At 42.2% G+C, this 72,089-nt stretch overlaps 1 long non-coding RNA gene across 7 annotated transcripts; it reads left to right on the top strand.

Moving 5' to 3' along the window:
- Positions 1-29,936: 29,936 nt before the first annotated feature.
- Positions 29,937-70,694, top strand: LOC140463689 (uncharacterized). Of its 7 annotated transcripts, none has more exons than XR_011954732.1 (3): positions 29,937-30,084; positions 30,196-30,302; positions 70,490-70,694. It is a non-coding gene; the product is annotated as an uncharacterized lncRNA (long non-coding RNA). The 7 variants fall into 7 exon arrangements; XR_011954729.1 differs by having other exon boundaries at positions 70,332-70,694; XR_011954731.1 differs by lacking the exon at positions 70,490-70,694 and adding an exon at positions 64,012-64,499.
- Positions 70,695-72,089: the final 1,395 nt, after the last annotated feature.

Genomic DNA, 72,089 nt, shown 5'->3' with positions numbered 1-72,089 from the left:
CACACAGTGAGGGAGGGACACACACAAACACAAACACACACACACAGAGCAAGAGAGGGACACGCACACACACAATGAGTGAGGGATACACACACCGCAAGTGGGAGACACACACACACAGCGAGGGAGGGACACACTCGCACACACACACACACTGAGTGAGTGATATGTATACCTACACATACAGAGCGAGGAGAGGACACTCTCACACACTGCAAGCGGGGCACACACACACAGAACAATGGAGGGACACGTGCACACACAGTGATGTGTCTCCTCGGACGTGTAATCGTCCAGCTCTCACTCCAGTCTGCTCCCTCACAGGGTCACCGTCTCTGTGACTCCCAGGTACAACTAGGCCTCGATCCTCAGTGCGGATTTATATTCTCCCAGGTGTGAGTGAGCATCATGCTCCTGCTCCAAGTTGCTCCCTCACACGGTCACTCCCTCTGTGACTCGGTGCTGATTTCGAGCCTCCTGCTCTGATTTTTATCCAAATCCAAGTCCCAGTCGGCCTTGACCCTCGCTGCTGATTTATATTCTCCCGCTTTGTGCTGCTCTCTCTCAGGTTCTCTTCCTTTGTGACTCCCAGGTAATGGTAGGCCTCAAGCCTCAGCTGAGATTTATAACATCCCATTCCACACTGCTCTCTTACAGGATCGCCGTTGTGCCTGGAAGACAGTGGGGAAGAGGAGGATTAAACAGAGCAGAGGGTGTTACAGTGATTGAGGGAGGTGTAGGGGATGAAACAGGTTATCAGGGGAGCTAGGCAGACCTGCAGTAACTAAAGAACGTGACTGGAAGATACAGCGAGAGTTTCAGACACTGAAGAAGGCAAAGGAAATAGAGAGATAGTGGATTGTTCATGACGGAGCTTTATAGAGTCTAAAGGGCTTCAAAGTTTGGGAGAAGATCTGGAGCTCGGGTGCTCGTTGTTGTTGTTCTGTTCGCCGAGCTGGGAATTTGTGTTGCAGACGTTTCGTCCCCTGTCTAGGTGACATCCTGAGGGAGCCTCCTGTGAAGCGCTTCTGTGATGTTTCCTCCGGCAACTATAGTGATTTTTGTCTGCCGCTTCTGGTTGTCAGTTCCAGCTATCCGCTGCAGTGACTGGTATATTGGGTCCAGGACGATGTGTTTATTGATTGAAACTGTGGATGAGTGCCATGCCTCGAGGAATTCCCTGGCTGTTCTCTGTTTGGCTTGTCCTAGTGGTGTTGTCCCAGTCGAACTCATGTTGCTTGTCATCTGCCTGTGTGGCTACCAAGGATAGCTGGTCATGTCGTTTCGTGGCTAGTTGGTGTTTGTGGATACGGATCGTTAGCTGTCTTCCTGTTTGTCCTATGTAGTGTTTTGTGCCGTCCTTGCGTGGGATTTTGTACACTACGTTGGTTTTGCTCATGCTGGGTATCGGGTCCTTCGTCCTGGTGAGTTGTTGTCTGAGAGTGGCTGTTGGTTTGTGTGCTGTTATGAGTCCCAGTGATCGCAGTAGTCTGGCTGTCAGTTCCGAAATGTTCTTGATGTATGGTAGTGTGGCTAGTCCTTTGGGTTGTGGCATGTCTTCATTCCGTTGTCTTTCCCTTAGGCATCTGTGGATGAAATTGTGTGGAGTTTGACCCCACCCCGCAGCTCACAATAGGATAAACAACACACTGAGAAACCTACAAATAAAAGGACAGATAACCAGGTTTGACCTCCAGAGAATGAAACCTGAAAGCAACAACACCCCCAGATTATATGGATTCCCTCAAGTGCACAAACCAGACATTCCACTCAGACCCATAGTATCACTACCAGGGACACCATCACACAAACTGGCTAAAGAACTACAGCAGAAACTGAAATACCTGATCAGCGGATCCAGACACTCTGTACAGTCAACACAGGAATTCTTGGACATCATCAGAAATATACACATAGACAAGGAAGAAACTATGGTCTCATTCGATGTAACGGCACTGTTCACCTCTATCGACAAAGCCCTAGCCAAAGAAACAATAGCCAACCTGCTGGACATACAGAACAGACAACAGGACGTTGAACCTATTAACAAAGACGGCATACTCAAACTACTGGACCTGTGCCTCACAACACACTTCACATTCAACAACCAAATATATGAACAAATCAACGGCACCCCCATGGGCTCACCCAGCTCTGGACTCATAGCAGAAGCGGTAATGCAAAGATTAGAACAGTCTTACCGCAAATTCGACCCAAATTCTGGGTCAGATATGTGGATGACACCTTTGTAATCATTAAAAACACAGAAATAGAGAACACACACCGGATCATCAACGCCACACTCACAGGAATCCGATTCACTCGAGGGGAAGAAAAGGACAACCAACTCCCATTCCTAGACGTGATGGTACAGAGAACACCAAACGGAGAATTCACCACAAAGGTTTAGAGGAAAGACACACACACAGACCAAGTCCTGAACTATGAAAGCAACCACCCCAACACACACAAAAAAAGTTGCATCAAGACACTGTTCAAATGGGCCACAACACACTGCAGTACACCAGAACTGCAAAAAGAGGAAGAAGAACACCTATACAATGTATTCGCCAAAAACGGATACCCCCGCAATTTCATTCGGGATTGTCTGTATGGATTTGCTCGACGACTGTCCTCTGATATTGATGAGGGCAGTGCAGATGCTGTGGTTTATATGGAGTTCATTAAGCTCTTTGACAACGTTCCGCATGGAAGGCTGGTCCAAAAGGGAAGAGCCCATGGGATCCAAGGTAAGTTGGTAAATTGGCTCCACAATTGGTGGAGGGTTGGTTTTGTGATTGAATGCCATTGTCCAGCGGGTGTACCACAGGGATCTGTGCAGGAGCCATTGCTGTTCATTATGGACATTAATCACTCGGATGTGAAAGCAGAAGGTAACATTAGTAGGTTTGCCGATAACATGAAAGGTGAGGGTGTTGTCCACAGTGAGGGGGATGGACTCAGGCTGCAGTCTGATATCGATCAGATGATAAACTGAGCAGAGTAATGACAGACAGAGTTTACTTCTGATCACTGTGAGGTAATGCACTGTGGGAAGTCTAATAAACGAATGATATAAATCATGAATGGTGGGTCCTCCTGGAGTACTGAGGGACACAGGGACTATGGGGGGCAAGTCCCTGGATGTCTGAAGGTGTCAGCACAGGTAGACAGGATGGGGAATACACCTGAACTGGGAGTAGGAGGGGGACCCACATCCTGGTGGGGAACGTTGCTGGAGCTGCTCGAGAGGATTTAAACTCGTCTGGCAGGGCTGTGTGACCCCAAAGAGTCATAAGGCCAGAAAGAAAGTTGAGGCTGGTACAAATGTTCAAGAGAGCAATATAAGTAGACAAGGCAGGCAAGGACATAGCAGACAATTAGGGAAAACTGGTGGATTAAACTGCAGTTATTTCAATGCAAAAGGCCAGACAGATAAGGCAGATGAACCCAGAGTGTGGATGGGAATATGGGATTGGGATCCCATTGATATTACAGAAACACAGCTGAGGGAGCAACAGGAGCAGCTCAATGATTCGGAGACAGATACTACAGGAAGGATAGAACAGGAGGCAAAACAGGAGGAGGTTTTGATTGGAGGAAACATCCCAGCAGTACCTAGATGGACTATTCACGTAGGATCGCCCAGTTAAACGACATTAGTGGAACTGAGAAATAAAAATTGGTCATTAGTTTTCTACGGTCGGACTACAGCGATAGGCAATGGGAGATGAAGGAGCAAATATGTCAGGAGATTTCAGATAGCTCTTAGAATAATAAGGTTGTAATGATAGGGGATCTTAACCGTTCCAAACCTGGACTGGGACTGGTACTAAGCTAAGCATTTGGATGGAAGTAATTCGTTAAGTGTGTTCTGAAAACTCCCAGTCATTATGTAAGTGTCCCAACTGGAGAATGGGGCTAAACCTGACCTCCCCTTGGGAAACAAGGTCGGGAACGGGACTGAGGTGTTAGTGGGGGAGCAATTTGGAAAGTTACCACAATTGTATTAGTTTGAAAATAGCGATGGGAAAGGACAGGTCTGGTCCACAAGTTAAAGTTATTCAATGGAGCAAGATAGTATTAGACAGGAATTTTTAAAGTAGATCCAGGGAGTCTATTTGCAGATAAAGGGAAGTCTGGCAAGTAGGAATATTTTAAAACCGAGATAAAAGGAGCGTTCAGAGCCAGCGTGTTCCTGTTAGTGTGCAGCTCAATGCTGACTGAATTAGGAAACACTGGCTGAGATTCGAGGCTGGGGTCAAGAAAAAAGGGGTCACATGTCAGATCTAACTGGCTGACTCAAGGGAATCCCTTCAGGAGCATCGGGGCTGTAGGAATACACTTAGGATGGAAATCAGGAATGTAAAATGGGGACACGAGATAGCTTTGGCAGAGAAAGTTAAGGAGAATCCAAAGAGACTCTACAACTGTATTAAGAGCAAATGAAGAGCTCGGGATAAACCCGGTCTCCTTAATGATCAATGAAGCCAACGATGTGTGAAACTACAAGATCCAAAACAAATATTTCACTTTGGAACTTACTGTGGATAAAGACTGGGGCGCTCGGGGAACTAAACAGTGTTTGGCCTGACCACTATTGGAATACTGTGTGCAATTCTGGTCTCAATGTCATCGGAAGGATATCGTGGAACATGAAAGGGTTCAGAAGAAATGACCAAAGATGTTGCCAGGGTTGGAGGGTTTGTGCTTCAGGGAAAAGCCTGAATAGGCTGGGGCTGTTTTCACTTGAACATGGGAAGCTGAGGAGTTAACCGATAAAGGGTGTTTAAAATCATGGTGGTCATCGACAGGGTCAATAGACAAGGTCATTTCCCCAGGCGAGGGAAACTTTTCAAAGGGGTCTAAAGGACAACTGGCTCCCGCAGAGTGGATGGAATAAGCTGCCAGAGCAAATAGTGGAGGCTGATAGAAATACATTTAAAAGGCATGTGGATGGGTGTATGAATAGCAAAGGGTTCAGAGGGATATTGGCAAAATTGTGGCAAATGTGACTAGAAACGTCATGCAGGAGTTGGTCTGAAGGGCCTGTTTCTGTGCTGTACATCTCTATGACTCAATGTCTTGAAATGAGTCCACATTATAGAAAAGGAGGTGCTGAAGGTTTTAAAACACAAAGGTTGATAAATCCCCAGGACCTGATCAAATGTATCTCAGGACACTGTGGGAAGCTGGTGAAGAAATTGTAGGGCCCCTAGCAGAGATATTTGTACCATAGAGTGCTATGTGTGATGGGCTGTTAGACTGGAGGGTGGCATTGTGGACAGTGAGGAAGGTTTTCTGAGATTACAAAGGGATCCTGATGAAATGTGTGAATGGCTGAAAAACTGTAGATGGAGTTCAATCTGAATAAATGCGAGGAAATGCATTTGGTACAACAAACACAGGCAGGGCTTATACAATTAATGGCAAGACCTTCAGTAGTGTTGTAGAACAGAGGGACCTCAGGGTTCAGCTACATAATTCTTTGAAGTTTGCAACATGGAGAGACAGGATAGTTTAAAAAAAGGTGCTTGCCTCACTTGCTTTCATTGCTCAGTCCTTTGGATATAGGAGTTGGGAAGTCGCATTGAGATTATACAGGCCATTGGTGAGTCCTCTTCTGGAATACTGTGTCCAGTTCTGGTCGCCCAGTTATAGGAAGGATATTATTAAGTTGGAAAGGGTTAGGGAGGAGATTTACTGGGATGTGGCTGGGTACGAAAGGCTTCAGTATAAAGAAAGGCTGAATAGGTTGGTATTTTTCACTGAAACCTGAATATTGACAGATGACCTCATAGAAGTTTATAAAATCATGAGGGTGATAGATAGAGTTAATGGGAGTTGTCTTTTCCCATGGACAGGGGAGTTTCAAGACTAGGAGCTACATTTTTAAGTGTAAGAGGAGAGACGTTTTTAAAAAAAGACATGAGGGGCACATTGTTACACAGAGGGTGGGTTGTGTGTGGAATGAACTTCCCAAGGAAGGGGTGAACATGGGGACAATTACAATGTTTAAAAGACATTTGGTTTAGTACAGGAATAGGAAAGATTTGAAGGGATATGATCCAGGAACAGGCAGGTGGGAGGAGATCAGTTTTAGAGTATGGTTAGCGTTAACCGAACAGTGCGGTATGACTCTGACTATGATTATAATGTTGTGTCATTAATTAAGAAAGGCTGCAAGAGGAAGCCAGGGAACTGCAGACTGATGAGCGAGACATCAGGATGGGTCAGTTATTGGAGGTCTTTCTGAGAGGTAGGCCTTACATACATTTGGAAAGACAAGGCCTGATTACGGACAGCCAGCACAGCTTTGTGCGTGGGAAAACATGTCCCACAAACTTGACTGGAGTTTGTTCATGATGAGACCTTGGAGATAGACGAAGGCAGAGCAACAGACGTTGTTTCTGGCTTCCACAAACCCTTGTTCAGGGTGTAGCATGATACTGGAGGCCTCTGACCAGCAGTGTGCTGTAAGGATTGGTGCTTGGACCACTGTTGTGCACCATTTACATAAACAATCTGAGTGAAAATATAGGAGTCCCTGTTAGTACGTTTATGGATACCAAGATTAGTGGAAGAGTGGGCAGGGAATATAGTTATCGAAGGGGATGGTAATCAACTGGGCCAGTGGACCAAGGAATGAAAGATGGAGTTTAATTCAGGTGTTGGATTTAGATCAGACAAACCAGGGAGGACTAACACAGTTAATGATTGGGCCCTGGACAGTGTTGTAGAAAAGAGAGAGACCAAGGGGTGCAGTTACCTTGTTTCTTGGAAGTGGCATTAGTGGTGGACAGGGTGGGGAAAGCAGCATTTGGGACACTTGCCATCAGTGGCCAGAGCGTTGAGTACGTAAGTTGGAGATATTTGTAATATTGTCGTCAATATTTCTCCTAGGCAGAGGAGGCCACGGGGTGACCTTATAAAGGTTTATGAAACCATGGAGGGCCTAAGTAAGGTGAATTGCCAAAGGGTAGGTGAGTCCAAAGCTAGAGGCATAAACGTGAGGTGAGAAAGCAAGTATTTAAAGAGGGAGCTGAGGGGCAACATTATCCACAGAGGACGGTGCATAGACGGAATGGACAGCCAGAGGAAATGGTAAAAACAAGTACAATTACAACATGGAAAAGACACTCGGGCGGGTTCATGGAGAGGAGAAGGTTTGAAGGGATATGAGCCAAACACAGGCAAACGTGACTCATTTCATTTAGGAAACCGCAAACAAAGATTCATGCCACACAGAAACAGACTCGATGTCTCCAGTTATCAGAGGAGGAGACTATCGAGACAAGGCATGTTGTAGAGACTGAAGCAAGTTACAGTGATACGGATGGTCATCTGGACTGGAGGTTTCAAATATGTGAAATAATTGGTGAGAGGGGAGGAGATGACAGAGATAGGAACTGTTATAGGAGTTAGAATGATTGAAGACACTGGTCCTCAATACAAGCCATAGATACAGTGTTGGAGAGGGAATAGGGAATAGAAAGATCCCAGGCAGCATTACCACTCTCTCGTGGGAGGCCTGCTTTCCCCTCAGTTGTTCTGATACTCCCTAAGAAAGCACAGGCCTGGACTGATAACTGGGAACTCCCGATGCTGTCTCATTACAAGAAAACTTGCAGCAGGCGTGGTGATTGAGCCTGGGGTGTGTCTGTACTGTGCTCCCCCTCCAGCACTTTCTCTATGTCATGTCTTGTTAGATGATGTTTGGATCCCCCTTATTACTTTCTGCTCTGTGCACTGGAATGATCTTACCTGGCAGCAGGATTTATTGAAGACTCCCGACCTCCCTGACTTTGTCTTTCTGGCTGACCATCCATCGTCCCAACCAGCAGTTGGCAAGTCTATTGAGTCAGGAACACCATGAGTACCTGTAGAAGACACAGAAATAGGCAGAATGGGCAATTAGACGAATGCTTTGAGGGTTACACATATAGAATGGCACTGAGCCCACAGAGATCTGGAAAATCCCAGTCTCCATTCCTGACCTGTGCTGCCTCATCTCTCTGGAGTGGAGAGTTCTGTTGGCTCATGATGTGGAGTAGCTTCAAAAGTGAGAGACACTGACAGAGGCAGCAATTAGACCCACACAAGTGAGGGATACCACATGGAGAGGTACCGAGTCACATCACCAGAGAGCCGGGTCAAACAATTGTGGAGGAAGAAAGGGTTTTGATTCATGTTGCACTGGGATATACAAACTGTAAGCAGGCGAAGTAAGGGCCTAGTGGCATTATTGTGTGACAATTTATCCAGAAACTCAGCAAGTGTTCTCTGGACACAGGTTCAAATCCCACCATTGCAAATGATTGAATGTGAAGTAAATGCTTCAAAAACGATGTAATTAAAAACCTGTAAGTGAGTATTAAACAATTGCAGATGTTAAGAAACATCCATCGGGTGCATTCCTGTCATTAGTGAAATAATCTAAGATGGGACTGGGATATCACAGGATTAATGAACACTCGGTCTTCAACTTTCGCAGGTCACAGGATTGTTCCAACATAGAATTGACAATCCTCAGGCTACATGATTATTCACACACAGAATTGACCAGCCTACGGCCACAGGATTAATGAACATACTGTTTTGATCATTTTCAGGTCACAGGATTATTCCCACACAATATTGACCATCCTCAAGAAACAGGAACGTTTACACAAAAGTATGTCCATCCTCAGGCCATGGATCATTCACACTCAGTATTGACAATCCTGAAGCCACAGGACTTTTCCTACACGGTATTGACCATCCACAGGAAACAGGATTATTCTCACACTGTATTGACCATTCTCAGGCCACAGGATTATTCACATACGGTATTGAACGACCTCAGGCAACACGATTGTTCACTCACAGTATTGACCATCTGCAGGCCAAGGGTTATACACACACAGTACTGATAATTCACAGCCCATAGCATTATTGACTGCCCTCAGGTCACATTATTATTCACACACAGTATTGATCATCCTCAGATCAATGGTTATTCACACACAATATTGACCATCCTAAGGCCATTAGATCATTCACACACTGTATTGACCAACCTGAGGCCACAGGATAAATGAACACATTCTCTTTACCAATTAACAGGTCACAGGAATATTCCCACACAGTACTGACAATCCACAGGGCACAGGATTATTCACACACAGTATTGACCACCATTCAGCCACATCATTAATGAACACACTGTCTTGATCATTTACACGTCACAGGATTATTTCCACGCAGTATTGACGAGTCTCAGAGCACAGGAATATTCACACACAATATTGACCATTCACAGGGCACAGGATTATTCACATACAGTATTGACTAGCACACGGCACAGGATTAATTAACACTTTGTCTTGACCATTTACAGGACACAGGATTATTCCAACACAGGATTGACCATCCTCAGGCCATGGATTATTCATACACAGTATTGATAACCCTAAAGCCACAGGATTATTCCAACACAGTACGGATCATCCTCAGGCAACAGGATTATTTTCACACAGTATTGACCATTCTCAGGCCACAGGATTAGTCACACACAGTATTGACCATTCTCAGGCCACAGGATTATTCCCACACAGTATTGACAAACACACGGCCACAGGATTAATAAACACATTGCCTTGACCATTCAGTACAAACAGTACTGAACATGCACAGGCCACAGTTCATTAACACCTAGCATTGACCATCCACAGGCCACAGTTTTATTAACAAACAGTATTGAACATGCACAGGCCACAGATTATTGATTCACAGTATTGACTATCCACATCACAAAGGATTATTATCACACAGCATTGACCATCCACAGGCCACAGGATTATTATCACACAGCATTGGCCATCCACAGCCCACATTAATATCCACTCACAGTATTGCCCATCCTTAGAGAAAGGGTTATACACACACAGTACTGACGTTTCACAGCCCGTAGCATTATTCACACACAGTACTGACTGCCCTCAGGCCACATTATTATTCACACATAGTATTGAACATCCTCCGTCCACAGGATTACTCACACGCAGTATTGACCGTTCACAGTTCAAGAGTTATTCACACACAGTATTGACCATTCACAGGCCAGAGGATTATTCACACAGTATTGACCACCCTAAGGCCATAAGATCATTCACACACTGTATTGACCAACCTCAGGCCACAGGAGTATACACACACAATATTCAATATTCTCAGCCAACAGGATTATTCCCACACAGTATTGACCAGCCGACGGCCACAGGGTTAATGAACACACTGTCTTGACCATTTACAGGTCACAGGATTATTCCCACACAGTATTGACCATCCTCAGGCCATGGATTATTCCCACACAGTATTGACAACCCTCAAACCACAGGATTATTCCTACACAGTATTGAACATCCTCAGGCCACACAAGTACTCACACACAATATTCAACATTCTCAGCGGACAGGATTATTCCCACATAGCATTGACTCGCATACAGACACAGGATTAATGAACAAAATGTCTTGACCATTTGCAGGTCACAGGATTATTCCCACACAGTATTTACCATTCTCAGGCCACAGGATTATTCACACACAGTATTGACCATTCTCAGGCAAAGATTATTCACACACAGTATTGATGATTCACAGATCACAGAATTATTCACACCCAGTATTGACCATTCTCAAACCACAGGATTATTCACACACAGTATTGTCCATCCACAGGCCACAGTATTATTTGCAATCAGTATTGACCATGCACAGGCCAGAGATTATTAACACATAGTATTGACCATCCATAGCCCACAGGTTTATGATCACACAGCATTGAACATTCACTGGCCATATTATTATTCACACACAGTATTGTCCATCCTTCGCCAAAGGACTATTCAGACACAGTCTTGACAATTCACAGGCCACAGGATTATTCACACAGTGTATTTACCATCCTCAGGCCGCAGGATTATTCATACAGTGTATTTGCCATTCACAGTTCAAAGGATTATTCACACACAGTATTGACCATTCTTTGGCCAAGGGTTATTCACACACTGTATTGACAATCCTCCGTCCACAGGATCATTCACACACTGTATTGACAATCCTCCGTCCACAGGATTACTCTCACACAGTATTGACCGTTCACAGTTCACAGCATTTTTCAACACAGTATTGACCATCCTCAGACCACACGGGTTTTCATACACATCATTGATTATCTTCAGGCCACAGGATTACTCCCACACAGTATTGACCATCCACAGGCCACATTATCATTCACACACAGTATTGACAATCATTAGGCAAATGGTTAATCACACACAGTATTGAGCATTCACAGTGCACAGGAATATTCACACACTATATAGACCATCCTCAGTCCACAGGATTACTCACACGCAGTATGGATCATCCTAAAACCATAGGATTCTTCACACACGGTATTGACCATTTACAGTCCACAACATTACTCATACACAGCATTGACCATTCACAGGCTAGAGGATTATTCACACACAGTATTCTACATCCTGAGGCCTCAGGATTATTCAAACACAGTACTGAGGATGGTCAGTCGACAGGATTACTCACGCACAGTACTGTTGATTCAGAGGCCAGAGCATTATGCATACATGGTATTGACAATTCACTGTCCAAAGGATTATTCACACACAATATTGACCGTCCTCTGTCCACAGGATTTTTCACACACAGATTATGACCACACTCAGGCCACAGAATTATTCACACATAGTATTGACCAACCTCAGCCCACAGGATTACTCCCACACAGTATTGACGATCCTCAGGCCAGAGGAGTGTTCACACACAGTATTGATAATCCTTAGGCCACAGGATCATTCGCACACTGTCTTGCCCAACCACAGGCCACAGAATTATTCACACACAATATTCAACATTCTCAGCCAACAGGATTATTCACACACAGCATTGACTAGCTTATGGCCACAGGATGAATGAACACACTGTCTTGACCATTCTCAGGCCATAGGATTATTCGCAAACAGTATTGAACATCCACGGAGCACAGGATTATTCCCACACAGTATTTTCCATTCGCAGTCAACTGGATTATTCCCACCCTGTTTTGACCATCCTCTTGCAACAGGACTTTTCACACACAGTATTGAACATCCTCAGGCCACAGGATTATTCACACACATTATTGACCTTTCTCAGCCCAGAGGATTATGCACACACTGTATTCAACATCCTCAAGACACAGGATTATTCTGACACACTATTGACCATGCTCAGGCCACAGGATCATTCACACATAGTATTGATCATACTCAGGCCAAGGTATAGTCACACACAGTAATGACCATTCACATGCCAGAGTATTATTCACACACAGTATTGACCAACCTTAGGCCACAGGAGTATTCACACACAATATTCAATATTCTCAGCCCAGGATTATTCACAAAGTATAGACCAGCCTACGGCCACAGGATTAATGCACACACTGTCTTGATCATTAACAGGTCACAGGATTATTACCACACAGTTTTATCCATCCTCAGGCCACAGGGGTATTCACAAAGTATTGATCATCATCAGGCCACAGGATTATTCCCACACAGTATTGACCATCCTCCGTCCACAGGATTACTCACACACAGTATTGATCATCCTCAGGTCAAGGGTTATTCACACACAGTATTGACCATTCAAAGGCCACAGGATTACCATACACTATATTGATCATGATCAGGCCACAGTATCATTCACACACTGTATTGAAAAACCTCAGGCCACAGGAGTATATACACAAAATATTCAATATTTCAACCAGCAGGATTATTCATACAGAGTATTGACCAGCATATGGACACAAGATTAACAAACACACTGTCTTGACCATTCACAGGGCACATGATTATTCCCACACAGTATTGACTATCCTCAAGCCACGGGATTATTCACACACAGTATTGACCATCGTCAGGCCATGGATTGTTCCCACACAGTATTGTCCAACCTTCAGCCACAGGATTATTCGCACACTTTATTGACCATTCTCAGGCAACAAAATTTTTCACACGGTATTCACCATCCTCAGGCCGGAGGATTATTCAACACAGTATTGATCATCCTCTGGCCACAGAACTATTTACAGTATTTCATAATCCTCAGTCCACTGGATTATTCTCACACAGTATTGACTTCTTAGGCCAAAAGGTTATTCCAACACAGTATTGGCCATTCTCAATCCACATGATTATTCGCACACAGCATTGACTACCCTCAGGCCACTGGATTATTAACACACAATATTGACCATCCACGGCTCACAGGATGATTATCACACAGTATTGACAATCCACAGTCCACATTATTAGTCACACACAGTATTGCCCATCCTTATGCAAAGACTTATTTACACAGTATTTACGATTCACAGGCCACAGGATTAGAGACACACAGTATTGACTGGCCTCAGTCCACAGCATTATTCACACACTGCATTGAGCATACACACAGTACTGAACATTCACAGCGCACAGGATTATTCACACAATGCATTGACCATGCATAGTCCAAAGGATTATTCCCACACAGTATCAACCATCCTCCGTCCACAGGATTGCTCATACACAGTATATACCATCCTAAAACCATAGGATTATTCACACAGAGTAATGACCATTCACAGTCCACAGCAATATGCACACACACCATTGACCATTCATGGGGCACAGGATTATTCACACCCAGTATTGAACAACCTCAGACAACAGGATTAATTACATACAGTTCTGACCATCCTCAGGCCACAGGATTATTCATACACAGTATTGACTATCCTCAGGCCAAGAGTATTTTTTTTACACACTGTATTACCATTCACACTGCAGAGGATTATTCACACACAGAATTGACCATCCTCATACCACATGATCATTCATTCACTATTCTGACCAACCTCAGGCTACAGGAGTCTTCACACACAGTATTCAACATTCTCAACCAACAGGATTATTCCCACACAGTATTGACCAGCCTATGGCTACAGCATTAATGAACACGCTGTATTGACCATTTACAGGTCACAGGATTTTACACACAGAGTATTGACAAAACTCAGGCCACAGGATTATACACACACAGTATTGACCATCCTCAATCCACAGGATTGTTCACACACAGTATTGACAAACCTCAGGCCACAGGATTATACACACACAGTATTGAACATCCTCAGGCCACAGGAGTATACGCACACATTATTGACCAGCCTCAGGCCTCAAGATTAATCACACACAGTATTAAACAACCCCAAGCCAGAGTAATATTCACACACAGTACTGACTATCCACAGAACACAGGATTATTCCTACACAGTATTGTCCATCTCAGGCCAAAGGATTTTTCACACACATTATTGATCATCCTCAGGCCACAGGATTATTTTTATACAATATTGACAGTACACAGGCCACAGGATTACTCACACACAGTCTTAACCATTCACAGGCCAAAGGGTTATTCCTACACAGTATTGATCATCCTCAGGCCACAGGATTATTCACACACAGTGTTGACCATTCACAGGCCACTGTCTTATTCACACACAGTATTGGTCATCCTCAGACCAAAGGCTTATTTACAAACAATATTAACCATGCACAGGCCACAGGATTACTCACACATAGTATTGACCATTCACAGGCTACAGGATTATTATCACACTGCATTGACCATCCACAGGCCACAGGATTATTCACACACAGTATTACCCATCCTTCGGCAAAGAGTTAGTCACACACAGTATTGACCATCCTCGGGCTGCCGGATTATTCACACTGTGCATTGACCATTTACAGTCCAAAGGATTATTCACACACAGTATTAACCATCCTTAGGCCAATGGTTATTCACACACAGTATTTACAATTCACAGGCCATAGGGTTATTTACACACAGTATTGACTGCCCTCAGGCCACAGGATTTCTCACACTCTGTGTTGAGTATTCACAGTGCACAGGATTATTCACACATAGTACTAAATAACCTCAGGCAACAGGATTAATTACACAAAGTTTGGACAATCCTCAGGCCAAGGGTTATTCACACACAGTATTGACCATTCACAGTCCAAAGGATCATTCACAAACTGTATTGACCAATCTCAAGCCAAAGGGGTATTCACACACAATATTCAACATTCTGAGCCCACACGATTATGCACACACTTTATTGACCAGCATGTGGCCACAGGATTATTCCAACGTAATATTGACCATCCTCTGGCGACAGGATTATTCACATACCATATTGTCCATCCACATGCCAAGGGTTATTCACACAGAGTACTGGCCACACAAAGTGAGAGCGTTAGAGGTGCTCGGAGGATAAAACAGAGATGTGGAGTGTTGTTGTGACTGGAAAAGGGTCTGAAAAGGATTTTACAGTGACAGGGTGGACTGTAGTTATTGTGAAAAACTACAGAAATAGCGATTATTGTACTGAGTGCAGGATGAGATTATTGAGATTCGGCATGTTATCAAGACTAGAGCAATTTACAAATATGAAGAATCATCAGTATTGGAGTAGGGATCAAATTAATAGTGGGATTGTGGGCAGGGTTAAGGTTACAGAAATAAGAACTTTTCTGGGAATTACAAGCATTCAAGTCCCTGGCACAGATGAGTTGGACCGAAAGGTATATTCCCCCTCCAGATCTGTATCGATATCATGTCTTGTTAACAGAGGTTTGGAGCCTTCTCATTCCTCTCTTCTCAGTTATCGAAACTGGATGAAGTTATCAATACTGAGGGTTGAAGAATTAGTAAGGACTCTTCAGACTGGCCAAGGTTACAGGTAGAGAGAGCTGTTGGGACTGGAAGAGGTGACAGTCCTCAATAGGATGGTACACATGCACGGATGATTTTAGTGACTGCAGGAGGTTACAGAGTTAAGAAGGCTAGTAGTGATGGGAGGAGGTCACAGAGATAGATAAGATTGCAGAGATTGGCCAAGGTTACAGATCTGGGGAACGGTCATGTGGCTTCATAATGTTACACAAAGGGAGGATGGGCAGGAATGGCTGTGGGAGCTGGAGGGGTTTACACAGATAAGGAGGTTTATAGGGATGGTAGAAGGTTCATGGGAGTGAGGTGCTGTAGGATAGGATGGAGGAGTGCTGTGGGGACTGGAGAAGTTTGCAGTGATATCATATGATGGAAAGGCTTGAGGAAGGTACAAGCCTTTGGTAAGGGCTGGAGGATATTAAAGAGACAGGGTGGGCTGTAGGTACTGAACATTTTGACAGAGATAAGGATAAGGTAGTGTTTGGGGATAATGACCATAATTCTGTACGTTTTGAAGTCATGATGGAAAGAGCTAAGGATCATGCAGAAGTTGTGTGTCCAAATTTGGGGAAGGCTACTTATCATTTCATTATCACTATCACTGATCATTATTACTAGCATTAGACAGGATTTGAAAAATATAGACTCAGAGGAACTATTTGCAGTCGAGCCTACAATTGGAAAGCGGGAGTATTTTCAAGTGATACAGTGAGAACTCAGGGCCAGCGTGTACCATGAACAGTGAATGACAAAGGCACCAAGTTCAGCGAACACTGACCAAGTGATATTGTGAGTTTGGTAAAGAAAATACAGTGCAATAAAACCAGGTGAAGCCCTTCAACAACTATAGAGAGTGCAAGGGGGTCCTTAAAAATGAGGGGCACTCAATGGCCATGAAACATCCTTGGCAGACACTAGTTTGGAAAAGCTACAAGATATTTTATGACGAGAGTCAGAGTAAGAAGATTCCCAGCTAAAGAGTGCGGCCTGTTGGAAACCAAAGGGACGATCTGCGCATGGAGCCAGAGGAAGTAGCTGAGGTCTTCAATGTATGATTCCCATCTGTATTCACACAGGAGAAAGACACTGTAGCTGGGGATTTCAGTCAGGATGGTGAGACTCGAGAACATGTTCAGATCAATAAGGAGGTATTAAATGCTTTCAAAGGCATAAAGGGGGAGACATCCCCAGAGCCCACTGAAATGTATTGCAGGCTGCAGTGGGAGGTAAGGGAGGAGATTGCTGAGGCCCTTTTGGATCTTTTTAATACTTTGCTGGCCACAGGGATATTGGGTAAAAATTGGGAACAATTCTGAGGGTCAAGATGTATCAACATTGAAAAGGAAGGAATAGATTCAGGACAGATTTTGTAAAGGAGAATCCTGTCTGATGAATTCAATTGAGTTTTTTTGAAAAGTTATCTAAAAATATTTATGAGAGCAGTGCAGATGATGTGGTTATCATGGCGTTCGGGAAGGCCTTTGACAAGGTCTCAGTCAATATGTAAATGGCCCAACTGGAGAAGGGAGCGAAACCTGACCTCCCCTTTGGAAACAAGGTAGGGAATAGGACTGAGGTGTTAGTGAGGGAGCACTTGGGCAAAGTGACCACAATTCTATTAGTTTGAAAATAGCTTTGCTGAAAGACAGACCTGATCCAAAAGTTAAAGTTATAAAATGTGGCAAGACAAATCTTGATAGTATTAGACATGAACTTTTTTTTAAAGTTGATTAGAGAGTCTATTTGCAGGTAAAGGGAATTCTGACAATTGGGAATATTTTAAATGTGAGATAAAAGGACCGTTCAGCACCAGCATGTTCCTGTTTGTGTGCAGCTCAATGCTGACAGCTTTCGGAAACACTGGCTGTCGACTGAGATTCTGCTCAAGGAAAAGGGGGCACATGTCAGGTATAGCCAGCTGGATCAAGGGAATCCCTGAGGAGCATAGGGGCTGTAGGAATACTCTTTGGATGGAAATCAGGAATGCAGAAAGAGGACATGAAATAACTTTGGCACATAAAGTTAAGGAGAATCCAAAGTGTATTAAGAGCCAAAGAAGAGCTAGGGACAACCGGTATTCTTAATGATCAACAAATCCAACGATGTGTGAAACTACAAGATCCTAAACAAATATTTCACTTTGGAACTTACTGTGGTTAAGGTCTGGGGCGCTCAGTGTTTGGCCTGACCACTATTGGAATATTATGTGCAATTCTGGTCTCAATGCCATCGGAAGGATGTTGTGGAACTTGAAAAGGTTCAGAAGAAATGAATAAGGATGTTGCCAGGGTTGGAGGGTTTGCGCTACAGAGAAATGCTGAAGAGACTGGGATTATTTATACTTTAACATGGGACGCTGAGGAGTTATCTTATCAAGGTTTCTTAAAATCATGGTGAGCATGGATAGGGTCAATAGATAAAGACTTTTCTCTGGTCGTGGGGGGTGAGTCCACACCTACAAGGCATAGCTTTAAAGTGAGAGGAAAAGATTTAGAAGGGACCAAAGGGACAGCTGTTTCCTGCAGAGGTTGGTAAAAATATATGATATAAACTGCCAGGAGAAATGGTGGAGGCTGACAGAAATATATTTAGCAGGCATCTGGATGTGTATATAAATCGCAGGATTTTAGAGGGATATTGACAAAGTTCTGGCAAATGGGTTTGAAAAACGTCATGGAGGAGTTGGACCAAAGGTCAGTTTCCGTGCTGAACATCTCGATGACTCCATGTCTTGAAATGAGTCCACATTATAGAAGAGGCGGTGTTGGAAGTTTTAAAACATAGAGGTAGATAAATCCCCAGGACCTGATCAAGTGTATCTCAGAACATTGTGGGAAGCTGTGGAAGAAATTGTAGGGGCCTGAGCAATGATATTTGTGGCATTCTGGGCAGTGATGGAGGTTTTCTGAGTTTACAAAGGGATCTTGATGAAATGCGTGAATGGCTGAAAAACTGCAGATGGAGTTCAATTCGGGTAAATGCGAGGTAATGCATTTAGGTTACAACAAACAAGGGTCGAGCTTTCACAATTAACGGTAGGGTCTTCAGTAGTGTTGTACGCCTTGGGGTTCAGGTACGTAGTTCTTTGAAGATTGCCACAAGGAGAGACAGGATGGTTATAAATGGTACTTGCCTTCATTGTTCAGTCATTCGAGTTTAGGAGTTTGGGAAGTCGTGTGTAGATTGTACAGGACATTGGTAAGGCCTGTTCTGGAATAGTCTGCCCAGTTATAGGAAGGATATTAAGCTGGAGAGGGTTCAGATCACATTTACCAGGATGGTGATGGGTATAGAAGGTTTCAGTTATAAAGTAAGGTTGTACAGTCTGGGACATTTTTCACATGAGCCTGGAGATTGAGAGGTGAGCGTATAGAAGTCTATAAAATAATGAGGGGTATAGATAGAGTTAACGTGACTTGTCTTTTCCCAACAGCAGGTCATTTTAGAACTAGGGGCTACATTTCTTAAGGTTAGAAGGGAGAGATTTAAAATCAGAAAACATAAGGAGCAAACTGTTAGAGTGTGTTTTGTGTGTGGAATGAAATTCCCAAGGAAAGGGTGACTGTGTGTACAATTACAAAGCTTGAAATATTAATACAGGAATAGGAAAGGTTTGAAGGGATGTGATCCAGGAAGAGGCAGGAGGGACGAGGTTAGTTTAAGATTATGGTCGGTATCAACCCAACAGTCAGTTTCTGTGCTGTATGACTGTCTGACTATGAAAATAATTTTGTGCCCTTATTTAAGAAAGACTGCAAGGGGAAGCCAAGGAACTGCAGACTGAGGAGACAGAAATCAAGGATGGGTAAGGTCTTGGAGATCATTCTGAGACGTAGGATTTACATATTCATTTGGAAAGACAGGACTGATTACAGACAGTTAGAGTGGCTTTGTGCGCAGGAAAACATGTCTCACAAACTTGCCTGAGTTTGTTGAAGATGTGACCAAGAAAATAGATGGAAGCAGAGCAATAGGCATTGTTTCTGGGTTCAGCAAGGCCTTTGACAGGGTTGAGCAGGCTTCACGGGTTAGTAAGGTTCGGTCACATGGGTTCAGGGAGAGCGACCCAACTGGAGACACAATGGGTTTGATAGGAGGAGGTAGAGGGTTGATGTTGAGACTGGAGGCCTTCGCCCAGCAGTGTGCTGGAGGCCTTCGCCCAGCAGTGTGCTGGAGGCCTTCGCCCAGCAGTGTGCTGTAAGGATTGGTGCTGGGGCCACTGATGTGCATCATTTATATAGAGGATCTGGGTAAAAATATAGGAGTCACTGTTTGTATGTTTGCGGATACCAAAATTAGTGGAAGACCGGGCAGGGAATATAGTTATCGAAGGGGATGTTCATCAACTGGGCCAGTGGGACAAGGAACGAAAGATGGAATTTAATTCATGTGTTGGATTTAGTTAAGACAAACCAGGGAGGACTAACACAGGTAAAGTTCGGGTCCTGGACAGTGTTGTCGAACAGAGAGAGACCAAGGGGTGCAGTTACACTGTTTTGGAATGGAATCACAGGGGGACAGGGTGGGGAAAGCAGCATTTGGCACACTTGTCTTCATTGGTCAGAGCACTGAGTACATGAGTTGGAGATATTTGTGACATTGTCGTCAATATTTCTCCTGGGCAAAGGAGGCCACGGGGTGACTTTATAAAGGTTTATGAAACCATGTAGAGCTTAAGTAAGGTGAAAAGCCAAGGGTAGGCGAGTCCAAAGCTAGAGGCATAAACGTGAGGTGAGAGAGCAAGGATTTAAAGAGGGAGCTGAGGGGCAACATTTTCCACACAGAGGATGGTGCATGGACGGAATGGACTGCCAGAGGAAATGGTAAAAACAAGTACAATTACAACATGGAAAAGACACTCGGGCAGGTACATGGAAAGGAGAAGGTTTGAAGAGATATGAACCAAACACAGGCAAATGTAACTCATTCCATTTAGGGAACCTCGGCCGAAGAGTTATGCCACACAGAAACAGACCCTGTGTCTCCAGTTATTGGAGGAGGAGACTATCGAGACAAGGCATGTTGTAGAGACTGAAGCAAGTTACAGTGATACGGATGGTCATCTGGACTGGAGGTTTCAAATATGTGAAATAATTGGTGAGAGGGGAGGAGATGACAGAGATAGGAACTGTTATAGGAGTTAGAATGATTGAAGACACTGGTCCTCAATACAAGCCATAGATACAGTGTTGGAGAGGGAATAGAGAACAGAAAGATCCCAGGCAGCATTACCAATCTCTCATGGGAGGCCTGCATTCCCTTCTGTTGTCCTAGTGCTCACCAAGACAGCACACATCTGGATTGAAAACTGGGAATTCCCGATGCTGTCTCAGTGCAACAAAACTTAAAGTAGGGGTGGTGATGGAGCCTGGGGTGTGCCTGTACTGTGCTCCCCCTCCAGCACTATGTCTATGTCATGTCTTGTTAGCTGATGTTTGGAGCCTTCTCATTGCTCTCTGCTCTGTGCACTGTGAGTGATCTTACCTGGCAGCAGGATTTATTAAAGCCTCCTGACCTCCCAGACCTTCATCTCTCTGGCTGACCAATCATCTTCCCAACCAGCAGTTGGCAAGTCTATTGAGTCAGGAACTCCCCGGGTACCTATATTAGACACATAAATAAGCAGAATGGGAAATTAGACTGATGCTGTGAGGGTTACACATGTAGAATGGCAGTGAGCCCACAGAGATCTGGAAAATCCCAGTCTCCATTCCTGACCTGTGCTGCCTCATCTCTCTGGAGTGGAGAATTCTGTTGGCTCATGATCTGGAGTATCTGCAAGAGTGAGTGACACTGACAGAGGCAGCAATTAGACACATACAGTGAGGGATACCACATGGAGAAATACTGACTGATATCACCAGAGTTCAGGATCAAATAATTGTGCGGGAAGAAAGGGTTTTGATTCATTTTGCACTGCGAAATACAACCTGTGAGCAGGCGAAGTGATGGCCAAGTGGCATTATTGTGTGACAATTTATCCAGAAACTCAGCAAGTGTTCTCTGGACATAGGTTCAAATCCCACCATTGCAAATGATTGAACGTGAAGTAAATGCTTAAACAAAAAGTAATTAAAAACCTGTAAGTCAGTATTAAACAATTGCTGAGGTTAAGAAAAATCCATCGGGTGCATTCCTGTCTTTAGTGAAGTAATCTAAGATGGGACTGGGATATCACAGGTATTACAGAAACAACAGCTGAGGGAGGGACAGGACAGGCAGCTCAATGTTTCAGGGGACAGATGCTGCAGGAAGGACAGAAGGGGAGCTGAGAGAGGAGGAGAGCTGCTGGTTCTGATTGGGTGAAACATCCCAGCAGGACTGAGAGAGGATATTCCTGCAGGATCGCCCAGTGACGCTGTGTTCGTGGAATTAATCAATAACAATGGGGCTTCCCTTTCCTCGGATTGTTCTACAGACCCTGTTAGCCCCGCCCTCCTGCCCCTTGACCTTCTCAAGATGGCGGCCCTCAGGCCCGCGCTCCCTCTTCCCTCAAACAAATGGCGGCCGTGACTCTGGGCCCCTTCCCTGATCAGAGACCGCCGCCTCCTTACACGGGCCTGGTGGGTCTTTTCCGAGTTTTTTTTAACCTTTATCCGGGATTTGTGAATTCTCTCCGCTCCTTTCTCCCGGCGAGGCTCCCACACACCGGCTCTGAGCGCCGCTTTCTGAAGCCGATCGCAGCCGCTGCCGGAGAAAGTAGCTCCATGTCTCTCTCTGTGCCCTGACCAATGTGACACTGCGCATGCTCTGCATAGAAACCAAACTACGCGTGCGTCAAAGGTGATCGGTGGATTTATAGAGAATATTCATAACTGCACAGACTGATGGGTAAAATATGAGTCATTAACAATTGCTTTGTCGAGTTATAATCATGGAGATGTATAACATGCAAATTGTCTGGTCCAAATCAACCATACCGGCCAGGTATGTAAATCACCAACTGTTCTGGGAGTTTGAAAAGAAGTTTCTTACTCGAGTTATGCAAATCGATTGGAAATATGTACGTTATCAGATTTACATTTCAACTACAGTATTTTTTAAAAATCTCACATTGATTTATGAGAGACGTTTAATGCTCCACTATGTCGTGAGAATGATCAATCCTGCAAAATAGTTTGCTCTCTGACCAGTGTTGAAGCGTTCACTCCCGATAGGCCCCTCTCTTCATTCACTCTGGTTAGAGGATCGGCCGCTACTCGGTCCTCCTGTTCCGCCCCTTCCTCCCAATTGCAGAGTTGATTCAGGCGTGATTTAGCAGGCAAGGGACAAAGGAAGTTCGCGTCGATGTTTTGTGACGCGGTGAAAATATCCCGAATCTTGGACCGAGGGGCCTGGGTTCAATTCACAGCTTGTGCAGATGTGTGTAATAACAACTTTTAGCAGGTTCATTAGGAAAAACAAGGGAAGTCAGGAACAGAGTGAAAACAAGAGAAAATGCATGCAATGTGGTGGGGCTCTCAATGCTCAGATGATTTGACTCTTTACCAAGCGTTTCAGGGTCCCAGTCCAGACTGTTGCACTCCTCTTAGTGCACAGCCAGATACCACGATAGTGGGGCAAAGTTGTAGGATATAGAGGTGCTTTTCTGGAAGGCGCTCGGTTTTTGTGGTGAAAACAGTTGAGAAGGAGTCGGGGTTTGTATGGAGCTACCTGTCCCCCTCCTGTTGCAGCCTCTTATTATTGCTCTGACTCTACCTCGTACATGGAGAAAGTGAGGACTGCAGATGCTGGAGATCAGAGCTGAAAAATGTGTTGCTGGAAAAGCGCAGCAGGTCAGGCAGCATTCTCTACCTCGTACATGTTTGGTAGAGATCAGTGACACTTCGTAAGCCCACAATACAAGATCCATCACTCTGTTTAAGACAGTAAAAATCTCTTGTAGCACAATTGTCAAAGAACAATACAGCGCAGAACAGGCCCTTCGATCCTTGATGTTGTGCCAACCTGTGAACTATTCTCAGCTCGTCCCCCTACACTATCTTGAAATCACCCATGTGCTTATCTATAGGATTGTTTAAATCTCATTAATGTGGCTGAGTTAACTACATTAGTAGGTAGTGGATTCCATGCCCTAACCACTCTGAGTAAAGAACCTGCCTCTGACATCTGTCTTCAATCTATCACCCCTCAATTTGTAGATATACCCCCTCATACACACTAATGTCATCATCCTAGGAAAAAGACTTTCAATGTCTACCCTATCTAAGCCACTGATCATCTTGTATGTCTCTATCAAATCCTCTCTTAGCCTTCTTCTTACCAATGAGAACACGTTCAAGTCTCTCAACCTTTCCTCATAAGACCTTCCCTCCAGACCACCCAACATCCTGGTAAATATCCTCTGCGCCTTTTCCAATGCTTCCACATCCTTCCAGAAACATAGGCACCAGAACTGCACACAATATTCCAAATATGGCCTCACCAGTGTTTTGTATAGTTGCAGCATGATATTGCGGCTCCAGAACTCAATCCATCTACGAATGAAACCTAACACACTGTAAGCTGCCTTAACAGTACTGTACACCTGGGTGGCAACTTTCAGGCATCTATGCAATGGCCTCCAAAATCCTTCTGCACATCTACACCACCAAGAATCTTTCCATTGACCCAGTACTCTGCCTTCCTGTTATTCTTCACAAAGTGCATCACCTTACATTTAGCTGCATTGAACTCCATTTGCCACCATTCAGCCCAATTCTACAGTTTATCCAAGTCCCCCTGCAACCTGCAACATTCTTCCACTCTGTCCACTACTCCACTGACTTTCGTGTTGTCTGCAAATTTACTAATCCATCCACCTATGCCTGCGTCTAAGACTTTTATAAAAATGACAAACAGCAGTGATCCCAAAACAGATCATTGTGGCACACCACTAATAGCCGCACTGGAGGCTGATTATTTTCTATCATCCACCACTTGCTGCCTTTTTTCAGAAAGCCAGTTTCTAATCCAAACTGCTAAATCACACTCAATTCCATGTCGCTGCATTTTCTCTAACAGTCTACCATGTGGAACCTTATCAAAGGCTTTACTGAAGTCCATGTATACCACGTCAACTGCCCTACCCTCATCTATATGCTTGGTCACCATCTCAAAAAACTCAATGAGATTTGTGAGACACGACCTGCCCTTGACAAAACCATATTGACGATCTGAAATCAAATTGCTGCTTGCCAGATGATTACAAATAGTGTCTCTTATAATCCTTTCCAAAACCATTCCTACAACAGAAGTAAGGCTCACTGGTATATAATTACCTGGGTCATCTCTACTGCCCTTCTTGGTCAACGGCATAACATTTGCAATCATCCAGTCCACTGGTACTGAACTTGTAGGCATTGACAACTCAATATCAAAGCTGAAGTCTTTGCTAACTTCTCCCTAGCTTCCCAGACAATCTACGGATAAATTCCATCTAGCCCAGGGGACTTGTCTACTTTCAATCCTTCTAGAATTGATAACACCTGTTCATAACTAACCTCGATCCTTTCTAGTCTAACATCTTTTACCTCATTATTATCTACAATATTCTAATTTTCCTGAGTGAAATCCAATGAGAAATGTTTGTTTAGCACCTCTCCGATTTCCACAGTGTCCACACTCAACTTCCTACTTCTGTCTTTGATTGGCCCTATTCTTCCACTATCGTTTATTCCTCACATACCTATAGAAAGCTTTAGGGTTCTCCTTTATTCTATTCGCTAAAGACTGCTCGTGTCCTCTCTTTGCTCTTCTTAACTCTCTTTAAATCGTTCCTAGCTGATCTGTAAGTCTCCATCGCCTCATTCGTACCATTTGCCTCATCAACAAATAAGCCTCCTACTTCTTCTTAACAAGAGATGCAGTTTCCGCAGTAAACCAAGGTTCCCTTACCTTATCACTTCCTCCCTGCCTGACAGGGACATACCTATCAAGGACACACAATATCTGCTCCTTAAACCAGCTCCACATTTCCATTGTCTGCATTCACTGCATTTTGCTACCCCATTCTATGCATCCTAATTCTTGCATAATCGCATTATAATTGCCACTTCCCCATTGATAAGTCTTCACCTGTGGCATGTACCTATCACTTTCCATCGTTAAACTAAACATAACTGAATTGTAATCACTCTCTCCAAAGTGCTCACCTACAACTGAACCAAACACCTAGTCCGGTTCATGACCAAGCGCCAGATCCAATGTGGCAACCCCTCTTGTCGGCCCTTCGACATACTGTGTCAGGAAACCCTCCCGTACACATTGGACAAAAACTGATCCATCCGACATACTAGAGTTATAGCATTTTCAGTCAATGTTTGGGAAGTTAAAGACCCCATAATGACCACCATGTTACTTTCACTCCTACCCAGTGTAATTTTGCTAATCCTCTCTTCCCCCTCCCTGGAACTCTGCAGCAGCCTATTAAAAAATGCAAGCAGTATGACCTCCCCTCTCCTGTTTCTAACCTCAGCCCACACTACTTCAATGGAGAAGTCCTCATCAAATGTTCTCTCAGCCACCGTTATACTATCCTTGACTAACATGACATGCATGGGCCCATTGCGGTGCTTCAAATTCCATGAGGCAGCCATACTGTCTATGACAGACAGACTCAGTCCAGAACCTCCTCTGTCCTTAAGACCTTATGCACTGCCTGCACTCCTCGATTTCCCCTTTGCACATTCCCTTTCCAACCCAACCCACCTGCATCACTCCACAATTGGAGCTGCCAAGGACAGAAAGACCCTCCCTAACCTTCTTTTTCCTCTTTTAAGATGTATTTTAAAATCATTCTCTTGAATCAATGTTTTGATCATCCATGAAGCACCTTAGGAGATTTGCTCTTGTGAAAGATTCCATACAATGCAAGTAGTTGTTTTTATTGCCATGCATTAGGAGAAACAAGAATGATGCTATCAAAATGTTAACAAGAAAGTCACTGATAGGCACAGTGTGTAGGCCAAATAATAACATCACATTGGGATGGACAATAAACAAAGAAATAACTAATGCCTGTAAAAATGGTATGTCTATTACCATGGGTGATTTGAATCTACATGTAGATTGGTCGAACCAGCTCAGTCAGGGTAGCCATGAGGAGTTCATTAAGTGTATCCATGATAGTTTTTTTGAACAGTATGAAATGGAACCGACAAGGAGCAAGCTATCCAAGATCTGGCCCCTGTGCAATGAGACAGGAATAATTAATGACCTCAGAGTTAGGGATCCTCTTGGAAGAAGTGATCACTGTATGGTTGAAGTTAGAACAGTTAGAATGGAGAGTGTGAAGATAAAATCTAATACCTTGGTCCTGTGCTTGAACACGGGGAACTAAAATAGAACGAGGGAGAACCTGGATAAAGTAGACTGGAAACAAAGATTTTAAGGTGGGACAGTTGATGAGCAGTGAAAAATTTTTGAAGACATTTAAGGAAGTGCTCAGCAAAAACATATTCCAGTGAAAAGGAAGGACTGTAAGAAAAGGTGGTGGACAAAAGATAGGGAATTCTACACCAGTTAGTTTATTCTCTGTTGTTGGAAAGATGCTTTGGTCTATTATCAAGGAAGAAATAGCAGGGAATCTCGATAGAAATTGTCCCATTGGGCAAACAGAGCATGGATTCATGAAGGGCAGGTCATGCTTGACAAATCGTTTGGAATTCTGTGAAGACATTTCGAGCAAGGTGGACAATGGGGACCCAGTGGATGCGGCGTGCCTGGATTTCCAAAAGGCCTTCAACAAGGTGCCACGCAATAGGCTGTTGTATTATATAAGGGTGCATGGGATAGAGTATTAGCATGGAAAGAAGATTGGTTGATTAACAGGAAGCAAAGAGTGGGGATAAATAAGCCTTATTCTGGCTGGCAATCAGTAACTAGTAGCGTGCCTCTAGGATCAGTGTTGGGACTGCAATTATTTAGAATCGATACAGATGATTTGGAGTTGGGGACCACATGTTGGGTGTCAAAGTTTGCATATGACACTAAGATGAGTAGCAGAACAAAGTGTGTGGAGGACTGGGAAACTTTGCAGAGGAACCGAGATACAGAGAGTGAGTGGGCAATGGGCTGGCATTTGGAATAGAATGTTCATAAATGTAAAGTCATACTCTTTGGTTGGAGTATTATTAGTAAAAAGATTACTACTTGAATTTTTAAAAAATGCATAATTTGCTATGCAGAGGCACCTGAACATCCTTCTGTAGGAGTGTTGGTCACCAGGTACAACAATAATTCAGAACACAAATGGAATGTTGTCCTTCATTGCTGAAGGGATTGTGTTTAAAAGCAGAGGTGTGCTATAGTGGGTGCTGGTGAGCCCACACCTGGAGTACTGCATGTAGTATTTATCTCCTTTCTTGCTCAAGGATGTACTGGCACTAGAGGGGGTGCAGAGGAGGTTAACTATGTTGACTCCGGAGGTGAGGAGTTTGGTTTAACAGAGACTGAGTAGATTGGGATTATATTCATTGGAATTCAGAAGAATGGAAAGATATAAAATAATGAATGGAATGGATAAAATAGAAATAGAGAGAATGTTTCCACTGGCAGTAAAGCTAGGACAAGAGGGCATCACCACAAGATTAGAGGCAGCAAATTTAGGACTGAATTGAGAAGGAACTTCTTGACCTCTATGGAGTGCATTGCCCAGCAAAATAGTTGATGCTAGTTCAGAAAATGTTTTTGAAGCTAAGTTAGTTTTTTAAAAAGAGAAATAATTAATTAAGGAATACGGTAAGAACGTGGGTAAATGGTTCTGCGTCCACAAAATGATCAGCCATGATCTTATTGAATGGTAGAGCAGGCTCGAAGGGCAGGACGGCCTTCTCCTTTTCCTAGATCTTTTGTTCTTGTATTATGCATGCCTCCATCACTCGTGACTTGGTGTTGTTGGATTAGGATGGACAAAATTAAAATTCACAGAACACCAGGTTATAGTCCAACAGGTTTATTTGGAAGCCCTCCTCTGCCGGTCCTTCATCAGGTGGTGGTGTGATTTTTAACTTTGTCCCTCACTCTTGTAACTGAGAAATGGCAACAAAAGCCACGAAGCAGTGCGCAAGCTCCAGCCAACAGTTGGTATTGTGGACAATGAAGAAGGTTATCTCAGAATACAATGGGATATTGATCAGATGGGCCAGTGGGCTGAGGACAGGCAGATAGGATTTAATTTAGATAGATTAGGTTAGGAAAAGGCAGGGGCGGAGCTGGAGGACCTGGCGGGACAGTTGGTCCTCCGGCCAATCAGTGAATGAGGGCGGGACTAGACTATACCACGTGATCATTCTCGCAGATGTTCGGAATGTGTGTGCGCGCGCGGAGTGCTGTCAGTAAGGAAAGAAATAAACAGCAGGAAGCGGGAGGGAAATGGTGTTGGTATGGTCTGAGAGGTTTTACTGTCATTTGCTGCACATCGGAAAATACAAATTTGAAACTTACAGTCCCGTTTTTGTAGCAAATGGGAAAATGCCTCGTTGATTAATCGGCCCGAGTGAGCGCCGCCATCTTTATTCGGGGCAATGATTCAATGGACACGTGCGCGGCCGCCAGCTTTGTAGGGGGCAAAGTTCAGAGGGATGTATGTACAGCTTTCCCTGGTAAAAAGAGTCATAGGGCAGGATTTACACAGAGCACATTCAAACCCAGAGAAATGTTTTTTTTTCTGGATTTGTTTCGTCATTCATTTAAATGATTTGGATGTGAATAGAGGCCGTATAGTTAGTAAGTTTGCAGGTGACACCAAAATTGGAGGTATTGTGGACAATGAAGAAGGTTATCTCAGAGTACAGTGGGATATTGATCAGATGAGGAGTGGCAAAAAGGATTTAATTTAGGTAGATTAGGTTAGGATATCTGGTTGGTATAGGTTGGACCGAAGAAGTCTGTTTCTGTGTTAGACATCTTTGACTGTGGGATCATAAAAGTGAACTCTGCTCTGGTTCACCTCTGGGTTCTCTGATGTCCACTTGTTCATTATCTAGCTTCCTCAGTCTCTCATGGGTATATTTTTGCTCTGTATGGTATTTTACTATTACTTTCACAGCTGCTTTGTAAATGAATTGAAAAATGTAGAGCTCGAAAAACACAGCAGCGCAGGCAGCATCCGAGGAGCAGGAGTATCAACGATTCGGCATAAGCCCTTCTTCATGAATGCAAATGAATTGTCCACTGCTGCCCGGCTCCTGACCGTATGATGTTCCATTATCAGTTTATCTTTTCCACAATATCTTTGACGGTCAAGAATTCTTTTTTCCAATAAGTGAGTGCATTTTCCTTCAATTTTCTGACAGTCAAATTCTGCACCATTTCAATTCCCTGTAATTCATATTGCACTCCCTGAAACATCAACTGTGTATTTCTCCTTCCACAGAAACCAGTGATCAATGCCAAAGCCTTGTTGCCTGTGGAGAGGGTGATGTTTGACTTCCTTGTACTGCTGCAGTTTGTGTGGTGAAGGTGCTCCCACAACGTGGTTGGGTAAGAGACATTACAGATTATTCACTCAGCGATATTGAAGAGTAGAAGATATCTGTACAAATCATCATGGTTTTAATTTCACAAAAATATTATTGAGAACTTTTGACATTAGGCTACAGATGGAGAATATTATGTCCAGTGACCACAACCATTGCCAAATAAGCAGTTTTTCAAGAATGCCTTAAAGGAAGAAAGTAGATCTTAGAGGGTTAGCGTGGGGATTCCAGACCATGTTCCCTTGGAGTCTATAGAAACAGTCACCCAGGTGAACTCAAAAATAAACACATCATTGAGAGTCTGAACTAACATGAGTTATTGAGATATGAAAGGGTGTGTGGTGCAGGGAGATAGGAATGATTACAGCCAGGAATTAATTCAAAGGTGCGAAAGTAAATTGTTGTTGCTTACAAATGGGAGTCTTTTGATTGATCAGCAAGTTTTGGTACAAGTGAGCACTTCGGCAGTAGAGTTTTCAATATTCTAGAGATTATCGGGAGGGTGAATGTGGGATGCTGGCCAGGAGTGGGTTTAGATAATGAAATCTAGAGTCAACAAAAGGAATGAATGAGAGTTTCAGCAAATGAGCTTAGACTGTGGTGAGGTCAGGTGATATAACTGAAGTCGAAATAGTGGACTTGGAGGGGGTCTGACCTGTCATCCTCACCTCATTCAGCTGTTTGTCCGTTTGTGAATCAAGTCTGTAACAAGCTCAGGAACTGAGTGGCCCTGGCAGAACCCAAAATGGGCATTGCTGAGCAGGTTATTGCTGAGCAGTTGCTTGACAGCACTGTTGATGACACCTTCCATCACTTCACTGCTGAGCGAGTGTGGACTGACGGAGGGCAATTGGCTGAGTTGGATCTGCCCTGTTTTTTTGTGTTGGAACATCCCTGAGCAATGTTCCACAAAGTCGGTAGGTGCCAGTGCTGGAGCAGTACTTGCCTTGGTGGGCAGCAGGTTCTGGAGCACAGCCAACAGTATTATTGCCAGAATATTGGCAGGGCCCCTAGCCTTTACACTGCTTATCCATTTCTTGATCTGATTTGAAATGAGTTTTCAACCAAGTCGATTCATATCTGTGATGTCAGGGACCAATGGAGAAGGCTCATCCACTTGGCACTGCTGGCTGAAAATCGCTGCTAATGCTGTCCTCTTATCTGTTGCATGAATGTTTGAGACCCCTCCATCGGTAAGGGTGGGGATATCTGTGATGTTTCCTCCAGTGAGTTGTTTAATTGTCCATCACTATTCTTGACTAGGTGTGGCAGAACTGCAGAAATCAGATCTAATCTGTTGGTTATGGGATCACTTCGTTCTATTTAGAACATAGAACATAGAACAATACAGCACAGAACAGGCCCTTCGGCCCACGATGTTGTGCCGAACTTCTATCCTAGATTAAGCACCCATCCATGTACCTATCCAAATGCCGCTTAAAGGTCGCCAATGAATCTGACTCTACCACTCCCTCGGGCAGCGCATTCCATGCCCCCACCACTCTCTGGGTAAAGAACCCACCCCTGACATCTCCCCTATACCTTCCACCCTTCACCTTAAATTTATGTCCCCTTGTAACACTCTGTTGTACCCGGGGAAAAAGTTTCTGACTGTCTACTCTATCTATTCCTCTGATCATCTTATAAACCTCGATCAAGTCACCCCTAATCCTTCGCCGTTCCAACGAGAAAAGGCCGATAACTCTCAACCTATCCTCGTACGACCTACTTTCCATTCCAGGCAACATCCTGGTAAATCTTCTCTGCACCCTTTCCAAAGCTTCCACATCTTTCCTAAAGTGAGGCGACCAGAACTGCACACAGTACTCCAAATGTGGCCTAACCAAAGTCCTGTACAGCTGCAACATCACCTCACGACTCTTGAATTCAATCCCTCTGCTAATGAACGATAATACTCCATAGGCCTTCTTACAAACTCTATCCACCTGAGTGGCAACCTTCAAAGATCTATGTACATAGACCCCAAGATCCCTCTGTTCCTCCACCTGACCAAGAACCCTACCATTAACCCTGTATTCCGCATTCTTATTTGTTCTTCCAAAATGGACAACCTCACACTTGGCAGGGTTGAACTCCATCTGCCACTCCTCAGCCCAGCTCTGCATCCTATCTAAGTCCCTCTGCAGCCGACAACAGCCCTCCTCACTGTCCACAACTCCACCTATCTTTGTATCATCTGCAAATTTACTGACCCACCCTTCGACTCCCTCCACTAAGTCATTAATAAAAATTACAAACAGCAGAAGTTCCAGAACTGATCCCTGCGGAACTCCACTTGTAACTGGACTCCATGCTGAATATTTACCATCTACCACCACTCTCTGACTTCTACCGGTTAGCCAGTTTTCTATCCAATTGGCCAAATTTCCCTCTATCCCATGCCTCCTGACTTTCCGCATAAGCCTACCATGGGGAACCTTATCAAATGCCTTACTAAAATCCATGTACACTACATCCACTGCTCTACCCTCATCCACATGCTTGGTCACCTCCTCGAAGAATTCAATAAGACTTGTAAGGCAAGACCTACCCTTCACAAATCCGTGCTGGCTGTCCCTAATCAAGCAGTGTCTTTCCAGATACTCGTAAATCCTATCCCTCAGTACCCTTTCCATTACTTTGCCTGCCACAGAAGTAAGACTAACTGGCCTGTAATTCCCGGGGTTATCCCTATTCCCTTTTTTGAACAGGGGCACAACATTCGCTACTCTCCAGTCCCCTGGTACCACCCCAGTTGCCAGTGAAGACGAGAAGATCATTGCCAACGGTACTGCAATTTCCTCTCTTGCTTCCCACATAATCCTAGGATATATCCCGTCAGGCCCGGGGGACTTGTCTATCCTCAAGTTGTTCAAAATGTCCAACACATCTTCCTTCCTAACAGGTATCTCTTCTAGCTTATCAGTCCGTTTCACACTCTCCTCTTCAACAATACGGTCCCTCTCGTTCGTAAATACTGAAGAGAAGTACTTGTTCAAGACCTCTCCTATCTCTTCCGACTCTATACACAGTCTCCCACCACTGTCCTTGATCGGACCTACCCTCGTTCTCGTCATTCTCAGGTTTCTCACATATGCATAGAATGCCTTGGGGTTATCCTTGATCCTATCCGCCAGGGATTTTTCATGCCCTCTCTTAGCTCTCCTAATCCCTTTCTTCAGGTCCCTTCTGGCTATCCTGTATCCCTCCACTGCTCTGTCTAAACCTTGTTTCCTCAACCTTATGTAAGCCTCCTTCTTCCTCTTTACTAGACATTCAACCTCCCTCGTCAACCAAGGCTCCCTCACACGACCATTTCTTCCCTGCCTGATCGGTAAATACATATCAAGGACACGTCGTATCTGCTCCTTGAAAAAGTCCCACATTTCCACCACATCCTTCCCTAACAGCCTATGCTCCCAACGTATGCTCCTCAAATCCTGTCTTACAGCATCGTAATTTCCCTTCCCCCAATTGTAAAATCTACCTTGTTGTGCGCACCTATCTCTCTCCATAACCAAGGTGAAAGTCACAGAATTGTGGTCGCCATCACCAAAATGTTCACCCACCAACAAGCCCACCACTTGTCCCGGTTCGTTACCGAGTACCAAATCCAATATGGCCTCCCCTCTGGTTGGACAATCTACATACTTGCTTGTGGTGTTTGGCATGCAGGTTTGGTAGCTGCACCAGGTTGGCACCTCATTTTTAGGTATGCCTTGTACTGTTCCTTACATGCTCTCCTGCATTCACCATTGAACCAGGGTTGATTCCCCTGGCTTGATGTTAACAGTTGAGTGGGGGATATCAGGCCATGAGATTTCAGATTGGGCTGGAGTACAGTTCTGCTGCTGTTGTTGGCCCACAGTGCAGGGTCAAGAGGGCTGATTGTGTTGTATTTTCCAGTGCATTGGTCGATGTAATGTGGTCCATCCAGTTTCATTCCTTTGTTGAGACTGTGCAGTGATTAATACAATAGTGACTTGATGGGCCACTGTCGGGTTTCTTTCCCTCAAGGACATTGTCAATGGCAGAAAAACATTCCCAATGGTTCCATGGCAAACAGTAGATTCTTCATTCCAGTTAATTTTTTCTTGACTTCAGAGCCACCCTCTACCAATTTGGGATTCAAACCTGAACTTCAGTTGTATATTTTAATATTCTTGATAAATACGACAGGTTTGTTCACTTATTTTTAGAATCACTATCACAGGTTTTGTTTATTGTTTTGGAAATAAAAACACTGTCCATTATCCTGCCTCCTCCATCCTCCCCTCCAACAACAAGAGTGAGGAGCACATGGAGTTTCTCTGTCAATAACATTGAGACAATCCGACCAGCTGCCTCGGTTTCTTCCCTCCCTCTCCACTAGCCCACCGAGCCATTCTGCCTCACAAGGATGCTCCTCATGTTAGTCCTAAACTTGCATTTCCTAGAGTCTCTTGTCAAGCCTTATTAGAGGTCATCTTGACCATTTACCCTAGTGTAGCTAAATAATGGACATTCCAAATCTCTGTCTCATCCTCCTGCTTGTCACCGTCATTTTCGCCCGCACCTCCCCCCCCCCCCCGCCCCCCACCCCCCGGCCTTGCAATTCAGATATTGTTCCATGATCTGTCTGTCTGTCTTTTCTGGTTATGTCCTTCTCTCCCATTCTGCTAAAAACCTAATATTTGACCTCACCATCATTGGAAAATCCTGCTCCATCTCCACTCTCCCTTTCTGAATTCATTGTATTTGGTGTCTCTCCAGGATCTTTCCTTAGTCCGTCCTGTTTCTCACCTACATACTGCCAGGAGGTAACATCGCCCAAAAGCACTGTGTTAGGTTTCACATGTACACTGAAAATGTCCAGCTCTCCCTTCCCATCATCCCTCTCCATTTCTCCACTATTACTCAGTTATCAAACTGCTTACCACGCTTCGATGAGCTGCAATTCACTCCAATGAAACACCGCAAATGTTAAACCCATTGCCTTCAGTTGCTATTCGAAATTCATTTCCCTTACTGCTGTGCCCCTCCCTCTCACTGGGAAGTGTCTCCATTATTCACAATATTGCTTTCATATCTGACCCCAAGGTGACCTTCTGATCAGACATCTACACAATCACAAACACCAGGAATTCCAATCTCTAAAATGCTGCTTGTCTCCTTCTTACCCCAGCTCCATTGCTACTGAAACCCTAACCTGTGTCGGTGTTGCCTTTAACTTAACAAATCTGAAACAGTACCCTTGATTCCGCGACTGACCCAGAATCTGGTTCAAGACTCACCCATAACGGGACACATCCTCTCCATATTTACCCTGTGAAACCTCGACAGCATCCTGTATGTTTCAAAGAGATCATCTCTCATTCTTCCAAAGTCCAGTGAGTATATTCCCAACTTATTCAGCCTTTGCTTACAGGATAATCCCTTCAAAACAGGGATAATCCCAATGGATCTTCTCTGAAATGCCTCCAATAAACTGCTCTATTTCATTAACTAAAGCGACCAAGTCTGTTCACGTTACTCCAGATGTGGTCTCACTCGCCATTTGTTTAGTTGCCCTAAGGTATATGCACCAAACTCTTATATTGCAAACTCTTTGAAATAAGGGACAGCATTCCATTCCCTTTCCTGATTCCATGTTGTAACTGTGTGCTAGCTTTCTGTGTTTCCTGCTCATTTTCCCCCAGTCCCTTTGTGGTGCAGCTTTCTACAGTTTATCCCAAGTTATACTCTATTTGCCAACTTGTTACCCACGTTTCCTGTGAATATCTCTCTGTAAGCTGTTTATAACCTTTTGGAACTTTCCTGTTATGCCTTTTCTAGGAGATTTCCCCCCTCATTATTCGAAACATGCAGTGTGATCACTGGGCAGTGGGAAGCATGCGCAGTTGCTATCTTTCAGGGATACTCTGTTTCATGACTGGGAGAAGCTTGCTGCCCATTGGTCAGAATGGAGACATCTTGCCCATCAAGGTGCATGAGCCTTTCACACCCCATGTCTTATTGATTAAGCACAGCGGCAGCACGGAAGGAAAGAAAAGGAAGCAAATCCTGCTCTCCACATCTCACTGAATCTTGGGATATTCTGTCTCATGTTCAGTCACATGAAGTCCCAAGGTGGAAACTCATAGAAACCCACATAGATTTGCCCTTGAAGTGCCTGCTAACCTCCACCAGGGGTAATGTGTACAGTCCTCCTGGGCCAGGAGGAGGGGATTGTATGAGTTTCAAACTTGAACTGACAGTGACGGATTTTATAAACTTGTATTACAGGCAGATATTCAGATGATAATCTCCGTCACTCTACCGCCAAACTCTGGCAGAATTACTCAATACATCAGGCCCTGGATATTTGTATTGTGTGAGAGTATTGTGTTCCAGATCAATACCATTTGCTGAATAAAAGTTCTCCTTTGAATCAAACCATCCTCTCAATAGATCTTCCCAAATCTTCAACATGTGTCCTGTAATCCTTGTATAATGAGCTGATGGGTATAAGGTTTATTATTATAATGTGTAACTTTTGTAAACCACTTTGTCACAGCTCCCCAAATTTCCTTTGCTACAAGGAGAACAATCTCAGTTTTTCCAAACCCCTGATTCCCCAATGTCTGTTTGCTCTCTATAAGGTACATATCAGGGTTGTGTTGGAACATTCTCCACTTGCCTGCATCAGTGCACACCCCCCCCCCCCCCCAACAATATTAAAGAAAGTGAACATCCTCCAGGATAAAGTACTGTACCGGAGTGGTTTCCCATCCACCACCTTCAGCATTCCCTTTCCCCACCCTCGAGGCACAGTGGCATCACTGTGTAAAAGATCAAGTCAGCATTGTCCTACCCGACCATAGGACTGCTCTCTCATTAGAGAGAGATGTCTGGTAGTGGTTAACCTGAATATTACCACAGCACATGCAAGGGGAGAGGTTGAAAAGGAGAGTCCATTAATTACGGATGGTTATTCTTGATGTGTATTAGCAACACATGTCACGTGAACAATTAATGTTAAAAAAGCCCCACAAATTCTGCAACTAAAATCCCCCATTCCTTGAACCATCCTGGTAAATCTCCTGTGCCCCCCCTCAGGGACCCTGCCATCCTTCACAATGTGTGGGCGATCTGTGGTTCGCACAGACCCAGCTGCTGTGAACCCTGTGGGTCATAGAATAGAGCAACAGTTGTACTAAACCTCACTGTATGGAAGAGAGTGAGAGACAGAAATCCTGAAGGCAATTAAAATCTATTTAGGAACACACTTGCAAGGCCAGGACTGGCAGGTCTATAGGCTCTGTGCTGGAAAATGGGATTAAAATAGTTAGCTGGGAGATTTCTTTACAGCATAAACCCAATGGACCACAAAACCGTTTTCTGTCATGTAGACCACAGACGCGTAATAAAGGAATATGACAAGCCACAATAGAAACCAGGTCAGAGAAGGTGATATGAGAATAGATGATACGTGATTAATTAATGTTTTTTGGAGGAAAATGTGACAGAGGTTAAGCGGGACATTGTGGAGCTCTGGGTGCAGGAATCTGAAATAAAAATGGGTTATCCTGAAGGCTGGAATTAAAGAAAGGCACATCACAGAGATTTGTGAGGGTGGACAAGATTAAAGATAGAGAGTGTGTTGAGACTGGAGGAGTTCAGAGATTGGAGGATGTTGCAGAGATTGAGATGTTTTTGATCCCAGAGATCGTGATAGTTCTGAGGCTAGAGAGGAATTATAGAGATAAGGATGAGTTGTTCGCTTTCCCAACCCGACCTCTTTACTGATAATGATTGTTTCTCTGTCCTCATCTGCCGGTGCCTCCATAGGCCTGCAACAATAAAAATACACAGACAGTATATTCCTGTTAAGGCCAAGGCTGGGAGGCGTCGAGAATGCTGCATGACCTGAGAAATTGGGGCTCTGGTCAAGAAAATGAAGGGAAGATATGACCGGTACAGACCACTGGGTTTGAGTGAGTCCCTAGGGGACTATAAGGGCAGTAGGAGTATACTCGCGGGAAACCAGGAGGCAAAAAAGGGGACATGAGATAGCTTTGGGAAATAGGTTTAAGGAGAATCCAAAGAGATTCTACAAATACACTAAAGACAAAAGAATAACTAGGCAGAGAATAGCGACCCTCAAAGATCAACAAGACTGTCTATGGAACAGCAGGAGGTGGGAGAGACTCTATAAGTATTTCATGTCAGTTTGTACTGAAAGGGGATATGGAAGTTAGAGATGTTGGAGAAATAAATAGTGATAACTTGGCAAGTGTACATATTACAGAGGAGGAGGTACTGGATGTCTTAAAACACATAAAGGTGGATAAATCCCTGGAATCTGATCAGGTGTATCCCAGAACTTTGTGGGTAATGAGGGAAGCTTTTGCTGAACCTCTCGCTGCGATATTTGTATCATCGATCGCCACAGGTGAGGTGCTGGAAGATGGGTGCCATTATTTGAGAAAGGTGGTAAGGAAAAGCCAGGGAACTATAGACCGGTGAGCCTGAAGTCAGTGGTAGAGAAGTTGTTGGAAGGGATTCTCTGGGACAGGATTTACATGTCATTGGAAAAGCAAGAAATTATTAGGGAGAGTCAACATAGCTTTGTGCATTGAAATCATTAACTTGGACTTGAGAAAGACACAAGGTTTCACATAACACACTGGTTAGCAGGTTCAATACCATAGAATACTGGCAGAACTAGCTGTTTGGATATGGAATTTGCTGGAAGGTCAAACAATCATAGATGGACAGCACAGAAACAGAGACCTGTCGGTCCAACCAGTACATGCTGATCAGATATCCCAATGCAATCTAGTCCCACCTGTCCGCACCCGGCCCATATCCTTCCTATTCATATACACATGAAGATGTCTTTTAAATGTTGCAATCGTAATGGACTCTACCACTTCCTCTGGCAGCTCATTCCATACACGTACCACCCTCTGTGTGAAAATGTTGCCTCTCAAGTCTCTTTAAAGTCTTTCCCCTCATCCCATAAACCTATGCCCTCTTGTGCTGGGATCCCCCACGCCAGGGAAAAGACTTTGTCTATTTATCCTATCCATGCACCTCATGTTTCTATACACATCGATAAGATCACCTCTCAGACTCCGACGCTGCAGGGAAAACAGCCCCAATCTATTCAACTTCTATTCAACCCCCAGCCTAGCTCAAATCCTCCAACCCTGGCAACGTTCTTGTAAATCTTTTCTGAACCCTTTCAAGTTTCACAACATCCTTCCAATAGCAGGGAGTCCATATTTGTATGCAACGTTCCAAAAGTGGCCTAACCAATATCCTGTACAGCCACAACATGACCTCACGACTCCTGTACTCAATACTTTGTCCGATAAAGGCAAGCATACCAAATGCCGCCTTCACTCTCCTATCTACCTGTACTCCAAGTTGTCTTTGTTCAGTAACGTTCCTCAGGACCTTACCATTAAGTGTATAAGTCCTGCTAAGATTTGTTTTCCCAAAATGCCACTCCTCAGCCATTCACCCATCTGACCGAGATCCCATTGTACTCTGAGGTAATCTTTTTCACTGTCCACTACACCTCCAGTTTTGGTGTCAACTCACTAACTTTACCTCCTATGTTCACATCTAAGTCATTGATATAAATGACGAAAGGTGATTCTTGTAACACTCCACTAGTCACAGGCCTCCAGTCTGGAAAGCGACCCTCCATCACCACCCTCTGTCTTCTGCCTTTGAGCCAGTTCTGTATCCAAATGGTTAGATCTCCCTGTATCCCATGAGCTCTAACCTTGCTGAACAGTCAGTGTCATAGTGGAGGGTGCTTTTTGGACTGGAAGCCTGTGATGAGCAATATGCTGTCAGGTTGGGTACTGGGTACACTGCTTTTTTCCATTTATATAAATGATTTCTATGTGAATATCGGAGCTATGGTTAGTAGGTTTACAATAGACACCAACATTGGAGGTGCAATGGATCACAAAATGATGTACCTCAAAGTACAATGAGACTCCGATTAAATGGGCTGAGGAGTGGCAGATGAAGTTTAATTTGGATAAATGTGAGGTTCTGCATTTTGGAAAAGCAAATCAGGGCGGGACTTATACACTTAATGGGAAGGTCCTGGGGAGTGTTGCTGAACAAAGAGATCTTGGACTGCAGGTTCATAATTCCTTGAAAGTGGAACCATAGATAGGCAGGGTAGTGAAGAAAGTGTTTGGTGTACTTGCCTTTATTGGTCAGTGCATTGAGTACAGGAGTTGTGACATCCTTTTGCGGCTGTACAGGACATTCATTCAGCCACTTCTGGAATTCTGCTTTCAGTCCTTCTCTCCCTGCTATCGAAATGATATTGTTAAACTTGAAAGGATTCAGAAAAGATGCAAAGATGTTGCCAGGGTTGAGGGATTGAGCTATAGGGAGAGGCTGAATAGACTGAGGCTGTTTTCACTGGAGAATCGGATGCTGAGAGGTGACCATAGAGGTTGATAAAATCGTGAGGGACATGGAGAGGGTAAACAGCCCGGGTCTTATTCCTGTTTAGGTGAGTCCAAAACTAGAAAGCACAGGCATTAGGGAAAAGATTGAAAAGGGATATTAGGGGCAAAGTTTCAAGCTGAACGTAGTATGTGTATGGAATGAGCTGCCAGAGAAAGTGTGGACGCTGGTACAATTACAACATTGAAAAGGCATCTCATTGGATATGTGATTGGGAAAGGTTTCGAAGGCTATGGGCCAAGTGCTGGATTATGGGACGAGATTAATTTAGGATATCTAGTCGGCATGGACAAGTTGGACTGAAGGGTCTGTTTCTGTGCTGTACATCTCTATGGCAATAATAAATTGAAATTAAGATAGGTTTCTCTTTTATGGAGAGTTAGCAGAAGGTCAGACAATTCTCCTTGGAGCTGAGAAGGTTAAGCAGTGATTTCAACCAGGAGTTGATTTGTTTCCAGGGTATTTCATTTACAGAGAGACAGAGTGAGAAATTTTTAACGTCACAATTTTTAGTAACTATTTTCAGGTAACTGGCAAATAATGCAAAGAAAAAATGTGAAGATTATTTTAATCACTAAGTTCTTAGCATCTGCAACAGTTTGACCGACAACTGGATGCAGATTCAGTAGTTATTGTCAAAACAAATTTCAAATTTAACATTTTTAAGGAAGGATTTGGAGGGCTATGTCCAAATGGGAGGTGAGTTGGGACTGACTGGCACCATCTCCAGAGGGAGAGAGTACAGCCCCAATGGGCTGAATAGCCTCCAGCCCCTGTGCTCTGTCATACTGACCCTGATGTTACTGAATGATGAAGCTCATCACAGGGCAGAGCCGTAGAGATGTACAGCATGAAAATAAACCCTTTGGTTAAACTGGTCCATGCTGACCAGATATCCCAACCTAATCTAGACCCATTTGCCAACACTTGGCACATATCACTCTACACCCTTCCTATACATATACCCATCCAGATGCCAAATGGTTTAATTGTACCAACATCCTCCACTTCCCGACAGAAGATTCCATACACGCACCAACCTCAGTGGGGGAAAAAATTGCCCCTCAGATCCATTTTAAATTCTTCCCCTCTCATCTTCAACCTATGCCCTCTCATTCTGTACTCCCCGACCCCAGGGAAATGACCTTGTCTATTTATCCTACCCAGGCCCCTCATGGTTTTATAAACCTCCATGAGGTCACCCCTCAGCCTCTGATGCACCTGGGAGGATCCCACCACTCAGGTCACAATGGGGCCTGGCTGATTGACACAGCTTCAGACCAATAGGAGAGTTGGCGTGATCCTCCAGCCAATGGGAGTGAATGAGGGGTGGGTCCGGCAGGCCAACACATGACCATCAGTTTTGCAGGTGCAGTGTCACTGTGAGGGGGGGACTGAATGTGAAGGAGTGGGAGAGGCAGCAGATACTGGGAGAGCGATGGAGTTAGTGTGGACTGGGAAGGTTGATAAACACTGTTTCAGTCTGCTGGACCTGAATTAGATACTCCGGGTAAATTAGAACCAAAAGAACTTCGGATGCTGTAAATCACACACAACAACCAGAAGGTACTGGAAAAGCTCAGCAGATCTGGCAGCATTTGTGAAAAGAAATCAGTTCACATTTTCGATCCAGTGACGCTTCCTCAGGAACTGATGTTACTGAGAAAAAAAAAATCTGTTTTTATGCAGAAGGTAGGGGTTAAGGAGCAAATGATATGTGGGGATAGAGTCCAAAGAGAGAGATAGGAGCAGTTGGACAAAGGAGTGAATAACGATCTGACGGGGGGAGGGTGAATAGCTGTTTATGGGGACTGTTAGTGGCTCACCATAGGTAATGTGTAATGGTAGGCTACGTAATAACAAGGCCTGGTATGTGGTGTCGGGGGCAAAGACACTAGGACGTGGGAGAGTTCAGGACCTAAAATTATTGAATTTGATGTTGAAGCCAAAGGGTTGCAGGGTCCCCGAGTGGGAGATGAGGTGTTGTTCTTCCGGTTTGTGTTAAAGTGTGGCTCTGGAAAAGCACAGCAGGTCAGGCAGCATCCAAGGAGCAGGAGAATTAATGTATTGGGCATGTCAGCACTTCATCAGAAATGTGGGTGGTGGAATACGGCTGAGAGATAAATAGGGAGGGGTGTTTGGGTTTGGGGGAAGGGAGCTCGGGAGGCAGTAGGTGGTTGTAGATGGAGGGTAGTGGTGAGAGGGTGGAATAAATAATTGAGAAGGAAGATGGGCAGGTGGGAATGTTCAAGAGGCCAGTGCCGAGTTGAAGGGTTGTATCTGAGATAAGTTGGGGGAGGGGGAGATGAGGAAACCTTGATGCCGTGTGGTTGAAAGTTCCCAAAGTGGAAGATGAGGTGTTCTTCCTCCAGGTGTTGGGTGGCTCGGATTTGGGGATGGAGGACTTGAGGACTTGCATGTCCTTGGCAGCGTGGTGGCAGAGGGGGTGGGGGGTAGGCGGAATGGTCGGCCACAGGGCGGTGGGGTAGATTGGTGCATGTGTCCCAGAAATATTCCATGAATTATTCCACAATTTGGCTTCCCGAGAGCAAGGGACACACTAGGTGAGGTGTTTGGGTGGGCAGGGAAATCTATGCTGGATGTGGGAGGATCCAGTGGTGCCTTGGATGGAGGTGAGGGGAAGGTGTGGGCACAGGTTTTCCACCTCTTGCAGTGGCAAGCGAAGGTGCTTGGAGTGGAGGGTGGGTTGGTGGGGACCGTGGATCGAACGTGGAAGTCACAGAAGGTATGATCTCTGTGGAATGCTGAAAGGGGTGGGGAGGGAAATATATCTCAGGTGGTTGGATCTGATGGTGGAAAGAGCAGAGGATGATGGGTTGTATCTGGGTGGAAGGTGAGGATGGTGGGATTCCATCTTTGTTGCATTTGGAGGGGTGGGGTTCAAAGGCAGTGGTGTGGGAAGTGGAGGAGATACACTGGAGGGCATTGTTGACCACATGTGAGGGGAAATTGCAGTCCTTGAAATAGGAAGCCATTTGGTATGTTCTGAAGTGTTATTCCAGCTTGCATCAAACTTCACTGGAACACTGCAGTAAGCATGAGACAGATATTGGACAGGGAACAGTCTTGTGTGTTAAAGAGCAGGCAACTGGAAGCTCAGGGTCTTTTTTGCAGGCACAATGTAGACCATCAGACACCATTTCCACCACCGTCACTGAGATGCGAGAAGGTTCCTGTCTCCTCCATTAACAGATTTCCACCTTCCCACTCCTTTAACTTTCCAAATGTTCCTGTGTCTCTTTGGGCTCTGTCCCCACCTATTATTTACTCTTTAACCCCTATCTCCTGTAGTCCAAAGATCTATAGGTTCGGTGAATTGGCCCAGCTAAGGTTCCTGTAGGGTTCAGGGATGTGCATTAGTTCGGGGGAAATGGAGAGTAATAGAATAGGAGAATGGGTCTGGGTGGGATAAACTTCGGAGGGTGGGTGTGGAATTGTTGGGCCAAAGGGTCTGTTTCCTGAAGGGATTCTAATTTTCCCAACTGTCATCGGTTCTGAGGAAGGATCACTGGACCCGCGGAAACCCATGGTGTGTGCAGGAGGCGGAAAGGGGAGAGTGGCAGCAGAAACCAGATGAAATGTATCAGTGTAGACTGGGAGGGTTTAGTTACACTCTGGGCAGGTCGTTAGTCTGAATTAGAAACTCTTGGTCCCACGTTTGCAGCAAAGGGGAAGATGGCTTGGGCCTCAGGTAGTGAGAAGTCCTGGGTTATAGCCACCATCTTTATTTGGGGCAAGGTACAGCAAGGAGCATGAACGTGTCCTCTTCCTGGGTGGGGGCGGGGTGATTTGAAGAGGAGCATTTACACATCAAACACATACCAAGAGAAGTGTTTACCTTCACTGTTCATCTTGCACTGACTGTGAGCTTTGTTTTTTGAGTTCAGTTTATAGGATATTAATTGAGGATAATTGAGACTGGGATCTCAAAAAAACAAGTTTCTACAGTCAGCGGAGTCCTCAGGATCTGAATATCATTGGGATTTAAGTGTGGAACGAGAAAGGTTTGTCTGTTCTGTCTGTAGGAAAATATCTTCAATATTTTTGTCACGCCAAAAGCAGAACGATGTTCAAGTTCATAGTTGAATCACGCTTGGGGTGTGTTCAATTCTTGGCCCTGCAGCTGTGGAAGGAGGTATTGGCCTGAGAGAGAGCACAGATTTATCCAAATTACACCTCGTCTTCTTGCAGGAACTGTCAGATTTAGTCTCAATCATCCACTTTATAATGTTAATCTGTAAACTCCCGACTTCCAATTCTCTGCAAATTTCTCGTGGACTCAAATTCCAGCACCATTTCAGGTGGAACGTTCCAGATTCTGACAACTGTCTGTTCATTCAGAAACTGCTGAAGTCCATTTTGACTCTGGGGTTACAAAGGGCTGAATTGAAAGATGCAATGCTGGTCCTGTGCTCCCATTGAGGTGCATTGAAACAGTACAGGAGGCTGAGGGCAGTGTAGGTGTGAGCAGACAATGAAAATGACAGGGCTGCACTGTGGGGGCTGCTTGGCTCAATGAGAGTGTTTTGGAGTTGGGTGTAAACAGAGTGAGGTGAGACAGGGAGAAGGTGAAGCTGAAACTCCGTTTTAATTCAGGCCTTTCAGAAATTCAGTCCCAATGGGAACAGCTAATTTGTCAGTGATACCTGTGGAGTATTTAAGTTTTTAAAGTATGACATATCAGCTTAAGTAAAGATTTTTTTTTGTTATTATAATGGACATGTTTGAAGTGAAGGAAGGTTACTCACTCATTTAAATTCTCTTAATGGGAGTAACTAGATGAATGTAGAGAGACGTTGTGACAGGAGCCCTCAGACCCGTGGTGTGCTCCTCTTGCACAATGTGGAAAATAAGGGCCGCTTCCAGTGTCCCTGACGGCTATTTGTGCAGGAAGGGTTCCCATCTGCAGTTACTGGGAAACTGCTTTTCAGAGCTGGAGCTGTGAGTGGACTCACTGTGGAGCATCTGCAATACTGAGAATGTTATGGACAGTACGTTTAGTGAGTTAGTCACCCTGCAGGTGAGGGTTACACAGGCAGAAAGGGAATGGGTGACCATCAGATCTAGTAAAAGGCTCAGGAAGTGAGTACAGGAGTCCCCCGTTGTTATCCCCTTCTCATACAGATACTGTATACCACTTGGGATTCTGTAAGGGCGGGAATGGGTGGGGTGGCTTCTCGGAAAATCAGCATCAGCCAGGTTCATGACACCACAGAGAGCTCTGCTGATCAGAACAAGAGGAATGAGAGTGGCAGGGCTACAGTGACAGGGGATTCAATAATCAGGGGTACAGCCTGGCACTTCTGTGCCCACAGACATGAATCCAGGATGGTATGTAATCTCCCTGGTGCCAAGATCCATGATATCATGGAGTGGCTGCAGGACATTCTGGAGCTGGAGGGCAAACAGCCCGTGGTGGTGCAACACACAGATACCAACGACATCGCTAAACAGAGGGATGAGGGCCTGAAAGCTGGACATAGGGAGAGCAGAGATACATTAAAATGTAGCTCCTGAAATGTAATAATGTCAGACTTACTCCCAGTGCCATGTGCTAATGAGAGCAGGAATGAGAAGGTAGATCAGCTGGATGTGTGGCTGGGGAAATGGTGTAACCAGAGAAGGGTTATGATTCATCAGGCACTGGGACCGTTTCGGGGACGGACCTGTACCAGCCTGACCGGTTACCCCGGGCAGAGCTGAGACAAATCCGTTGGGACTTTTGCCAGTTCTATTGGTGAGTTTGTAACTAGTCTGGCAGGGGAATGGGAACTAAAGTGTAGGATTATATGGGTCAGATTCAGGACAGGGAATGGGAGGTAGAATATTAGTGACTTTTAGATTAGATTAGATTACTTACAGTGTGGAAACAGGCCCTTCGGCCCAACAAGTCCACACCGCCCCGCCGAAGCGTAACCCACCCATACCCCTACATCTACATCTACCCCTTACCTAACACTATGGGCAATTTAGCATGGCCAATTCACCTGACCTGCACATCTTTGGACTGTGGGAGGAAACTGGAGCACCCAGAGGAAACCCACGCAGACACAGGGAGAACGTGCAAACTCCACACAGTCAGTCACCTGAGGCGGGAATTGAACACGGGTCTCTGGCGCTGTGAGGCAGCAGTGCTAACCACTGTGCCACCGTGCCGCCCACTAATGTAGTTAGCGGCTCAGAAAGTCAAAGGAAAGGAGGATTAAACGAAGATTGAGTCCCTCTTCATCCATCAGTCCTGACATCCCAGGAAGGTGAGTCAACAAAATCTGGAGCTGTTTACATGTCTATGACTCTGTACTTCAGCAAAATGGGGGAAACCTGCAATAAAAACAAAAAGTGCTGGAGATCCTCAGCAAATCTGTCAGCATCTGAAATGGTGACAGATGCAGGAAACATTGCAGCCTTAAAGAAGTGTTCAGATGATCACACCAAGCAGGACAATATCGGTTACACGCTGAGTGCCAGAATGTGGGACTAGAATAAATAGGTGCTTGATGACCAGCATGAATACGATGGGGCTGGAAAGTTGATGTTTAGGGTCAGGGCTATTTATCAAGACTGACAAAGCGTCCTGACCCAAAACACCAACCTTCCTGCTCCTCTGATGTTGCCTGACCTGCTGCACCTCCCCAGGTCCACATTGTACAGACTCTGACTTCCAGCATCTGCAGTCCTTAACTATCTTCCCATCCCAGGACTCATCTGGTGATCCTCCTTTACACTCTCTCAATAACCAGGAGAGCCTTCCTTGGAAAAGGGGAACAAAGGTGTAAACAGTACTCCAGGTGTGGTCTCACCAAGGCCCTTCCAGAAAGGGATCCCTGTCCCCATCTTATCCATAATGGTCATCAAGCGCACGTGCCTGGTGTGATCATCTCAACACTTCTTCAAGGCTGCAATGTTTCCTGCATCTGTCACCATTTCAGATGCTGCCAGACCTGCTGAGGATCTCCAGCACTTTCTGTTTTCTCTGTTATAGAGTATTGAAAGGGGGGATTTGCAGTTGAGAAATTCAAATTGATCTTCATGTTACTTGATCCGTGCCGATCTGAATATCATTGACCTTTTCATCTGGATGGAAAGGTGTGCCTTCTGTCCGTGGGCGAATATTTCAAATGTCCGTGTGACTGGAAAAAAGTACTGAGACAGCAAAGTCTATGTTAGCGTGTGGACTATGGAGAGAGATTTCATTGGTTTTTGAAAGTCTAAACAATCATGGCACATTTCCCTGGAACAGGTAAGACACGGATTGGTTTTGTATGAGGACAATTAACCATGAAACCAGAAAGACAAAAGGTTCCTGCATCATGGAAAAAGCTATGAAAGTGGGATTGTTGTAATGGAGTGAGTTATCGATCATTGATTGTAATCCATTGGCGTTGTCACATCGGTTCCAGTGCCGTGGGGAAACACAAGAAATTTGATGAGTGCAGTGTAGGTTTCAGTTATTCAACTGGAAAGGTGAAGAAGAAATTTGCAAGGATGATGCCAGGTCTCAGGGGTCTGAGTTACAGGGAGAGGTTGGACAAGTGAGGACTTTTTTATTTAGAGCAGAGGAAACTGTGCTTATAGAAGTGTATTTTATTTTATAGAATAAAATTTATATATTTTATAGAAGTGTATAAGACCATGAGAGGCATGGGTAAGGTGAATGCAATCGGTCTTTTTCGCAGGGACTCAAGGATTGGAGGGCATCAGGTTAAAGGTAGAGGAGAAAGAATACATGAGAACCTGAGGGGCAACTGTTCTACACAAAGGTGGTATGTATATGGAATGAGCTGCCAGTGGAAGTGGTTGAGGTGGGTATATTAACAACATGTAAAAGACATTTGGACAAATACATGGATAGGAAAGTTTCAGAAGCTGATGGGCCAAGTGCAGGGAAATGGGGTTAGCGTGGATGGACAATCTGATTGGCATGGGCCAGTTTGGGCCAAAGGGCCTGTCTCTGCTGCAGGACGTTATAACTCTAAGTGCATTTGCACTTTCTCCCCCTAACTCTGTTGGTATCATGGGATGTATTCCATCAGGGCAAGGAGACTTGTTTACCTTTAGCTCCATTTGCTTGCCCAGCTCTAACTCTTTCGTGATAATGATTGTTTCTTGGTCCTCACCTTCCTCAGTCTCCTTATCAATTACTGGCATGTTCTTCGTATCCTCCACTGTGAAGACTGACTGCTGTGTACTCATATTCCTGAACCCTGCTGGATAGGAATAACTGGGCACAGAACTCTGAGAGGTCTTCTTTCAGTATTTATTGATGAGACACGGCAGCTCCCTGGATAGTGTACATGCAAAACGCCTTCAGGCAGCATCAGGTAACTCCCCGACTGTCCGATATATGGCTCCCCTTCTTATACCTTTTGTGGTTTGTGACTTTGAATATAGACTGTCTCTCGATATTATCTCCATGGCAACGGCAGTTCAAAAGTCTAGTTCAGTTCAGCACTTTGTGGTTAAACCACACACACCCCCACCCCCATGGCTCCCTCAAGTACCCTGACAGGCACTTCAGTTTCCGTGGGGCTGTCTATCAGGATTCTGATGTGGAGCAGCCGGGGTTGGGGTGGGGTGGACAAAGTTAAAAACCACACATCACCAGGTTATAGTCCAACAGGATTATTTGGAAGTACAAGCTTTTGGGGTGTGCTGTGATTTTTAACTTGATCAGGATTATCTCTATGGTAACAGTTAAGTGCTTCAACAATTACAGAGGCCATATATTCCCCAAACAATAGGTTTCCCTCGAGCAGAGTAAACTGCTATTCTGTCCCTGGGGATAGTTACTCATCACTTTTTATCCCCAATTCAATCACACTTTCTGTTGAGCTTGGAAGTTTTTCCAATCTCCGAATTTATCCTTGGTCTTTGCCAGTTTGTATGCCTTCGACTTCAATTTCATAGACTCCCTTATTTCCTTAGACATGGCAGATTACTCCTTTTTCCTGGTCCTTCCTTTTCACTGATATATATTTTTGCTCAGAAATTTGAAAAATTACTTTGATATTCCTCCACTGTCTGAGAACTGTCCCACAGTAAAGTCTTTGCTTCCAGTCTGCATTAGCCAACTCCTGCCTCATCCTATTGTAGTCTCCTTTGTTTAAGCACAGGATCTTGGGATTGGATTTAATCTTCCCGCTTTCCATCTGTGTTCTAAATTCACCCAGTAATGATAAGTCTTTTTATCAGATTACGAGGGGAGGCGATGTTTCCTGGGAGTTTTGGTTTCATTGTCAGTGACCTTGGCTTTGTAAAAAAGTACAGGATAGATATTCACAACAGAGTATTCTGGATGGTGTGAATGTACGACACAGTCTAAAACCAGAAATCACTGTCTCCCCTCAGTTTAAAATTGCAAAACCATTATCTCCTACACGCTTCCTCACTACCTAAGTTTGGAACGCTAATCCACCTGACTATCTGTCATTTTCCGAAAATCTCCTTTGGTGAAGGCGGTGATTTTTGGATTCAGTTTTCCAGTTATTACCGTAAGAAGATAAGCCCTGGGCACAGGAGAGGCAACGCAGCCCTTCGAACCAGCTCCACCATTTAATACGGTGATGATTGAGCTCACCTCGGTCACAGCTGGATTTTCCCACCTGCTCTCTCTCACCCTTCAACTCATTGCAAATTCAACATCTGTATCTCTTCATTAAATTGGCTCATTGTCCTGGCATCCACCGCATTTTGAATCGGAAATTCCACAGATTCACAGCACATTGAGATAGGTACCTTCTTCTTCATGAGAATAGAATAGAGTCCCTATAGTGCAGAAACAGGGTATTCATCCCTCTAATCCACACCAACCCTATGATGACCATCCCATTCAGACCCACCCATTCCCTGTAACCCTACATTTCCCGTGGCTAATTGCCTAACCAGCACATGCATGGACCCTATGAGCAATTTGGCATGACCAATCCACCTAACCTGCACATCTTTGGACTGTGGGAGGAAACTGGAGCACCGAACAAAACCATGCAGACATGGGGAGAATGTGTAAACTCCACACAGTTGCCTAACGCTGGAATCAAACCCGGGTCCCTGACGCTGTGAGGCAGCAGTGCTAGTCACTGAGCCACCTCTGCTTAAAATCTGCTGCCCATTATTAACCTCCCCACCCCGCAATTGGCTGAATGTATATTCCTTACGTCAGAAATCGAGGTGTCTAAGCGGATGTCTCAGTAAATCCCAGTGACAGCCCACATGTCCTGTGTGTCTGATAGGGTATCCTATACACAACACCCTCCAGCCCACACTTTCAAGGGACAGGTCTCCAGAGGCTTCATGGGGACTACAACTCCCACAGTCCCTGAGGCAGGGACCACACAGGTGTGGGGAAACCCACCACTGAACATGTACAGAATGTGGGCGGGATTTGGAGCATGTTCTTTGGGGTAACTAGCGGAAAGCATTTCACACTGTGATTGGCTGGAGAAGGGACGCATCTGCCTATGGTATTGATCAGTTGGGGGGGTGTCAAAGTGACACTACGCCCAGATGGGACCAAGTTCCATTCGCAACTTGTCATAACACTGGAAATTGACCAATGAGAAACAAGGAAGATTCTGACCCATTCTCCCAGTCTGAAGGTTCCTCTTCTGTCCAGGATCTGCCACCTCCCTTTCTGTTTTATTTTGTTTCATTCTGCTGTTGTATTATTGACTTGCAGCAACTGAAGGGAAAGGAAGTGAACCCAGAAAGGGTGCAGACTAACCAGGGATGGGAAGTGGTGCCGTGGATCTGTTTATCAGTTACTCCATGAGAATGTAGAGGGTGTACATTAGGGGCAGTAGAGTCAGAATGGTGGGAGAGAGTAAGTGGGCTGGAGGGTTACAGCTTTGGGGGAAGAAAGGGGAAATAGATATTCCAGAGAAACTAGAATTGTCTGCTCTGAATTTCTAACCTGTACATATTCCTTTATAGAGGGTGCTAGATAGTGAAGATTTGCAGATTGAAATCTCAAAATCATGTGCAGATAGTGATTAAGTTAAACAACATTTGAAGAACCAAAGATGGAGAATCACTGGGCCAAAATCCTGCAACACTCTCTCTCCCAGCATTGTCGGTCTCTCTGCACCAAATGGACTGTGAATGGTTCAAGACAGCAGCTCACTACCATCTTCGAGGGTAACGAGAGATTGGGAATAAATGCTGGCTGAGCCAGTGATGCCCATATCCTGGAAATGGGTTCTATCTCTAGTTGCTGAAACCCAGTTGATGTTACTGCAGGATGATGAGGGAGGCTGAGTGCATCCTCCAGGAGGCAGCACCATCACATTACCCCTGCCTACATCCACACAGTAACACAGCAACGTCACTGGAACAAAAGGCAGTGAAGCCAAAGGAGGACTTAGATATAGTTCTTCAAGGTAAAGTCATGAAAAGGGATTGGAACGCAGCAGGAACAGGAGACTGAGCTGGATGGTCAGCTGTTTCCCATTGAATGGTGGAGCAGGATTGAAAGGCTGAATGGTCTCCTCCTGCTGCGATCTCCCAGGTATGTATACAGCCATGGAGCCCGGGTAGGAAGAAGGGGGCAGGGATTCTCCAGGAGATTGCACTTCCACAACAGTTTTCAGTGAGGGATGGTTTGATGGATTTTATTTAACATTTATCATTAACACAAGCTTTCTAAATATTGGTTTTAAAACGTTGTAAGAGCTTTTTGCACCGCAAGCAAAATTAAAGAAAATAAATTGAACTGTTTGAATATAACAGTTTTAAAGCTTTCAACCTCCTGTAAAACAAAATCCTGTCTATTCCCAGACACCATCACTTTCCAGCTGCTCAAACTCCAGGGAAATATTCCCTCCCTGTCTGAACCTTTGGTTTGATTTAACAGCTTTTCAGTTCTCGTTCTATGAGCTGTGAAGCATTCTTTTTCCCCATTTTTCCAACCCAGAAATGTTATCACAGCAACCTTCCCACCATCAAAATCATCATTACGCCATTTTGCTTTAGGTTACCATATAATCACCAGCAGTGCAAAAGTGAGGACCGCAGATGCTGGAAACCAGAGCCTAGATTAGACTGGTGCTGGAAAAGGGCTTTTGCCAAAACGTTGATTTTCCAGCTCCTCGGATCCTGCCTGACCTGCTGTGCTTTTCCAGCACCACTCTAATCTAGACGTATCATCACCAGCAGTAAACCATTTGTGTAACCAATCGAATATTTCCAAGCAAAGCCCATTACGGGCCAAGCAAACCATTACAAGTGACAGAGTGAGAAGGGACTAAATCAAAGTAGAGTTGTGGGGAGGGGGCAGCGGTGGAGATAAAGCACTATATCCCCTGTGGTGCCCACCTCTATCTAAAGGCATCGAGAGGATGGATCCACACTACATGCTCCTTCTCCAGGGACACACTGCTGTGTAGCCTTAGAATAAAATCATAGAATAAAATCCCTACAGTGTGGGAGGAGAGCATTGGCCCATCAAACCCCAGCGACCATCCGAAGAACATCACGCCCAGAGTACTCCATCACTGTAACACTGCATTCCCCATGGCTGATTCACCTAGTCTGCACAATCTGGATCCTGTGGACAATTTAGCACGACTGATCCACCTAACCTGCACATCTTTGGACTGTGGGAGGAAACCAGAGCACCTGAAGGGGACCCACACTATCATGGGGAGAATGTGGGAACTCCACACAGGCCGTTGACCAAGGCTGGACTCCAACCTTGTACCTGATGCTGTGAAGCAGCCGTGCTATAATCCCAATTTAAATCAAAACAGATGATCCCTGCTCATTGTCACATTGCTGTTTGTGGGGACTTACTGCCCAGAGAGACATCCTGAGGTTCAGAAAGTGGGAATGTAAGTTCAGTCACCTCCAGCCCAGTTAATGTGATTAACAACAACAACATCAATACTCCAACAGTGTCATCATGGACAAGGTCCACTCCTGACTCTGATGGACAGTAACATCAGATTCAGAATCCTGCAGCCCACACGGAGCAGGGGGATGACCACTTCCCTGTGAGCACTCACTGGGCTCTCAATCGTGATGAAGACGCAGCAAATCCCTTGTCACACAGAGGGGTGAACAGCTCCTACCCAGTGTGAACACGCTGGGGTCTCGGGGGCAGGATGAATCATTGAGTCTGTATCCCCTGGGATCCACAATCCCCGTTTATTTCCTTCTTCCACTTTCATTCGGGCTATTGAACTCTCGGTTTCAATCCTTTCTCCTGTCATGCTCTTCAACATGTCCATGTGGGTGGACTAGAGGCAGCTGGGATTTAATGAAGGGAAGTGGGGATTAGGCGGAAACACGAGGAGAGGTGACAGCAAAGACAGTTCTCATTGTAACGGCAGAGTTTCTCCGTGACACAGTGAGTGGTGAGGCACCTGAGATTGTGGGGGGAGGCAGATTCAATCAGGGATTTGGTAAGACACTCAGACAATGACCTGTCCATCTGATTGTTAACTCAGATAGATAGATAGAAAGATGCACATTTAGATAGCAGCTTTGATGATCTAGTGCAATAAAACATGCTTCCAACCCAATGACTTCAACCACAAATCTCTGAAAACACAAACACAAAGCTTTCTACTTGTACCAGGCTGTCTCTAAGCCTCCTCTTTTCTTGAGAAAAGCGTTTTGAGCTGTTCAGCCTTTCCTGGTGATTATAACCGCTATGTTCCTGTAGGATTTGTGACTGAACCTTTACTTTCCTGTTCCTTGTGAGTGATGAAAGGAGCAGAAACAGTTCCTGACCTGTGAGGGGTTTTGGTTGGAGTATTTATATTTACAAACAGTGTGAAATTGATGTAAAACTGAAGGGAAGGAGTGAGTGAGCACCCACAGAATCATATGTGTGAGTTGAATGAACCTGGCATGAGGAAAATGGGACAACACTCGCAACTAGTTAGAATCACAGAATCTAGTGGGTGCAGAAAGAGTCTATTCTGCCCATCGTGTCTGCAATGACCTGCTCACCCACCCTACCCCCATAACCCCACATTAACCATGGCTAGCCCAACCCACCTAAATTGCACACTGCGACCATGTTAGCATAGCCAATCCAGTAACGTTACACATCTGTGGGAGGGTCACAAATTACATCCAAATGCTCCGAATTGTGGATGAAGGTTCACAAATACTTGACTCTGACACAAATGCTCTGCTTTTCAAAATAAAATCAGGGGGAAACTGCAACCGGAAAGATTTCTGATTATCTCAGGAGGAAGAGAATTCAAAACACGTGCCATTGACCCAGGGGGCGCAGTGATAGTTACAGAGGTCTAGGAACCATCAGAAATGTAACAGGTTGTGAGCAAGGTGGGGGTGAGACAAGGACATGAAGACACTCTGTCACACGGCCGAAGGCAGGAGAGATTAAACAGCAGAAATGGTCGACCCCCCCCCACCCCCCCAAAGGTCACGGGGGATAGAATTAGGGCTGGGAAAGAAACAAGGAAACAAGGTGTGCAACTGTTAAAGAAATATGTTAAAAACAGATTATAAAAGCATAGAGGGCAGAGTACACTGAAATTGTTGCTCTCAATGGTGAGTACAAAAAGCTGTAAAGCCTGGAAGCCTGGGGTGTTTACAGCCAACACATACTCAGGATTGGCCAAATGGGCTCGAACTGTGCTGTAACTTTCTGATAATTTTTTTTTCTGACATTTGTCGTTAAAGTTTGATGACGCTCGTAACTTTTCAAATTGGACTGGAGTTTAATATTCTGGAGACGTGTCAAATAAATCACATTGATCATATTCTGCAGATCTTAGTCCATTACGCTGCATGTTCCAGCATTTCAGTTACATCCATGTCCTGTCGGTGGGACAGGACATACAAGGATGGTGACGATGGTGTCTAAGTCATTGTAAGCTATGATTCTGTGCATATGATTGTGTCAGCTTGTTGCTTGACTAGTCTGCGTTCCAGTTCACCCAATAAGATGTTAGCAGGGTGAGAAACTACAGTTGGAACTCCTCTTCTCGCCATTTCCTTTCTTTTCTCCTTTTAAAAAATTCCTTTCTCACTTACTCTCCACTTTGCAGACTCTGACACAAGTGTCAACATTGACTCATGACTTTTTTTTTAAAAGGACATGTCTCTACAAGAAAACCAATTGAGGAAAATATATTATTCTTGCATCAACTGCATTTTTAAACAAAAACAATCCTGTTCAATAAACACTCTCATTTCTTTCCCTTCAATTCTATCAAGCGAGCTATTTGATCCCTCAGTTTACCGATCTTAATAAATATCCAATCAATTTCAGACCAACATGCTTACAAAGTATTGAACCAATGTATCTGTTTAGGTTTTAGCATTAGTTATCAAGTCATTGCCATTACAATAATTGCATAATAATTGGTCTGGGTAATAAGTATACTGAGGTTCACAATTTAATTTATTGACTGTTTGAAAAATGGTACAGTATATCATTTTTTCAGGATTCTAACAGAAATTATTAAAGAATTTGCATGACAATAATTATTATATGGTTTAGTTTATCTTGCTAACAACTACAGTGAAGTTTATATTTGAATTTAATCCAATCTTCCCTCGTACCTATAAAGTAATATAAAAATCCATTTTATTTCCAATCAACACACTTACAAAAGAATCCATTATTTCTGATGCAACACGTACTGTTAAAAATATGACTTTTGCTCATTTGAATGATCTGTGTAATCCCAGCCTTATAAATTTAGAAAAACCTAATTACTTTTCCCTGCAACAATTCTTGTTTATTTTTGCATATAGCACAGTCAAATAGCAAGATGAAATTTATCATTATTCTTAAGTATGCTAATACAATTTTGAAAATCTATATGTTGCTACTATATAAATGTTCATTTCCGTCCATCGAATATAGAACAGTACAGCACAGTACAGGCCCTTTGGCCACGATGTTGTTCCGACCTTTTATCCAACTCTAAGATCAAACTAACCAACATGCCCTTCATTTACTATCATTCATGTGCCTATCCAAGAATCGCTTCGATGTCCCTGATGGGTCTGAATCTACTACCACCACTGGCAGTGCATTCCACGCACCCACCACTATCTATAAAGAAACTATCTCTGACATCTCCCCACAACTTCGCCCATTCACCTTAAAATTATGCATTTTGTGGGGAAACGTCTTTCATTATCCACTCTATCTATGCCTCTCATCATTTTACACAAAGCTATCAAGTAAAATCTCATCCTCTTTCACTGCAATGACCAAAGCCCCAGCTCTCTCAACCTTTCTCCACAAGACATGCCCTTCCAGTCCACGCAACATCTTGATAAATCTCATCGACACCTTCTCTAAAGCATCCGCATCCAATGTGTAATGAGGTGATCAGCACCGAACACAATATTCCAAGAGTAGTCTCACCAGGGATCCATAGAGGTGCAACATAACCTCGTGGCTCTTAAACTCAATCTCCCTGCTAATGAAAGCCAACACACCATGCACCGTTTTAATAACCCTATCATCTTGGATGTCAGGTATGATTGATCTATGGACGTGGACCCCACGATCCCACTGTTCCTCCACATTGCCAAGAATCCTGCATTTAATCTGAAAATATGCATTCAAATTTGAAATTCAAAAATGAATAACTTCACATTTTCCCCGGTTGAACTCCATCTGCCACTTCTCAGCCCAGCTCTGCATCCTGTCAATGTCCTCTAGCAACCTACCAATGCCCTCCACACTACCCACAACTCCACCAACCCTCATGTCATTGGCAAACCTCCTAACTCACCCTTCCACTTCATCATCCAAGTCATTTGTAAAAATCACAAAGAGCAGAGATCCCAGAACTAATCCCTTCAGAACATCATTGGTCACCGTGCTCCAAGCTGAAAACTATCGATGTAATCTCACCCTGTCTTCTATGGGCCAGCAAATTTATTATCTAACCAGGCAGGTTTCCCTGTATCCCATGCCTCATTACTTTCTAAATGAGCCTACCATGGGGAACCTTATCAAACACCTTGCTAAAATCCATATACACCACATCCACTACTCTGTCCTCACCAATGTGCTTGTCACATCCTCAAATAATTCAATCAGGTTTGTGAGGCATAACCTGCCGCTCACAAAGCCATGCTGACCATCTCTAATCAATCAATGCTTTTTCAAATAATCATAAATCCTGTCTCTCAGAATCCTATCCAATAATTGCCCACAACTGATGTAAGACTGACTCATCGATGATTCCCAGGATTATCTCAATTGCCTTTCTTGAATAAGGGAATAACGTTTGCCACCCTCCAATCATCTGGTCTGACTCCGGTGGACAGTGAGGATGCAAGATCATTGCCAAAATACAGTAATCTCTTGCCTCCCTTCCCATAACAACCTAAGTTATATCCTTTCTGGACCAGGGGACTTATCTATCCCCATGACTTTTCAATATTTTCAGCACATTCTCAGACTTAACATCGACCTGTTCGACCATATCAGCCTGTTTCACGCTGTCCTCACAAAGAACAACGTCCCACTCACTCGTGAATACTGAAGCAATGTACTCATTAAGGACCTCCCCTACCCTCTCAGACTCCTGGCACAAGCTTGCTTCACTATAAGGGATAATAATGTGGAATTATGCCTCAGCACTGAATTATTGCAGTATACAATCACTCGATTACTTTGAATATTGAACTGTATTTTAACTGAGAAAACACAGTTGAATTGATTTGATTATATTTCACGTCATGCTAATGTTTATTGTATTTCGAACCACAATAAGAGTTTCATTTTTACATATATAAAACTTAAAATTCATCGCACGTTTATGTACAGAAAATAGAATTACCATCTGCTTGTTCCTTCCTCTTTCAATGACTGTTCATTTTGAATTTGTGGAAGTTGTACGTTGTTGAAAGGAAGGGAAATTGTCTTCAGCTGAATATTCACATTGAATGACTGATGCATTTTTAAATCAAAGTACAATGATCACGCAGTTTTGTCAATTTGTCTTTCAAAGAATTGTCATGAGATTCCTGTTTATTTAAGAGTATCATTCATTTATTGTATTGTTATTGTAAAATATTGTTTAATTTCCAGTCCATTACACACAGAAACTACCGAATTAATTTCCATTCAAATTACAACAATAAACGGCTGATTAGTTTTTATTTGAGAAACTACATGAAACACAATATTGCAGTCCTGCCGTCCTGAGTGGGAACATTATGAAAGGAGCCTGTGGAGCTGTGGCAGTGTCTCTATTACTAGACCCGAGGGAAGGTTTCAAATCACACCTTCAACAGAAATATAGCAAGAGCTATCTGAATGTTGATTAGAGAGTACCTAAGCACAAACTGAATTGCTATTCAATCCAACATTAGATCTGCTTTTATCTATTATATCAATCATCACAAAATCTGATACTTATCAGATTACCAGGTTACCAAGAAATATGTGTTGGAAAATTCGCTTTAGCCACTTTGCTTTTACAAAAGACTTTCATCTGTCCCTGTTTTCTCTAACTGAAAGAAATATGAAGAGGATTTTCACTTTTACGAAAAAAGGGGACATGTTTCCCATATAAATTAATGCATCTTCGACGCCTTTTCAGATTATGTAAGGTTTCATAATAACGCTTTACTTTCGGATAGTGGGGATACCTGTATCTAATTCTGTGGCTTATACGTTCCTGGAGAATATTTGAAAATGCTGCAGAATTCAAGATTACGATGTCTAAATAATTAGATTGATTTTTTTTGTTGCAAAGGGGCAACTCCAAACAATTGAAACACATTAAACATTATTATCTCGTGCTATAAATTTGAAATAAAGTTGATACCTTCTTCAGTAAACTAACAATCTCTACAATCTATTACTTGTCAGTCAGTTGATTGCCTACTTTGTAACTAAATGTTGTGATTCATCTAAATATTACTCTGTCCTTTGATCAAAGTGAATTTGTAATTGTTGTTCAGTTTATGAATTGTCAGATACTTGTTTTTTTAATTTTCCATTCACCTGTTCATTTTGACCGTAAGATTGAAATGCCTTGCAAATATTGGAGTTCGTTCATTTAAAAATAAGGTTTGCACATCTCTCACATATCTCATTTCTTGTATTATGATTCAAGAATGTTTTCTGGTGGAATTCAAGTAAATCCCAAACATTTGTTCACTTCAAATAAGGTCTTTAACACCCAGTTATCAATCTGATGTTAATGTTTCAGCTGGTTACATTGACATTGATTAGGTACTCATTCAGAGAGATCAACTGACAATTATAAACTATTTGCAGACTTATTGAATTGAAAGAAAGATTCAGACGTGCAAACATTGTTTGGAAGAAATTGCTTTTTCATTCAAATGTGTATGCTTTTCAAGAATTCTATATCGCCTTTCACTGGTTTTCTTGTCGAGAAATCAAATTTATAATTCATGTGAATTCTAATGTGTTCGTATTTTGAAATTTGCATCAGATTTAAGAAGAAAAAGAGGAAGAATTAACATGGAAACTTCAGTGAATAGAAAGCACAGTAAATTAAATTGACAGAGGCAACCTTTCATATTATCTCTGAACATTCAGTCAAATATTTCTAATGTCAAAAGAGAGTGGTGCTGGAAAAGCACAGCAGGTCAGACAGCATTCGAGGAGAAGCAGAATCAACATTTTGTGCATGAGCCCTTCATCAGGAATCTTTTCTGATGATGGCCTAATGCCCGACAGGTTGATACACCTGCTCTTTGGATGTGCCTGCCCTTTTCCAATGCTACAGCTTTCCTCACTTTCTCCAAATATGTTTAATGAACACCACTGAATATGTTCGCATCAGCAGTTGAACAAGACCAAATTAACACATTCTTTTGCAATATTTATAGTGAAAACCTGTTTGAGAACATGCAACAAATCAGATCAAACATCTCTTGCCATTAGAACCCTTGGCCATTCATAATAAAGTATAACCATGCTTTGAACAACCAGTATGGTGTATTACTACTGAACTGAAATGCCAGGGGACAACGATTGCATTTATTGGAGGGAATGATAACCAGATCCTTTATGTGAAAATGGTGATTGATCTCAGAAACAATAAATTTTACTGTGATTATTCCACTGAACAGTAATTAGATGGTCATGAAGATATTTGTGTGGCTTAATGTGCAGTGTTTTGTGTGAACATTGATTTCAGTAACATTGAGATATTTTACAAGATTGACAATTAACAGTTAAAGATAAGTTTTAAATGCAACATTTAAAAAAATTGTCAGTTTTGTTTAGCAAAACACAATTCTAAATTTATACAATCCCTACTGTGTGGAAACAGGCCATTTGATCCAACAGGTCTACACTGACGTTCCAAAGAATAATCCACTCAGCACCATTCTGCTCTCAGATTACTGGACATTTACCCCTGACTAATGCACATAACCTACACATCCCTGAACAGAACGTGCAGCTTAGCATGGTCAATTTATCTAACCTGCATATCTTTGGATTATGGGAGAAAACCAGAACATGCAAACTCCACGCAAACATGTGGCCGAGGATGGAATCAAACCCAAGTGCATAACACTGTAAGACACGAGTGCTAACCACTGATCCTCCGTTCTCAATGTCTAACCCCATGCAAGAAGTGAGATAAGTGAGAGATGTGCAAAGTCAAATTTCAAATGAACACTCTCTGATGTTGCCAAAGCGTATCAATCTTACATTCAATATGAATAGGTGAATCGAAAACAAAAAATAGAAATCCCTGACAAATCATGAATGAACAATAATTAGAAAATTAATATGATCAAAGGGCACAACAATATTCAGATGAATTGCATTGTTTAATTACAAATTTGGGAAAGGGCTAACTAATGAATAACGGGAAGTGACATTTGTTTACTTCACTGATGAAGAAATTGACTTGCTTTTCATCTTCGTAACACTGCAGAATAGCAATTTATGTGCCTGAAATGTTTGAATTAAGCTCTTCCCAATAAAAAAAAATCAGTAAAATCACATTGACTTCTTCATCTTTAAGACTGCAACAATATCAAATACTTTCCAGGAATTTAGAACCAGCAGAATTAGTTAATTTGGTTGCTTGGGAACTCGAAGAGTAAATTAGTCATTCAATGTGATTATTCAGCTAAAGACAACATCCCTTCTTTGCAAAAATGCTCAACTTCGAAAAATTCAAAATGCATTCTCATTGTTTAATGAAATAATACAGAAATGTTAACTCTTTTTCATTTGACTTAAAAAAACGCAGGAATTTTACATAAGTTTGTGTCATGAAAAATACTTCAATCTTATGATGATGAGAAATACAGTAAATGTTCGCATCAAAGTGAAATATATTTAAATGAATTCAATTATGTTTCTGCGGGTAAAATAAGAATTAATATAAACAATGAATGAGAGATTGCACACTATATTAGTTATTCATGTAAAGACCCGTAATTCCACATTCACAGCACGTACTGGATTGAATAATTATTAGGTATGAGCAACAACTGAATTATAAAATTCGATCAATGAATTTAGAAATAATGAGAAATCTCGTTTTGCTATGTGACTGAGGAATATGTGCAAACAAACAGGAATTATTGCAATGAAAAGTAATTGCAGGTCTGTGAATTTAAAGTCTGTGATTACAGAGATCATTCAAATAAGCAAACATCAGACATTCGCAATTAATGTTGGATGGGAAGTCCTTAGGTCCATTGTGGGAAACTTGACCTGAAAATAAAGTTTCATATTGCAGTTTTGGTACTCAGAAACAATTGGTTAAATTAAAATGTGAATCTCACTTTACTTGTTCAAAAGACTTTCTTAAATAATTGCACAATCATTATCATGACAATGACTTGATAATGTTGTTATACGAGCAATGAAAATGATTCAATATTTCAAAATAATTGCTGTTATGTTGATTGGATATTTATTAAAATTGGTAAATTGTGGAATAAAATGTAGTAACTCCCTTTATGAATTGAAGAAAAAATGAGCCATTCATTGATTATAGAAAATTTATTTCTTTATTTACTAAAAAATGAAGGTAACACAAGAAATATGAATTTCTATCAAATGGTTTCATCATAGAGACCTGTTATTTTAATTTAGATGATTAATATTATGGTCAGAGTTCAGACATTTGGGTCAGAATTTGGAAGAAAGTTAATACATAATGAAAGTGAGCATGAAAGTGAACAAATGATACAGTCAATGACATTTGGTACATAAAGGAATTATAATAATTGTTCATTATTGTACAGTGATGTTGGAATAGAAAAGACAAAAAGAATTAACATGTTCAAAACAGTTATTTTCTTACAATTAAATGAAACCAATAATCATTTTGCAAAGCACGTGATTTGGAAAAAAACAGTCATTTACTGTGTTATATAAACTGAAAACTACTTCCATTTTGCAAAAATGGAGACTTTCCCAAATTCAAAACTTAGGTTTGCTGAATTATACAACAAAAACGGTTGTAATTTGAAATATCTCTTGCACACAAATTTAAAATAAGTAATCTTAAAGATTTTTAGAATCACAAAACGTTTGTTGTTTTCATGATTGTATTACATTCAATATCGTGATAAAGTAGAAGCATTGTTTTAAGCAACATAAATCATCTTTAACTACTGAACTGAAATAGAAGATATCAGTCGCACTTGTTGCATGGAATAGAAAACAAATTATTACTGTTGTCATTGGTTTCAGGAGCAATAAGGTACTTACTCAGGTTAATCTACTGAACAATAATCAGATGGTGATGAAAGTCTTTGTGTTGTTTTATGTGTATTGTTTAGTATGAACATTGGTTCGATAAAATTGAGATATTTACATGAATTAGGAACAGAGTGATAATTGGGTGCGAATGATCTGATTTAAAATCAGACAGTTTTTGATATTTACGAGGATTGCTGAACGAAACGTTCTTAAACCATCATGCAATCAATGGGATAAGTGAGAGATATGCAAATTGAACTTTCAAATGAACACACCCTGATATTTTCACACCATTTCAATGTCACATTCAATATAAATAGATGACTGGAAAGCTAAAAACAAATCTCGCAATTCATAAACTGACCAATAACCAAAAATTGATAAATAATAGCAAGTGACATTTGTTAATTTTACTGAACAAGTAATTGATCTTTTCTCATATTTATAGCAGTGGAACATAAAATTCTGTGTTGTTTTAACTAAGGTCTACAGAACAAGAGAAAATTAATGACTATCATGACTGCATATTTCAGCTTTATGACTGCAACATTCTCAAATATTTTCTCAGGAATATTGATTGAGTGGAATTAGATACATTTTGCTATGAGTGACTAGAAGAAAGTATATCGCAGGTACTGTGATTATTGGAATGGACGATGATACCTCCAAATAATCTACTGATATTGTGATTGGATATACAGTAAGTGTCAGAATCAAAGCAAATTATAATCAAATCAATTCAAGGATGTTTCCAAGTTTAAAATAAATACAATATTCACAATGATTGAGAGATTGTACATTGTAATGTCCTTGCAGTATTTATTGTACAGAAGCATAATTCCACATTTGTACCCCAAACTAGATTGCACAATTATTAGATATAAGATATATTAGCAACAAATGGATTTTAAAAATATATATTCGTGAATTTGAGAATAGTGAGATATCTCATCTTGATATTAGACTGATTAATATGTAGAAATGAAGAGTAATATCGCAGGGAAAAGTAATTGGAGTTCTCTGAATTTCAAAGGCTGAGATAATTGTTATATTTCACCTGAGCCAAAATCAGACATTTACAAAGAATTTTGCAAGGAATATTATTGGTCGTTTGGTATGTGCATGGGCCTGAACAAATAGGTATTAATATAGTAGCATTGACAATAAGAAATAATGAATGAAATTTTCAAAAAACACTGCATTTTTACAAAGTCTATGTTAAATTGCTGTGCAATTATTGTAATTGATCATTGCTTTCAGAATCCTGACAGATAAATTGACTTAATATTTTGAAAACACTTTGCTCTGATGTTGATTGGATGTTCATTAAGATTAAGAAACTGAAAATTAAAGCATAAAACTTAGCTGGATGGTGTGAAAAAATCATTCAGCAGCAATTGAAAAAAATGATTTTGTTTAAAAATGCAGGCAATGCAAGATTTATATGGTTTGAATAGTTTTCTTGAAGAGTCATGTCAATTTTGTTGATGTAATTTTTACCACAATAAATGTTCTGATATTTATTTCAGAATTAGGAGGAAAAGAATTAGGCCATAAAAGTGACTATTATTGTGAACAAAACACAGAGTCACTGACATTTGATACGGAAAGGAATTCTCATAATTGTGTGATTATTGTTCACTGACATCTAATATGGGAGGAAAAGGAGAATTGTCAACATTTCCAAGCAATTTTTTTCTTATAATGGAATGAAAGTAAAAATAATTTTGGAGGGCAATTTGTTTGAAAAAAGGAAACTGTCATTTCATATGACATTTGAGCTGAAGACTCGTCCCCGTTTCCCCCATCGTAGTCTTTACAATAATTTAAAACTTAGTGTTGGTTGAACAAAAGAACAAATTGATATAATCGAAATGTTTTCTTGTACACCAAAAAAAAGTAAGTGTAAAGCAATTTTATCATGAAAATTATATCGCTCTGAATGTAATCATTTCACACACAATAAATGTATGTGTTGAATTGAAATGTCATCATAGCTGTAGAATTGTTTTCACTGGCAGGGAATGAGGACACAGGAGGCAATCTGAGCTCAGGAATGCGGAAGATGTTTACTCATGCAGCAACCAGTTAATGAAGGGATCGTCCCCCGAGGCCCATCTCGGAAGGGAGATCCATAACACACTGTAACATGTACAGTAAAAAGCAGCATTTTTATGGACATTCTGCATCACAATGGCCACATGCAATGTGATTACAGCCCTTCCCTCCTCATCCAGCCACCCAATTGAAACACATAATCGCAGATGAGCATTCTAATGGACATCCCCAGATTCATATTGGGATCTTTCCATGTATCTTACTGACTTAGATTCCAAAGTTATTCCTGAACTCCCTCGGGCCTCTCAGGATACCTTACCAGCTGGGACATTTTGAGTTCTGCCATTCATTTAATTTTATTTTATCAAAGCCAATTACTCCTCATATCGTTCACTGTCTTAATTATATATGTACAAAGAAATAGAAAAGACAGTTGATTTTCGCTTACTTGCTATAAGATTAGTAATATGACTTGTGTTATAAAGTTTGTTATATTGTGTAAAATTATACAGCTACTCTTTCTGTCAGGACTTTATAATTAATGAGCAGTCAACATCATACCGTGAAGTTAATTCCTAAAACTAGCTAACTTCAACTCCCAGTCTAAATGCTTTTTCCATAATGTTTTTAGTAGGCATTGGTTACATATATCAAACCTATGTTGCAAATTTCCCCTATTATACTCAAGAATCTGTAATTAGAACCTATATTTAATATTCTGAGTAACTGTAAAATAATAACTATATCTGACAATAGCTGTTTAGTGAGTTAACTGTGCTGCACCCTGCAGATTCTGTTTATTCATTTAGTGGGACAATTATCCTTTCAATTATGAAGATCAGGATTGGTCATTTGTCTGTATGTCGGCATGCTCTTATCAAGAAATGTCAAAATGCTGTCGTCCTGGCGTTGGAGTAGGTCCATTGGTAGTGTGCTTTCTTTTAATTTAAGGCTGGAACAGAATGTTAGTCGAGTTTATCACCCCCCTGACACCTTGTATTTTAGTTCGAAGGTAGGCTGCCTGTATTTAAATGTCAGGCATTTTGTATGAGCCAATATGGACCATTCTATTCCAGGTGGGGGCAGGCCATGCCCAGAACAGTAAATCAACTAAGATTCAAGTATTAAAATAAAAATCACCATTCACTACCATTGGTTTCTGTACAATGCAAGACGTTTACGTTTCTGAGCCTTAATTTCACACTTAAAGCTGGATAGACTGGATTTGATCAATTCTTAAATATTAGATACAAGCAACAATTAATCTTAAAAACATTTCATAGCAAACTTAAAAATGATTAGAAATCTCATATAGCTGCCCGTCATGTGTAAAAATGAGCAGCATTTATTGGAGTGTAAAACAGCAGCTGCAGGGTACAGCCCAGTTAACTCACTAAGCAGGTATCATGACAACAGAAAAGTTCATTTGTCAGAAATAGTTATTATTTTACAGTTACTCAGAATATTAAATATAGGTTCTAAGTACAGATTCTTGAGTATAATAGGGGAAATTTGCAACATAAGTTTGATATATGTAACCAATGCCTACTAAAAACATTATGGAAAAAGCATTTAGACTGGGATTTGAAGTTAGCTAGTTTTAGGAATTAACTTCACGGAATGATGTTGACTGCTCATTAATTATAAAGTCTCTTAATATGTAAGGCCGAATATTAATCCAATGAATTCTGGGAACATTCAGATGAGAAGGGAACAGATATTATCTGTGAGTGTTGGATAGGGAATCATTAATTAGTTTGTGTTTGTGTTATCCTGGAATAAGAGAACTATTATTCTTCTTTTAATATTGACACTAAGAAATAATGGATTAAATTAAAATGTGAATTTGATGATGTTTGTTACAAAACCTAAACTGAATTACTATGTGATTTTTGGAATGGCAATGAATTGATAATTAATTTTAGAACTTTGGCAAAATAAATGATTCAATATTTTCAAATGGATTTGCTCTGATGATGACTCGATATTTCTTCATCTGTCAGCTGAGAATGCAAATTCTGCCATGATGACATGGAAAGACATTAGACATTCAGTGAACGTTAATCAGAAATGGTTTGTCATTCAACATTCTCAGATCTTCAAGATTTCTATATTTGGTTTCTCTACTTTTCTTCTGGAGAAATATAATATATAATAAGAACAAATTCTGCATTGTGTTTAATTCATACAATTTTTCATATCATCAATATTTAGACATTTGAGTCAGAATTATAATGAAAATAAGTCAATAAGGAAGATTTATTTTCACAGAAGCATACAGTCAACAGCATTTATCAACGTATTTGTTTCAATATTGTCTCTGAATAAACGGTTAAATATGTTTAATGGGGATCTGTTGACAATGTAATGAACCACAATATCATTTTTATCATAATTTTTGGATTGGAAATTTATCAGAAAAAAAATCTTACATTCAGGACTTGCTTCATCTCGATACATGTTACACGTGGTATCCTCAGGCATAAGTAATAAGGTGTTATCAATAATCTGGGAAAGACGTAGTGTGTAAATTATAATAAGGTGTCTCTTACATATGTCTGGATCTGGTGAGACTGTGATGTTTGCTATGATTATTCATCCTGAAAACAATAAGACACGTACAAAGTGTTTTTCACCGAACAGTAATTAGGTGGTCTTGAAGACCATTACAAGTACTTTGATTTCAATAATGTTGAGCTGATTTCCATGATCTGGGAAATGTTTCACAACATTTTACCAAAATTCTGGATTGTAAGCATTCAATGAGTATTGTGTAAACACCCTTCACTTGTCGTCATTCTCAAGTGAGGTGTCTAATGACTCAGGCACTGGCTGGAAGTCAAGGTGCCAGGAAGTCTGCTTCAACCTCTCCAAAACACAGCTCTTGGGCTGGTTGTAACAGGATCTACCGAACCTTTCTGAGCTCTTTGACTGGGCTTTCCACTGTTTTCTGGAGCTGGTTACTTTGTCTTCTGTTTCCTTTCATTTGACCTTTTTAGCTCTGCTTTCCCCAGCTGTGGGAATATTTAGAATGCTCAATTATGGGCCACAGGTCACTTGACCTTAGCAGACAGATAAAATATGGTTCACTTATTGTTGTAATAACGAATTGAGAATGAATCTTTGCATTTTAACAAATAAAATGTTTCAATTTTATCAGTGGTTTACAATGACATTGATTAGATAGTCATTAAGAGAGATCAACTGACAATGATAAGCTATTTGCATGATTAATGAATTGAAAAAGGATACAGACGTACAGAGATTTTTTTGGAAGGCATTGCTTTTTCATTCTAATATCTTTGTTGTTCAAGAGGTCTATGTAGGTGTTCATTGGTTCTCTTGTCCAGATGCTACTTTATAATTCATATTGCTTTTATTGTGCCCAGAGTTTTGAGATTTGTATCAGATTAAGAAGAAAACGAGGAGCTATTAAAATGAGAACTTGAGTGAATAGAAAGCACAGTAGATTTAAATTACAGAGGAAACAGAGAGTATTTGCTCCAAATAAGCAAATTTTTTTTATGTCGAAAGTGTGGTGGTGGAAAAACACAGTAGACCAGGCAGCATCCATAGAGCCGGAGATTCCCGATGAAGGCTTATGCCTGAAACATGGTTTCTCCTGCTCCTCAGATGCTGCCTGACATTCTGTGCTATTCCAGCACCACATTATTTACTCTGATCTCCAGCATCTACTTTCCTCACTTTCCAAATATTTGTAATGGACATGAACTGAAAATGTTAGCCTCGGCAGTTGAACAAAACCAAATTTACACATTTTTGTGCAATATTTGGATTGAAAATTGTTTGTGATCATACAACACATTAGGACATATGAACACCTCTTCCGTTAGAATCCTTTGCCATTCATAATAAAGAATAACCACTGCTTTGAACAACCAGTATCGTGTGTAATTACTGAACTGAAATACCAGAGGACAACTTCTGCATTTATTGGAGGGAATGATAACCAGATCCTTACTGTGGCAGTGGGGATTGATCTCAGGAACAATCAGATAGTTACTCTGATTATTCCACTGAACAGTAATTAGATGGTCATGAAGACCTTTGTGTGGCCTCATGTTTAGTGTTTTGTGTGAGCAATGATTTAAAAAATATTGAGATATTTTACAAGATTTAGGAACACTGATAATCAAGTGTTAAAGGTATTAACTAAAGTCAACTTTTAAAAAGTTAGAATTGCTTAGAGAAACGCAATTAAACTATTGTAGAAATCCTGTTAGCACAGTGTGGTAACAGGTCATTTCGTTTTAAAAAATGACCCTCCAAAGAGTAACCCAGCCAAACACTTTCCCAACCATATTCCTCTACATTTACTGCTGACTAACATACACATCCCTGAACACAATGTGCAATTTATTATGGTCTGCTCACCTAACCTTACACATCTTTGGATTGTTGGAGGAAACCACAGCAAAGTCACATAGACTTGGGGAGAATGGGTGAAGTACGCAAAGACAGTCACCGAGGATGGGATCAAACCGAGATCCCTGGCACTGTGAGGCAGCATTGTTAATGACTGAGCCACTGTGCAACTACATGCAATAAGTAAAATCAGTGAAAGGTATGCAAAGACAAATTTCAAATAAACACCCTCCGCTATTGTCAAAGCATGTAAAGTTTACATTCAATACGAATAGATGAATGGAAAAGAAAAAAAATTCCAAGAATTCACGAATGAAAAATAATTAGAAATTTAATTTGATCAAAGGTCATTCCAATATTTAGATGAATTGCAATTTTTAATAACAAATGTAGGTAATTAGCTGACTAATGAATAATTGGAAGTGGCATATGTTTACTTTACAGACGAAGAAAGCGACTTGTTTTCCACCCTTGTAACACAGCAGAATAAAAATGTGAATGTCCGAAATGTTTGAATCGAGCTCTTTCGAACAAAAAACGAATCACTTATGATCACTTAGCTTTTTACCTTTAAGACCGCAACATTCTCAAATATTTTTCAGGAATTTAGAACCAGCAGAACTAGTTAATTTCTTTTCTTGGGAACCCGAAGAAGAGAATAAACAGCAGATACTGTGAAGAAGTCATTCAATGCGAACATTCAACTGAAGACAACATTCCTTCTTTCTAAAAATGTTCAACTTTCAAAAATTCTAAATTTATTGTCATTGTTTATTGAAACAATAAAGAGATGCTGATGCTTTTTCATTGGATTTTGTTGCATGAAAAATGCTTAAGTCTTAAGTGTTAGCATTGAAGTGAAATATATTTACATTAATACAACTATGTTTCAACAGGTAAAATAAATATTGATTGTTACAATGAATGAGAGATTGTACACTGCAATACATATGAAGAATTAACATGATTCAATATTTCAAAAGCACTTTACTGTGATGTCGATTGAATATTTATTAAGATCAGTGAACTAAGGAATAAAACATAGTAGCTAGCTTTACGTATTAAAGAAAAAATGAGACATTCAGTGATTATTGAACAAAATTCTTTTCTGAACTCAAAAATATATGCAATATACAAATTGCGAATTTCTTTCCAATCGGATTCCTTGTAGAGATGGTACGTTGATTAATATTATAATCAAAGTGTCAGAATTAGTAAGAGAATTAATAGATCATTAAAATGAGCATGAAACTAAACAAACAATGAAGTCACTGCTGGGTGGTATATGAAGCGATTGTAATAATTGTGTCATTATTGTACAATGATGAATAATGTTGGAATTGAAACAACAAAAAATTCAACACTTCTTTTCTTACAATGCAATGAAAGCAATAATCATTTTGGAGCATGCATGATTGGAAAAAGCAGTCTTTTAATATGACATATAGTGGACTAACTTTTTGGCAAAACTGTAAGAAGTTCATAAATTCAAAATGTAGCGTTTGTTGAATTTGCAACAAAAATGGTTATAATTTGAATTATCTTTTGCACACACACAACAGAAGAGGAGCTTAAAGATTGGTAGAATATTTTTAAAAAATGTTTCCAGTGTTATTGTATTACAGTCAATATCCATGATAAATTAGAATTATTGGTTTAAACAACATAAATTGTCATTAACGATTGAACTGAAATATAAGATATCAAATGCACTTACTGCATGGACGAGTAAACAAATGCTTACTGTTGTCATTAGTCTCAGGAACAATAAGATACTCAGGTTATTCCACTGAACAGTAATTAGCTGATGATGAATATCTTTTTGTCACTTTATGTGCACTGTTTTGTGTGAACATTGACTTCAAGAAAATTGAGATATTTACATGAATTAGGAATAGATTGGTAATTGGGTGTTAAGGATCTTATTTAAGATTAGACTTTTTAAATAGTTGATAGAATTGCTGAGCAAAACACACTTCAGACAACATACAATAAATGAGATAAGTGATTGTGAGAAATGAAGTTCAGTCACTTCAATAACTTCAGTCCGGAACAAGACCTGAATCAGTAGTATCGTTTATTACGCTGTTGCAAGAGGGGTGTGGTTTCCACTGTCCACAAGGCACACACACACACTGAATTTAACGAGTACACAATATTTATGTCATTCGTTTCTCTTCCCTCCTCCCATTGCTCCTTCAC

The sequence above is a fragment of the Chiloscyllium punctatum genome, chromosome 38 (genome assembly GCF_047496795.1).
Source record: "Chiloscyllium punctatum isolate Juve2018m chromosome 38, sChiPun1.3, whole genome shotgun sequence".
NCBI lineage: Eukaryota > Metazoa > Chordata > Chondrichthyes > Orectolobiformes > Hemiscylliidae > Chiloscyllium > Chiloscyllium punctatum.
This window is presented reverse-complemented; position numbering and strand designations above follow the sequence as displayed.